The sequence below is a fragment of the Oncorhynchus tshawytscha genome, unplaced genomic scaffold (assembly GCF_018296145.1).
Source record: "Oncorhynchus tshawytscha isolate Ot180627B unplaced genomic scaffold, Otsh_v2.0 Un_scaffold_1828_pilon_pilon, whole genome shotgun sequence".
Taxonomy (NCBI): domain Eukaryota; kingdom Metazoa; phylum Chordata; class Actinopteri; order Salmoniformes; family Salmonidae; genus Oncorhynchus; species Oncorhynchus tshawytscha.
Window position 1 is genome coordinate 148,903 of NW_024609577.1, and position 72,089 is coordinate 220,991.

General features: G+C 44.9%; 1 protein-coding gene across 1 annotated transcript; it reads right to left on the reverse strand.

The window, feature by feature from the left end:
* Nucleotides 1-16,844: 16,844 nt before the first annotated feature.
* On the reverse strand, nt 16,845-57,131 carry LOC112241932 (protein Wnt-5b-like). Its single transcript, XM_042316026.1, has 4 exons — nt 56,674-57,131; nt 55,761-56,008; nt 51,000-51,292; nt 16,845-17,330 (listed from the first exon to the last, which is right to left on the reverse strand). The coding sequence occupies exons 1-4, from the start codon at nt 56,802-56,804 to the stop codon at nt 16,872-16,874; spliced, it is 1,131 nt and encodes a 376-aa protein (XP_042171960.1). The 5' UTR covers nt 56,805-57,131; the 3' UTR covers nt 16,845-16,871.
* Nucleotides 57,132-72,089: the final 14,958 nt, after the last annotated feature.

Here is a 72,089-nt window from a genome sequence, read left to right on the forward strand (position 1 = left end):
TGCGCAATACCCTAGATGCAGTTGCACCCCTAAAAACTAAAAACATTTCTCATAAGAAACTAGCTCCCTGGTACACAGAAAATACCCGAGCTCTGAAGCAAGCTTCCAGAAAATTGGAACGGAAATGGCGCCACACCAAACTGGAAGTCTTCCAACTAGCTTGGAAAGACAGTACCGTGCAGTACCGAAGAGCCCTTACTGCTGCTCGATCATCCTATTTTTCTAACTTAATTGAGGAAAATAAGAACAATCCGAAATTGCTTTTTGATACTGTCACAAAGCTAACTAAAAAGCAGCATTCCCAAGAGAGGATGGCTTTCACTTTAGCTGTGATATATTCATGAACTTCTTTGAGGAAAAGATCATGATTATTAGAAAGCAAATTACGGACTCCTCTTTAAAGTTCAGTTGTCCTGAGTTTGCACAACTCTGCCAGGACCTAGGATCAAGAGAGACGCTCAAGTGTTTTAGGACTATATCTCTTGACACAATGATGAAAATAATCATGGCCTCTAAACCTTCAAGCTGCATACTGGACCCTATTCCAACTAAACTACTGAAAGAGCTGCTTCCTGTGCTTGGCCCTCCTATGTTGAACATAATAAACGGCTCTCTATCCACCGGATGTGTACCAAACTCACTAAAAGGGGCAGTAATAAAACCTCTCTTGAAAAAGCCAAACCTTGACCCAGAAAATATAAAAACTATCGGCCTATATCGAATCTTCCATTCCTCTCAAAATTTTAGAAAAGGCTGTTGCGCAGAAACTCACTGCCTTCCTGAAGACAAACAATGTATACGAAATGCTTTAGTCTGGTTTTAGACCCCATCATAGCACTGAGAATACACTTGTGAAGGTGGTAAATTACCTTTTCATGGCATCAGACCGAGGCTCTGCATCTGTCCTCGTGCTCCTAGACCTTACTGCTGCTTTTGATACCATCGATCACCACATTCTTTTGGAGAGATTGGAAACCCAAATTGGTGTACACGGACAAGTTCTGTGGTGGTTTAGATCTTATCTGTCGGAAATATATCAGTTTGTCTCTGTGAATGGTTTTTTGTCCTCGGTGTTCCTCAAGGTTCCATTTTAGGACCACTATTGTTTTCACTATATATTTTACCTCTTGGGGATGTTATTCGAAAACATAATGTTAACTTTCACTGCTATGCGGATGACACACAGCTGTACATTTCAATGAAACATGGTGAAGCCCCAAAATTGCTCTCGCTAGAAGCATGTGTTTCAGACATAAGGAAGTGGATGGCTGCAAACTTTCTACTTTTAAACTCGGACAAAACAGAGATGCTTGTTCTAGGTCCCAAGAAACAAAGAGATCTTCTGTTGAATCTGACAATTAATCTTAATGGTTGTACAGTCGTCTCAAATAAAACTGTGAAGGACCTCGGCGTTACTCTGGACCCTGATCTCTCTTTTGAAGAACATATCAAGACCATTTCAAGGACAGCTTTTTTCCATCTACGTAACATTGCAAAAATCAGAAACTTTCTGTCCAAAAATGATGCAGAAAAATTAATCCATGCTTTTGTCACTTCTAGGTTAGACTACTGCAATGCTCTACTTTCCGGCTACCCGGATAAAGCACTAAATAAACTTCAGTTAGAGCTAAATACGGCTGCTAGAATCCTGACTAGAACCAAGAAATTTGATCATATTACTCCAGTGCTAGCCTACCTACACTGGCTTCCTGTCAAAGCAAGGGCTGATTTCAAGGTTTTACTGCTAACCTACAAAGCATTACATGGGCTTGCTCCTACCTATCTCTCTGATTTGGTCCTGCCGTACATACCTACACGTACGCTACGGTCACAAGACGCAGGCCTCCTAATTGTCCCTAGAATTTCTAAGCAAACAGCTGGAGGCAGGGCTTTCTCCTATAGAGCTCCATTTTTATGGAACGGTCTGCCTACCCATGTCAGAGACGCAAACTCGGTCTCAACCTTTAAGTCTTTACTGAAGACTCATCTCTTCAGTGGGTCATATGATTGAGTGTAGTCTGGCCCAGGAGTGTGAAGGTGAACGGAAAGGCTCTGGAGCAACGAACCGCCCTTGCTGTCTCTGCCTGGCCGGTTCCCTCTTTCCACTGGGATTCTCTGCCTCTAACCCTATTACAGGGACTGAGTCACTGGCTTACTGGGGCTCTTTCATACCGTCCCTGGGAGGGGTGCGTCACCTGAGTGGGTTGAGTCACTGATGTGATCATCCTGTCTGGGTTGGCGCACCCCCCTTGGGTTGTGCCGTGGCGGAGATCTTTGTGGGCTATACTCCGCCTTGTCTCAGGATGGTAAGTTGGTGGTTGAAGATATCCCTCTAGTGGTGTGGGGGCTGTGCTTTGGCAAAGTGGGTGGGGTTATATCCTTCCTGTTTGGCCCTGGGGTGTCCTCGGATGGGGCCACAGTGTCTCCTGACCCCTCCTGTCTCAGCCTCCAGTATTTATGCTGCAGTAGTTTATGTGTCGGGAGGCTAGGGTCATTTTGTTATATCTGGAGTACTCCTCCTGTCCTATTCGGTGTCCTGTGTGAATTTAAGTGTGCTCTCTCTAATTCTCTCTTTCTCTCTTTCTTTCTCTCTCTCGGAGGACCTGAGCCCTAGGACCATGCCTCAGGACTACCTGACATGATGACTCCTTGCTGTCCCCAGTCCACCTGGCCGTGCTGCTGCTCCAGTTTCAACTGTTCTGCCTTATTATTATTGGACCATGCTGGTCATTTATTTGAACATCTTGGCCATGTTCTGTTATAATCTCCACCTGGCACAGCCAGAAGAGGACTGGCCACCCCACATAGCCTGGTTCCTCTCTAGGTTTCTTCCTAGGTTTTGGCCTTTCTAGGGAGTTTTTCCTAGCCACCGTGCTTCTACACTTGCATTGCTTGCTGTTTGGGGTTTTAGGCTGGGTTTCTGTACAGCACTTTGAGATATCAGCTGATGTACGAAGGGCTATATAAATACATTTGATTTGATTTGATTTGATTTCGAAAACACAGGTATAAATGTACAGGGATGATGGGGAAGATGGGAGACACCTGGAGAGGGGTGGAGACAAGCACAAGACAGGTGAAAAGGATCAGGGTGTGACAATTTCCCCAAATCCCCCAAAATTGATGTTGATTCTATCAGACAGTGAAATGTGTCCGTTGACAGATCTGCTGGGTATGTGTGTATAGGATTGGAAACATAGATACCACAATGCTGACAAAGCACACAAACAAAGTAATCCGACTCATTTGGACCTGGAGGAGGAGAGAAAGCACACAGTCATGGAGGGTGGGATTTAGGAGGACTTGATTGGAATGAAACTCAATGGCAAGTATTCACAAGCATGTCAATTAAAAAAGGTGAAAACTTTAAGGCGAGAGAGAGAGAGGGGGGTGAGAGTGAGAGAGAGGGGGCAGGGATGAGCGAGAGAGGACAGAGACAGAGAGACAGAGAGAGAGACAAAGAGAAAGATAAAGGGAGAGAGAGAGACAGAGGGAGAGAAAGATAGAGAGGGGGACAGGGATGAGAGGGAGGGAGGGGATGAGACAGAGAGGGGGATGAGAGAGAGGGGGATGAGAGAGAGGGGGATGAGAGAGGGGGATGAGAGAGAGAGAGGGGGGATGAGAGAGAGGGGGATGAGAGAGAGGGGGTGAGAGGGAGAGAGGGGGGGCAGGGATGAGCGAGAGGACAGAGACAGAGATGGAGAGAGAGAGACGGAGAGAAAGATAAAGTGAGAGACAGAGGGAGAGAAAGATAGAGAGGGGGGGACAGGGATGAGAGAGAGAGAGAGTTCATTTCTAATAGTGTTTTGTTGATGTTGTTACATTTGTTAATTCTCACTTTTATTAATTGTTAATTTCACTTGCTTTGGCAATGTTTCCAATGCCAATAACGCCACTTTGAATTGAATTGAGTGAGATGGCAGGGATGAGAGAGGACGAGATATAGAGAGTCACTGCCCTAAATATAGGTTTAATACCTACTGCTTAAGCTCGCTGTATGCTGTTGTGAACACACCTCAATCTCTGATCACAATGCAATGGAACAATGACAGTAATTCTCCCATCCATTCCATCAGGGTTGGCCTTTGCTTTCTCTCACAGCCCTCTGTTGTAAATAGAAGATTCTGCTCTCTCCCATCAGAGAATTTCTAAAGCCACAGAAAAATAATTCCTAGAACAGATTTCTATATCTACAGTTTAACTAAATCTAAAATGGTCAGAGCATAGATGTCCATTCTAGTCATTTTATTTCTATGAGGGCTAGTGTGGTGGAAGGGGGTGTGTCTATAACAGTGTAGTATGTATGGCCCTATACAGGGTTACAGTAGCTAGTGTGCTGTCAGGGGGTGTGTCTATAACAGTGTAGTATGTATGGCCCTATACAGGGTTACAGTAGCTAGTGTGGTGTCAGGGGGTGTGTCTATAATAGTGTAGTATGTATGGCCCTATACAGGGTTACAGTAGATCAACAAACAATTCCAGTAACAAATAAATAGTTAAGCAGTTAGATTAAACAACTCCTTTGTCAGATAAATGTTTTAAAATTAAACGTATGGAAACAGGTGAAATAACACTCCTCAGTCAGCAGGCTCAAGCAAGTTAAAACCCACATGGTAGCAAAAACTAACTAGCAGAAATTGTTAACAAGTTAGAAATGATTTAAACACACTTTGCTGTAGGCTAATATTTACTAGTTAACAAAAAATCATCTACAGTGGGGAGAACAAGTATTTGATACACTGCCGATTTTGCAGGTTTTCCTACTTACAAAGCATGTAGAGGTCTGTCATTTTTATCATAGGTACACTTCAACTGTGAGAGACGGAATCTAAAACAAAAATCCAGAAAATCACATTGTATGATTTTTAAGTAATTAAATTTGTATTTTCTTTTTGTACTTTAATTTTTTTTTTTTACCCCTTTGTTCAGGGACACATTATTCCATTTCTGTTAGTCACATGTCTGTGGAATTTATTCAGTTTATGTCTCAGTTGTTGAATCTTATGTTCATATAAAATATTTACACATGTTAAATTTGCTGAACATGAACACAGTTGACAGTGAGAGGACGTTTCTTTTCTGATGAGTTTATAAGTGTTACCTGTTTAATAATACTTGCATTTCCTGTCTGTAGTATCATTACCGACTATCATTATCAAGTATCATTATCAAGTATCATTATCAAGTATCATTATCAACGATCATTATCAAGTATCATTATCAAGTATCATTACGACTATCATTATCGACTATCATTATCAACGATCATTATCAACGATCATTATCGACTATCATTATCTACTATCATTATCAACTATCATTATCAAGTATCATTATCGAGTATCATTATCAAGTTTCATTATCAACTATCATTATCAGCTATCATTATCGACTATCATTATCAAGTATCATTATCAACTATCATTATCAACTATCATTATCAACTATCATTATCAACTATCATTATCAAGTATCATTATCAACTATCATTATCAACTATCATTATCAACTATCATTATCGACTATCATTATCAACTATCAGTATCAAGTATCATTATCAACTATCATTATCGACTATCGTTATCAACTATCATTACTATCATTATCAAGTATCATTATCAACTATCATTATCAAGTTTCATTATCAACTATCATTATCAACTATCATTATCGACTATCATTATCGACTATCATTATCAACTATCATTATCGACTATCATTATCGACTATCATTATCGACTATCATTATCGACTGTCATTATCGACTATCATTATCGACTATCATTATCAACTATCATTATCAACTATCGTTAGCAACTATCATTATCGACTATCACTATCGACGATCATTATCAATGATCATTATCAACGATCATTATCGACTATCATTATCAACTATCAGTATCAAGTATCATTATCAGCTATCATTATCAACTATCATTATCGAGTATCATTATCAAGTATCATTATCAACTATCATTATCAAGTTTCATTATCAACTATCATTATCGACTATCATTATCGGGTATCATTATCAACTATCGTTATCGACTATCATTATCGACTATCATTATCGGCTATCATTATCGACTATCATTATCAACTATCATTATCGACTATCATTATCGACTATCATTATCGGCTATCATTATCGACTATCATTATCAACTATCGTTATCAACTATCGTTAGCAACTATCATTATCGACTATCACTATCGACGATCATTATCAATGATCATTATCAACGATCATTATCAACTATCATTATCAACTATCATTATCAAGTATCATTATCGAGTATCATTATCGGCTATCATTATCAAGTATCATTATCAACTATCATTATCAACTATCATTATCAACTATCATTATCAACTATCATTATCAACTATCATTATCAAGTATCATATTGCTGTATAGGTTTCATGCTCACTAAAAAAAGGTTATTTTTAGTTTGAGCAATGCAAAAACTGACATCAGATCTTTGGGGAATCTTAAATGGACTCTTGCACAGTCTGGCCTTTTGGGACAGAGCTTAGAATACCTGTCCTGACTCGTGACCCCGTAAAGCAGCACAAGCCTCATAGTCTTGTTGACTTCAGAATCTGGTCTACCATGCACTCTGGTGTGGAACACACAGATGCCCCATCAAATGTCTGTAAAGACTATGCTTCCCAACTCTCTCTTGTGTAACATGAGATCCTTAAGACACAAAGTAGAGGAGCTTTTACCACTGTGACTAACGAGACTGCCATTGTTGCTGTGGCCGAGTCCTGGTTAAACGAAGATATCCCAGACTCAATAGTCAGTCTTCAAGGCTGTAGTCTGCATAGAAAGGACACAGTAACCTCATGTGGTGGGGGTGTGGCCATGCATAATGCACAGCATCCTTCACAAGCGTTTGCTGGACTTTGAGGACGACAGCGTTGAGCGTTTGTGGACTTGGCTGAGACCATGTCTCCTACCACGTGGCATTAACTGCATTGTGTCTGCTGTCCTCTATAATCCCACCAAATCTTCTAAGGAGGCCCGATCTGACTCCCAGGTCCTGGAATATCTCAAGAAGTGCCTTAGTACTATTCGACACAGGGTCAAAACAGATGGCAACACTGAACCAGCATGGCTACCACAGGATTCTGATACGCCGTTCCATCTGGTTTGCACTTAGTGGGACGATCATTTGTTTTTCAACAGGACAATGACCCAAAACACCTCCAGGTGGTGTAGAGTGGACCAAGAATTAGAGTGATGGAGTGCTGCAATCAGATGACCTGGTCTCCACAATTACCTGACCTCAACCCAATTGAGATGATTTGGGATGAGTCGGACCGCAGAGTGAAGGAAAAGCAGCTAACAAGTGCTCAGCATGTGCGAACTCCTTCAAGACTTTTGGAAAAGCATTCCAGGTGAAGCTGGTTGAGAGAATGCCAAGAGTGTGCAAAGCTGTCATCAAGGCAAAGGGTGGCTACTTTGAAGAATATAAAATCCCAAAATATATTTTGATTTGTTTAAGACTTTTTTGGTTGCTACATGATTCCATTTGTGTTATTTCATAGTTTTGATGCCTTCACTATGATTATACAATGTAAAAAATAGTACAAATAAAGAAAAACCCTTGAATGAGTAGGTGTGTCCAAACTTTTGACTGGTCCTGTATGTAAATGAGATATTTCTCTATTTAATTTTCAATAAATAAGCATAACATTTCTAAAAACGTTATCATTGTGGCGTATTGTGTGTAGATGTGAGAAAAAACATCTATTTAATCCATGTTGAATTCGGGCTGTAACACAACAACATGTGAGCTGTGAATGTTATCTGAAGGCACTGTACATGTCTACTTCAGAGTGGTCCTCATCAGGTAAACAGCATCTTATTTCATGTTGTTATGCAATGATGTTTTACATAATAAACTTGAACTAGCTAGTGTGGTGTCAGGGGGTGTGTCTATAATAGGAGGCTAGTGTGCTGTCAGGGGGTGTGTCTATAACAGTGAACTATGTAAGGCCATATACAGGGGTACAGAGGCTAGTGTGATGTCAGGGGGTGTGTCTATAACAGTGAACTAGTGTGGTGTAAGGCCATATAAGGGGTACAGAGGCTAGTGTGGTGTCAGGGGGGGTCTATAACAGAGGCTAGTGTGATGTCAGTGTGCTGTCAGGGGGTGTGTCTATAACAGTGAACTATGTAAGGCCATAGGAGGCTACAGGGGGGGTACAGAGGCTAGTGTGATGTCAGGGGGTGTGTCTATAGGAGGCAGTGTGCTGTCAGGGGGTGTGTAGGAGGCTAGTGTGGTACAGGGGTACAGAGGCTAGTGTGCTGTCAGGGGTGTGTCTATAACAGTGTAGTATGTAAGGCCAGTGTATACAGGGGGGTAACAGAGGCTAGTGTGATGGCAGGGGGTGTGTCTATAACAGTGAACTATGTAAGGCCATATAGGGGGGGTAACAGAGGCTAGTGTGATGGCAGGGGGTGTGTCTATAACAGTGTAGTATGTATGGCCCTATCCAGGGGTACAGTAGCTGGTGTGGTGTCAGGGGGTGTGTCTATAACAGTGTAGTATGTATGGCCATATACAGGGGTACAGTAGCTGGTGTGGTGTCAGGGGGTGTGTCTATAACAGTGTAGTATGTATGGCCCTATACAGGGGTACAGTAGCTAGTGTGGTGTCAGGGGGTGTGTCTATAACAGTGTAGTATGTAAGGCCCTATACAGGGGTACAGTAGCTGGTGTGGTGTCATGGGGGGTGTGTCTATAACAGTGTAGTATGTATGGCCCTATACAGGGGTACAGTAGCTAGTGTGGTGTCAGGGGGTGTGTCTATAACAGTGTAGTATGTAAGGCCATATACAGGGGTACAGTAGCTGGTGTGATGGCAGGGGGTGTGTCTATAACAGTGTAGTATGTATGGCCCTATACAGGGTACAGAGGCTAGTGTGGTGTCAGGGGGTGTGTCTATAACAGTGTAGTATGTATTGCCCTATACAGGGGTACAGAGGCTAGTGTGATGTCAGGGGTGTGTCTATAACAGTGTAGTATGTATTGCCCTATACAGGGGTACAGTAGCTAGTGTGGTGTCAGGGGTGTGGGGTGTGGCTGCTGTGTCATAATAACAGTTGTCTAATCTGTGATTATCAGGATTATCTGAGAGCAGTGTGCTGGTCGTCCTTTACACCGTTCTAGTGTTCCTAATCTACTGTCACAATGTGACACTACTACTACAGAGGAGACGCTAGGCTAGGGTCTGACACTACTCACTACTACTATAGAGAGGAGACGACACTACTCCTAGGTCTAGGTCTGACACTACTACTACAGAGGAGACGCTAGTCTAGGTCTGACACTACTCCTACAGAGGAGACGCTAGGCTAGGTCTGACACTACTACTACAGAGGAGACGCTAGTCTAGGTCTGACACTACTACTAAAGAGGAGAGGCTAGGCTAGGTCTGACACTACTCCTACAGAGGAGAGGCTAGGCTAGGCTAGGCTAGGTCACTATATATTTTACCTCTTGGGGATATAATTTCGAAAACATAATGTTAACTTTCACTGCTATGCGGATGACACACAGCTGTACATTTCAATGAAACATGGTGAAGCCCCAAAATTGCCCTCGCTAGAAGCATGTGTTTCAGACATAAGGAAGTGGATGGCTGCAAACTTTCTACTTTTAAACTCGGACAAAACAGAGATGCTTGTTCTAGGTCCCAAGAAACAAAGAGATCTTCTGTTGAATCTGACAATTAATCTTAATGGTTGTACAGTCGTCTCAAATAAAATTGTGAAGGACCTCGGCGTTACTCTTGACCCTGATCTCTCTTTTGAAGAACATATCAAGACCATTTCAAGGACAGCTTTTTTCCATCTACGTAAAATTGCAAAAATCAGAAACTTTCTGTCCAAAAATGATGCAGAAAAATTAATCCATGCTTTTGTCACTTCTAGGTTAGACTACTGCAATGCTCTACTTTCCGGCTACCCAGATAAAGCACTAAATAAACTTCAGTTGGTGCTAAATACGGCTGCTAGAATCCTGACTAGAACCAAACAATTTGATCATATTACTCCAGTGCTAGCCTCTCTACACTGGCTTCCTGTCAAAGCAAGGGCTGATTTCAAGGTTTTACTGCTAACCTACAAAGCATTACATGGGCTTGCTCCTACCTATCTCTCTGATTTGGTCCTGCCGTACATACCTAACGTACGCTATGGTCACAAGACGCAGGCCTCCTAATTGTCCCTAGAATTTCTAAGCAAACAGCTGGAGGCAGGGCTTTCTCCTATAGAGCTCCATTTTTATGGAACGGTCTGCCTACCCATGTCAGAGACGCAAACTCGGTCTCAACCTTTAAGTCTTTACTGAAGACTTATCTCTTCAGTGGGTCATATGATTGAGTGTAGTCTGGCCCAGGAGTGGGAAGGTGAACGGAAAGGCTCTGGAGCAACGAACCGCCCTTGCTGTCTCTGCCTGGCCGGTTCCCCTCTTTCCACTGGGATTCTCTGCCTCTAACCCTATTACAGGGGCTGGGTCACTGGCTTACTGGGGCTCTCTCATGCCGTCCCTGGAAGGGGTGCGTCACCTGAGTGGGTTGATTCACTGTTGTGGTCATCCTGTCTGGGTTGGCGCCCCCCCCCTTGGGTTGTGCCATGGCGGAGATCTTTGTGGGCTATACTCGGCCTTGTCTCAGGATGGTAAATTGGTGGTTGAAGATATCCCTCTATTGGTGTGGGGGCTGTGCTTTGGCAGAGTGGGCGGGGTTATATCCTTCCTGTTTGGCCCTGTCCGGGGGTGTCCTCGGATGGGGCCACAGTGTCTCCTGAACCCTCCTGTCTCAGCCTCCAGTATTTATGCTGCAGTAGTTTGTGTCGGGGGGCTAGGGTCAGTTTGTTATATCTGGAGTACCTCTCCTGTCCTATTCGGTGTCCTGTGTGAATCTAAGTGTGCGTTCTCTAATTCTCTCTCTTTCTCTCTCGGAGGACCTGAGCCCTAGGACCATGCCCCAGGACTACCTGACATGATGACTCATTGCTGTCCCCAGTCCACCTGGCCGTGCTGCTGCTCCAGTTTCAACTGACCTGAGCCCTAGGACCATGCCCCAGGACTACCTGACATGATGACTCCTTGCTGTCCCCAGTCCACCTGGCCGTGCTGCTGCTCCAGTTTCAACTGTTCTGCCTTATTATTATTTGACCATACTGGTCATTAATGAACATTTGAACATCTTGGCCATGCTCTGTTATAATCCCCACCCGGCACAGCCAGAAGAGGACTGGCCACCCCACATATGCGTTCTCTAATTCTCTCCTTCTCTCTTTCTTTCTCTCTCTCGGATGACTCCTTGCTGTCCCCAGTCCACCTGGCCGTGCTGCTGCTCCAGTTTCAACTGTTCTGCCTTATTATTATACGACCATGCTGGTCATTTATGAACATTTGAACATCTTGGCCATGTTCTGTTATAATCTCCACCCGGCACAGCCAGAAGAGGACTGGCCACCCCACATAGCCTGGTTCCTCTCTAGGTTTCTTCCTAGGTTTTGGCCTTTCTAGGGAGTTTTTCCTAGCCACCGTGCTTCTACATCTGCATTGCTTGCTGTTTGGGGTTTTAGGCTGGGTTTCTGTACAGCACTTTGAGATATCAGCTGATGTACGAAGGGCTATATAAATAAATTTGATTTGATTTGATTTGACACTACTACTACAGAGGAGACGCTAGGCTAGGTCTGACACTACTACTACAGAGGAGAGGCTAGGTCTGACACTACTCCTACAGAGGAGAGGCTAGGCTAGGTCTGACACTACTCCTACAGAGGAGACGCTAGGCTAGGTTAGGTCTGACACTACTACTACAGAGGAGACGCTAGGCTAGGTCTGACACTACTCCTACAGAGGAGACGCTAGGCTAGGTTAGGCTAGGCTAGGTCTGACACTACTACTACAGAGGAGAGGCTAGGGTAGGTCTGACACTACTCCTACAGAGGAGAGGCTAGGGTAGGTCTGACACTACTACTGCAGAGGAGAGGGTAGGTCTGACACTACTACTACAGAGGAGAGGCTAGGGTAGGTCTGACACTACTACTACAGAGGAGAGGAGAGGCTAGGTCTGACACTACTCCTACAGAGGAGACGCTAGGCTAGGTCTGACACTACTACTACAGAGGAGACGCTAGGCTAGGTCTGACACTACTCCTACAGAGGAGACGCTAGGCTAGGTCTGACACTACTCCTACAGAGGAGACGCTAGGCTAGGTCTGACACTACTCCTACAGAGGAGACGCTAGGCTAGGTCTGACACTACTCCTACAGAGGAGACGCTAGGCTAGGTCTGACACTACTCCTACAGAGGAGAGGCTAGGCTAGGTCTGACACTACTCCTACAGAGGAGACGCTAGGCTAGGTCTGACACTACTCCTACAGAGGAGACGCTAGGCTAGGTCTGACACTACTACAGAGGAGACTACTACAGAGGCTAGGGGGTCTACACTCCTACAGAGGAGAGGTCTGCTAGGCTAGGTAGGGTAGGTCTGACACTACTACTACAGAGGAGACGCTAGGCTAGGTCTGACACTACTACTACAGAGGAGAGGCTAGGGTAGGTCTGACACTACTCCTACAGAGGAGAGGCTAGGGTAGGTCTGACACTACTACTACTACAGAGGAGAGGCTAGGGTAGGTCTGACACTACTACTACAGAGGAGAGGCTAGGTAGGTCTGACACTACTACTACAGAGGAGAGGCTAGGTCTGACACTACTCCTACAGAGGAGACGCTAGGCTAGGTCTGACACTACTACTACAGAGGAGACGCTAGGCTAGGTCTGACACTACTCCTACAGAGGAGACGCTAGGCTAGGTCTGACACTACTACTCCTACAGAGGAGACGCTAGGCTACAGAGGTCTGACACTACTACTCCTACAGAGGAGAGGCTAGGCTAGGTCTGCTACAGAGGAGGCTAGGTCTGACACTACTCCTACAGAGGAGACGCTAGGCTAGGCTAGGTCTGACACTACTACTCCTACAGAGGAGATGAGACGCTAGGCTAGGTCTGACATTACTACTCCTACAGAGGAGACGCTAGACTAGGTCTGACACTACTACTCCTACAGAGGAGACGCTAGGCTAGGTCTGACACTACTACTCCTACAGAGGAGACGCTAGGCTAGGTCTGACACTACTACTCCTACAGAGGAGACGCTAGACTAGGTCTGACACTACTACTCCTACAGAGGAGACGCTAGGCTAGGTTAGCCATGACTAATACAGAGGAGAGGAGACGCTAGGCTAGGTTACTATGACTCCTACAGACAAAAGGAGAGAGATACTAGGCTAGGTTAGCCATGACTAATACAGAGGAGAGGAGACGCTAGGCTAGGTTAATGACTCCTACAGACGAAAGGAGAGAGAAACTAGGCTAGGTTAGCCATGACTAATACAGAGGAGAAGAGATGCTAGGCTAGGTCTGACACTACTACAGAGGAGAGGAGACGCTAGGCTAGGTTAGCCATATGCTACAGCATAACCCTGATGCTGCTGCTACTCTGTCTGTTGTTTACAATAGTTCTGCACCTATGCATAATGTATTGCTTGATATATTATGAATGGCTATTGGTAGTATTTTTCCCACTCCAGGTGCACACAATTTAAAGGGATACTTGGGGATTTTGGCACTGGGGCACTTTATCTACTTCCCCAGAGTCCGATGAACTCATGGATACCATTTGTATATCTCTCTGTCCAGTATGAAGGAAGTTACAGGTAGATTTGTGAGCCAATGCTAACTAGCGTTAGCACAATGACTAAGTATATGGGAAAAACCCTGAAAGTATTGTCTTAATGTGTCATAAAACATTATTGATAATGAGAGGCCACACACACACACACACACACACACACACACACACACACACACACACACACACACACACACACACACACACACACACACACACACACACACACACACACACACACACACACACACAGCAGTATGGAAGAGGAGGGAAATAAATGAAGACACAGTAGACCTCTTCAGCCTCCCCGTCTCTAGAAGAGCATCTTGAGAGGATCAGGAAAGAGGAAAACACTTCTAGTTATTATAATCATCACTATTATTGGTTTAATATTGCTGTTTTGAGGTGGGGGGGGGGGATAATACAATATACACATGGAGCATATTTATGGATCACATCAAGACAACAATCTTTCAGAGACAATAATATAGACAAGAACACACTCTGAGAGACCTGGAGTCTGTATGTTGTAAAAGTGTCATAATCTGCATATAAGGATAAGGTCTGCTGATATTTACATGAGTAGTACTTTGCCACAACACTCATTGGATGACAAAGGAAAGGCTTGTCTGTCATTGGCTGAAGAGTGGGCAGCGTTTGGCAGAGATTGGACAGTAGACATTCCAAGCAGGAAGGAACCCCAGGGATAGAGGTTCCGCTGAACAACAATGTCTAAAAGGGTGTGTCCCATATAACACCATATTCCTATATAGTGCACTACTTTTGACCGGGGACCATAGGACTCTGGCAAAAAGTAGCGCACTACATAGGAATAGGACGAAACCAAAGCCTCCATGTCAAAAGACAGGATCATCAAAACAATACATATATGAAGTATAAAATGAAAAAGTAATTATTAATAAAATATAATTTTTGATGGACAGCTATTTCTATGTACTTTATCCCCACAATAATAATCTTCAGTCCTCCGATTTCCTCCGTTCACTTTCTTCTGCTTTATAGAATTCATTCCCAGACACACATTTTAACTCTATAACACATTTGTTTCATCCTCCTAACAAAGCTTGGTAGCTGTGTGAATTTCATGACATTGGCTTGGAGACGGCTATTGGTATGGTCACAATAGCTGTGGCCCACCTGTTGAATACAGAGATACAGCAGTCTGTTATTGAACAGTCAGGGGCCACGGGGCCACTGATCAGTAATCCAGTCCAGACAATGTAATGATGCTGTTAGATGATAGAACAGCATTCATTTAAAGGTAGAGTGAGAGGTCTATGTATTGTAGAAGGACGTAGGTGTTTCTCTCTCTCTCTCTTCTCTTATTTCAATATGTCCAGCCAAGGTCTCAGAGTCCTCCTCCCTTCAATCAATCAATCTTGTTCTTCTTGTCCTCTGGGACTCACATGGTCCCTATAAGTTACACAGAGCTATGTTTGCTTTCTGTGCCCAAAGTCATGAGCTGTCCTGTCTTCCAGGCTAGAGGTCAACGTGATGTCTAGTGGGTAAGTTATTAGAACACATGCTGTGATTCCATGGTTACAGAGTTCCAAACTCAACAGTTCATATGTGTGAGGTGGTGACCTTTGGCTTGGACTGGTGGTTTCTAAGAGCTCTAACAGGGTGATGGTAAGAGGGTGATGAAATAAGGGTGAGACATAAAACACAATGCAGAAACAACCTATAGTGGGAAGGGTGGAGAAGAGAGGAGTGAGTGGAAGAGGAGGTGAAAGGAGCTTTGGCACAGTTCATTGGGATCCATCCCTTTCTAGTCTTTCTCTCCTTCTCTCTCTCTCTTTCCCCCCCTCTCTCTCTCTCCCTCTCTCGCTCTCTGACTTCCTCACTCTCATTTTGAAGAGTCTTTAAAGTAAGAGGAGTCTATCCAGCCTCCCCCTCCCATTCCACCAACCAGGGAACAAGGATACTGGTGACATCACTTCCTGGTCGTCACTGCATGAGCCACCAATCAGGGGACAGTTGCGAAGGGGAGAGGAAGCAAATGGCCGACCAGTAGAGAACAAACAAAACGAACAGCCTTTCTGTTCTGCATTCGCCTGCTTGTCGGTCAAGTCCTCCCTCAGGCAGCTTGAGTCATATAAAAGTCTCATTCAATTACTAGCAATGCATTTGTTTACTTTATTTATTTATATAGTTCATGATTTACTTTTATTTATTTATTATTGTTATATAATCTTACACCCTTCATAGGCTACATGTCCTTCCATTCCAGCCCCTCCCTTCCCCATCGTCCAGACTCCCTCTCTTCCCCATCGTCCAGACTCCCTCTCTTCCCCATCGTCCAGACTCCCTCCCTTCCCCATCGTCCAGACTCCCTCTCTTCCCCATCGTCCAGACTCCCTCCCTTCCCCATCGTCCAGACTCCCTCTCTTCCCCATCGTCCAGACTCCCTCTCTTCCCCATCGTCCGGACTCCCTCTCTTCCCCATCGTCCAGACTCCCTCCCTTCCCCATCGTCCAGACTCCCTCTCTTCCCCATCGTCCAGACCCCTCCCTTCCCCATCGTCCAGACCCCTCCCTTCCCCATCGTCCAGACCCCCTCCCTTCCCCATCGTCCAGACTCCCTCCCTTCCCCATCGTCCAGACTCCCTCCCTTCACCATCGTCCAGACTCCCTCCCTTCGCCATCGTCCAGACTCCCTCCCTTCCCCATCGTCCAGACTCCCTCCCTTCCCCATCGTCCAGACTCCCTCCCTTCCCCATCGTCCAGACCCCTCCCTTCCCCATCGTCCAGACCCCTCCCTTCCCCATCGTCCAGACTCCCTCCCTTCCCCATCGTCCAGACTCCCTCCCTTCCCCATCGTCCAGATTCCCTCCCTTCCCCATCGTCCAGACTCCCTCCCTTCCCCATCGTCCAGACTCCCTCCCTTCCCCATCGTCCAGACCCCCTCCCTTCCCCATCGTCCAGACTCCCTCTCTTCCCCATCGTCCAGACCCCCTCCTTTCCCCATCGTCCAGACCCCCTCCCTTCCCCATCGTCCAGACCCCCTCCCTTCCCCATCGTCCAGACTCCCTCCCTTCCCCATCGTCCAGACCCCCTCCCTTCCCCATCGTCCAGACCCCCTCCCCTTCCCCATCGTCCAGACCCCCTCCCTTCCTTCGCTACTTGCAGACAAACTGATCCACCAGTGAAGTGCACCTCTTACACTTGACATAACAACACCAGTGGAACTTGCAGTGACATCTCTCATGCTTATAGGTCTTGAACTGGTCGTATCCTCTCCCACAACACATGAGTTCACAGCCATCCATCCCCTCCGACGTCTTGTTACAGAGTCTCCCCAGGGTTCCCATGGAGCCGGTGGTGTCGTTCTTCAGACAGTAGTCTGGGCTCTGGTCGGTGTAGACCAGATCCTCGGGGGTCGGGACGTTGAAGCGTTTATCTACCTGCTCCAGTTTCCCTTTGCGTCCGATGCGCATGGCGGCGGCGCTGTCGTACTTCTCCTTCAGGAACTCTCCGACGCGGCGGAAGTCTGCCAGCTGGAGCCAGCACGTCTTCAGGCTACAGGAGCCGGACACGCCATGACACTTACACGCCACGTTGGCCAGGTTATACACCGACTGGGAGAGGAGAGAGGGAGATTAGGAATGGTCCAAGAATACTTCAAATACAACATGACACAGGAAGAGCTTGAAAACTCTTCATTAACAGAAGTGTTTTTCCCTTCCTGACACTTATTATTAAGCATTCTGACTGTGTGGAGTTTGGTTGCTTTCTGGTAGATTGGTGCAACACGGCTGCCCTCTAGTGGTTGAATTAAAACATTACACCCTGAGAGTGCCTCTTCCTCCTATCACAGCAGAGCACTGCCAGAGAGAGAGCCCCAGGGTGTTTCACTTTACACTCTCTTGTCTAACAGAGAGGCAGCCAGGGGGAGTGTTTTGGGAAACAATGGGGGGGACTGGAGAATGGGGAATGGAGAATGGAGAATGGAGAATGGAGAATGGGGAATGAGATGGGAATGGGGAATGGGGAATGGGGAAATGGGGAATGGGGAATGGAGAATGGAATGGGGAATGGGGAATGGAGAATGGGGAATGGAGAATGGGGAATGGAGGGGAATGGGGAATGGAGAATGGGGAATGGAGAATGGGGAATGGAGAATGGGGAATGGAGAATGGGGAATGGAGAATGGGGAATGGAGAATGGGGAATGGGGAATGGGGAATGGAGAATGGGGAATGGAGAATGGCCATTCGGTCCTAAAATACATAACAAACCTTTAGTTTAGTGGACTGAAAGCTTCCCGCTGATCTACACAGAGAAGCTTCCAGCTGGTTCAATACCACAACCTAAACTAAACAAACAGTTGACTTTAAAATAACACACAGAACCAGCAGAGGAAATGTACCTATTGTCCAAACTAGTCAGACAATTCCACACTGTACATATAGACGTTGGGATCAAGGTGAAGGTGGGGAGAGAGTTCAAACAGTCACTGACCATTAGATACGGCCCTTAGAGGACATGTCTGAAGCACAAGCACAAGACACACAACACACACACACACACACACACACACACACACACACACACACACACACACACTCACACACACACACACACACACACACACATACACACACACATTCTCTTAAGCATGACTAAAGTAAAGAAACATGACTTAAAAGCAACAGACTGTCTTTAAAAATCCTTTACAAGCAGGACTTGTAAATGACTTGTGGTGACCATCTTTGGGTGTTGCTGATATTTTTCCTTTTTTGGATTAATAAGCACTCATCTGAGGAGTGACATTAAACTAGTGGAAAACAGAGAAGATGACTGGTGACATTAAACTAGTGGAAAACAGAGAGGACGACTGGTTACATTAAACTAGTGGAAAACAGAGAGGACGACTGGTTACATTAAACTAGTGGAAAACAGAGAGGACGACTGGTGATATTAAACTAGTGGAAAACAGAGAGGACGACTGGTTACATTAAACTAGTGGAAAACAGAGAGGATGACTGGTGACATTAAACTAGTGGAAAACAGAGAGGATGACTGGTGACATTAAACTAGTGGAAAACAGAGAGGACGACTGGTTACATTAAACTAGTGGAAAACAGAGAGGATGACTGGTTACATTAAACTAGTGGAAAACAGAGAGGACGACTGGTGATATTAAACTAGTGGAAAACAGAGAAGATGACTGGTTACATTAAACTAGTGGAAAACAGAGAAGATGACTGGTGACATTAAACTAGTGGAAAACAGAGAAGATGACTGGTGATATTAAACTAGTGGAAAACAGAGAAGATGACTGGTGACATTAAACTAGTGGAAAACAGAGAGGATGACTGGTGACATTAAACTAGTGGAAAACAGAGAGGATGACTGGTGACATTAAACTAGTGGAAAACAGAGAGGACGACTGGTGACATTAAACTAGTGGAAAACAGAGAAGATGACTGGTTACATTAAACTAGTGGAAAACAGAGAGGACGACTGTGATATTAAACTAGTGGAAGACAGAGAAGATGACTGGTTACATTAAACTAGTGGAAAACAGAGAAGATGACTGGTGACATTAAACTAGTGGAAAACAGAGAGGACGACTGGTGATATTAAACTAGTGGAAAACAGAGAAGATGACTGGTGACATTAAACTAGTGGAAAACAGAGAGGATGACTGGTGACATTAAACTAGTGGAAAACAGAGAGGACGACTGGTGACATTAAACTAGTGGAAAACAGAGAAGATGACTGGTGACATTAAACTAGTGGAAAACAGAGAGGACGACTGGTGATATTAAACTAGTGGAAGACAGAGAAGATGACTGGTTACATTAAACTAGTGGAAAACAGAGAAGATGACTGGTGATATTAAACTAGTGGAAGACAGAGAAGATGACTGGTTACATTAAACTAGTGGAAAACAGAGAGGACGACTGGTGATATTAAACTAGTGGAAAACAGAGAGGATGACTGGTGATATTAAACTAGTGGAAAACAGAGAAGATGACTGGTTACATTAAACTAGTGGAAAACAGAGAAGATGACTGGTGACATTAAACTAGTGGAAAACAGAGAAGATGACTGGTGACATTAAACTAGTGGAAAACAGAGAGGACGACTGGTGACATTAAACTAGTGGAAAACAGAGAAGATGACTGGTGATATTAAACTAGTGGAAAACAGAGAGGACGACTGGTGACATTAAACTAGTGGAAAACAGAGAGGACGACTGGTGACATTAAACTAGTGGAAAACAGAGAGGACGACTGGTGACATTAAACTAGTGGAAAACAGAGAGGATGACTGGTGACATTAAACTAGTGGAAAACAGAGAGGACGACTGGTGACATTAAACTAGTGGAAAACAGAGAGGACGACTGGTGACATTAAACTAGTGGAAAACAGAGAGGATGACTGGTGACATTAAACTAGTGGAAAACAGAGAAGATGACTGGTGACATTAAACTAGTGGAAAACAGAGAGGACGACTGGTGACATTAAACTAGTGGAAAACAGAGAGGACGACTGGTGACATTAAACTAGTGGAAAACAGAGAGGACGACTGGTGACATTAAACTAGTGGAAAACAGAGAGGACGACTGGTGACATTAAACTAGTGGAAAACAGAGAGGACGACTGGTGACATTAAACTAGTGGAAAACAGAGAGGACGACTGGTGACATTAAACTAGTGGAAAACAGAGAGGACGACTGGTTACATTAAACTAGTGGAAAACAGAGAAGATGACTGGTGACATTAAACTAGTGGAAAACAGAGAAGATGACTGGTGACATTAAACTAGTGGAAAACAGAGAGGACGACTGGTGATATTAAACTAGTGGAAAACAGAGAGGACGACTGGTGACTTAAACTAGTGGAAAACAGAAAACAGAGAGGACGACTGGTGACATTAAACTAGTGGAAAACAGAGAGGACGACTGGTGACATTAAACTAGTGGAAAACAGAGAGGACGACTGGTGACATTAAACTAGTGGAAAACAGGACGACTGGTGACATTAAACTAGTGGAAAACAGAGAGGATGACTGGTGATATTAAACTAGTGGAAAACAGAGAGGACGACTGGTGACATTAAACTAGTGGAAAACAGAGAAGATGACTGGTGACATTAAACTAGTGGAAAACAGAGAGGATGACTGGTGATATTAAACTAGTGGAAGACAGAGAAGATGACTGGTGACATTAAACTAGTGGAAAACAGAGAAGATGACTGGTGACATTAAACTAGTGGAAAACTGACTGGTGACATTAAACTAGTGGAAAACAGAGAGGACGACTGGTGACATTAAACTAGTGGAAAACAGAGAGGATGACTGGTTACATTAAACTAGTGGAAAACAGAGAAGATGACTGGTGACATTAAACTAGTGGAAAACAGAGAGGACGACTGGTGATATTAAACTAGTGGAAAACAGAGAGGACGACTGGTGATATTAAACTAGTGGAAAACAGAGAGGACGACTGGTGATATTAAACTAGTGGAAAACAGAGAGGACGACTGGTGATATTAAACTAGTGGAAAACAGAGAGGACGACTGGTGATATTAAACTAGTGGAAAACAGAGAGGACGACTGGTGATATTAAACTAGTGGAAAACAGAGAGGATGACTGGTGACATTAAACTAGTGGAAAACAGAGAGGACGACTGGTGACATTAAACTAGTGGAAAACAGAGAGGATGACTGGTTACATTAAACTAGTGGAAAACAGAGAGGACGACTGGTGACATTAAACTAGTGGAAAACAGAGAAGATGACTGGTGACATTAAACTAGTGGAAAACAGAGAGGACGACTGGTGACATTAAACTAGTGGAAAACAGAGAAGATGACTGGTTACATTAAACTAGTGGAAAACAGAGAGGACGACTGGTGACATTAAACTAGTGGAAAACAGAGAGGATGACTGGTTACATTAAACTAGTGGAAAACAGAGAGGACGACTGGTGACATTAAACTAGTGGAAAACAGAGAGGACGACTGGTGACATTAAACTAGTGGAAAACAGAGAAGATGACTGGTTACATTAAACTAGTGGAAAACAGAGAAGATGACTGGTTACATTAAACTAGTGGAAAACAGAGAAGATGACTGGTTACATTAAACTAGTGGAAAACAGAGAAGATGACTGGTTACATTAAACTAGTGGAAAACAGAGAGGACGACTGGTGATATTAAACTAGTGGAAAACAGAGAGGACGACTGGTGATATTAAACTAGTGGAAGACAGAGAGGACGACTGGTGATATTAAACTAGTGGAAAACAGAGAGGACGACTGGTGATATTAAACTAGTGGAAAACAGAGAGGACGACTGGTGACATTAAACTGGTGGAAAACAGAGAGGACGACTGGTGATATTAAACTAGTGGAAAACAGAGAGGACGACTGGTTACATTAAACTAGTGGAAGACAGAGAGGACGACTGGTGACATTAAACTGGTGGAAAACAGAGAGGACGACTGGTGATATTAAACTAGTGGAAAACAGAGAGGACGACTGGTGACATTAAACTGGTGGAAAACAGAGAGGACGACTGGTGATATTAAACTAGTGGAAAACAGAGAGGACGACTGGTTACATTAAACTAGTGGAAGACAGAGAGGACGACTGGTGACATTAAACTGGTGGAAAACAGAGAGGACGACTGGTTACATTAAACTAGTGGAAAACAGAGAGGACGACTGGTTACATTAAACTAGTGGAAAACAGAGAAGATGACTGGTTACATTAAACTAGTGGAAAACAGAGAGGACGACTGGTGACATTAAACTAGTGGAAGACAGAGAGGACGACTGGTTACATTAAACTAGTGGAAAACAGAGAGGACGACTGGTTACATTAAACTAGTGGAAAACAGAGAGGACGACTGGTTACATTAAACTAGTGGAAAACAGAGAGGACGACTGGTTACATTAAACTAGTGGAAAACAGAGAAGATGACTGGTGACATTAAACTAGTGGAAAACAGAGAAGATGACTGGTGACATTAAACTAGTGGAAAACAGAGAGGACGACTGGTGACATTAAACTAGTGGAAAACAGAGAAGATGACTGGTGACATTAAACTAGTGGAAAACAGAGAAGATGACTGGTGACATTAAACTAGTGGAAGACAGAGAAGATGACTGGTGACATTAAACTAGTGGAAAACAGAGAAGATGACTGGTGACATTAAACTAGTGGAAAACAGAGAGGACGACTGGTGACATTAAACTAGTGGAAAACAGAGAAGATGACTGGTGACATTAAACTAGTGGAAAACAGAGAAGATGACTGGTGACATTAAACTAGTGGAAGACAGAGAAGATGACTGGTGACATTAAACTAGTGGAAAACAGAGAAGATGACTGGTGACATTAAACTAGTGGAAAACAGAGAGGACGACTGGTGACATTAAACTAGTGGAAAACAGAGAGGACGACTGGTGACATTAAACTAGTGGAAAACAGAGAAGATGACTGGTGACATTAAACTAGTGGAAAACAGAGAGGACGACTGGTGACATTAAACTAGTGGAAAACAGAGAAGATGACTGGTGACATTAAACTAGTGGAAAACAGAGAAGATGACTGGTGACATTAAACTAGTGGAAAACAGAGAAGATGACTGGTGACATTAAACTAGTGGAAAACAGAGAAGATGACTGGTGACATTAAACTAGTGGAAAACAGAGAGGACGACTGGTGACATTAAACTAGTGGAAAACAGAGAGGACGACTGGTGACATTAAACTAGTGGAAAACAGAGAGGACGACTGGTTACATTAAACTAGTGGAAAACAGAGAAGATGACTGGTGACATTAAACTAGTGGAAAACAGAGAGGACGACTGGTGACATTAAACTAGTGGAAAACAGAGAGGACGACTGGTGATATTAAACTAGTGGAAAACAGAGAGGACGACTGGTGATATTAAACTAGTGGAAAACAGAGAGGACGACTGGTGATATTAAACTAGTGGAAAACAGAGAGGACGACTGGTGATATTAAACTAGTGGAAAACAGAGAGGACGACTGGTGATATTAAACTAGTGGAAAACAGAGAGGATGACTGGTGACATTAAACTAGTGGAAAACAGAGAGGACGACTGGTGACATTAAACTAGTGGAAAACAGAGAGGATGACTGGTTACATTAAACTAGTGGAAAACAGAGAGGACGACTGGTGACATTAAACTAGTGGAAAACAGAGAAGATGACTGGTGACATTAAACTAGTGGAAAACAGAGAGGACGACTGGTGATATTAAACTAGTGGAAAACAGAGAGGATGACTGGTGATATTAAACTAGTGGAAAACAGAGAGGACGACTGGTGACATTAAACTAGTGGAAAACAGAGAGGATGACTGGTGATATTAAACTAGTGGAAAACAGAGAGGACGACTGGTGACATTAAACTAGTGGAAAACAGAGAAGATGACTGGTGACATTAAACTAGTGGAAAACAGAGAGGACGACTGGTGACATTAAACTAGTGGAAAACAGAGAAGATGACTGGTTACATTAAACTAGTGGAAAACAGAGAGGACGACTGGTGACATTAAACTAGTGGAAAACAGAGAGGATGACTGGTTACATTAAACTAGTGGAAAACAGAGAGGACGACTGGTGACATTAAACTAGTGGAAAACAGAGAGGATGACTGGTTACATTAAACTAGTGGAAAACAGAGAAGATGACTGGTTACATTAAACTAGTGGAAAACAGAGAAGATGACTGGTTACATTAAACTAGTGGAAAACAGAGAAGATGACTGGTTACATTAAACTAGTGGAAAACAGAGAAGATGACTGGTTACATTAAACTAGTGGAAAACAGAGAGGACGACTGGTGATATTAAACTAGTGGAAAACAGAGAGGACGACTGGTTACATTAAACTAGTGGAAGACAGAGAGGACGACTGGTGACATTAAACTGGTGGAAAACAGAGAGGACGACTGGTGATATTAAACTAGTGGAAAACAGAGAGGACGACTGGTGACATTAAACTGGTGGAAAACAGAGAGGACGACTGGTGATATTAAACTAGTGGAAAACAGAGAGGACGACTGGTTACATTAAACTAGTGGAAGACAGAGAGGACGACTGGTGACATTAAACTGGTGGAAAACAGAGAGGACGACTGGTGATATTAAACTAGTGGAAAACAGAGAGGACGACTGGTGACATTAAACTGGTGGAAAACAGAGAGGACGACTGGTGATATTAAACTAGTGGAAAACAGAGAGGACGACTGGTTACATTAAACTAGTGGAAGACAGAGAGGACGACTGGTGACATTAAACTGGTGGAAAACAGAGAGGACGACTGGTTACATTAAACTAGTGGAAAACAGAGAGGACGACTGGTTACATTAAACTAGTGGAAAACAGAGAAGATGACTGGTTACATTAAACTAGTGGAAAACAGAGAGGACGACTGGTGACATTAAACTAGTGGAAGACAGAGAGGACGACTGGTTACATTAAACTAGTGGAAAACAGAGAGGACGACTGGTTACATTAAACTAGTGGAAAACAGAGAGGACGACTGGTTACATTAAACTAGTGGAAAACAGAGAGGACGACTGGTTACATTAAACTAGTGGAAAACAGAGAAGATGACTGGTGACATTAAACTAGTGGAAAACAGAGAAGATGACTGGTGACATTAAACTAGTGGAAAACAGAGAGGACGACTGGTGACATTAAACTAGTGGAAAACAGAGAAGATGACTGGTGACATTAAACTAGTGGAAAACAGAGAAGATGACTGGTGACATTAAACTAGTGGAAGACAGAGAAGATGACTGGTGACATTAAACTAGTGGAAAACAGAGAAGATGACTGGTGACATTAAACTAGTGGAAAACAGAGAGGACGACTGGTGACATTAAACTAGTGGAAAACAGAGAAGATGACTGGTGACATTAAACTAGTGGAAAACAGAGAAGATGACTGGTGACATTAAACTAGTGGAAGACAGAGAAGATGACTGGTGACATTAAACTAGTGGAAAACAGAGAAGATGACTGGTGACATTAAACTAGTGGAAAACAGAGAGGACGACTGGTGACATTAAACTAGTGGAAAACAGAGAAGATGACTGGTTACATTAAACTAGTGGAAAACAGAGAAGATGACTGGTGACATTAAACTAGTGGAAAACAGAGAGGACGACTGGTGACATTAAACTAGTGGAAAACAGAGAAGATGACTGGTGACATTAAACTAGTGGAAAACAGAGAAGATGACTGGTGACATTAAACTAGTGGAAGACAGAGAAGATGACTGGTGACATTAAACTAGTGGAAAACAGAGAAGATGACTGGTGACATTAAACTAGTGGAAAACAGAGAGGACGACTGGTGACATTAAACTAGTGGAAAACAGAGAGGACGACTGGTGACATTAAACTAGTGGAAAACAGAGAGGACGACTGGTTACATTAAACTAGTGGAAAACAGAGAAGATGACTGGTGACATTAAACTAGTGGAAAACAGAGAGGACGACTGGTGATATTAAACTAGTGGAAAACAGAGAGGACGACTGGTGATATTAAACTAGTGGAAAACAGAGAGGACGACTGGTGATATTAAACTAGTGGAAAACAGAGAGGACGACTGGTGATATTAAACTAGTGGAAAACAGAGAGGACGACTGGTGATATTAAACTAGTGGAAAACAGAGAGGACGACTGGTGACATTAAACTAGTGGAAAACAGAGAGGATGACTGGTGACATTAAACTAGTGGAAAACAGAGAGGACGACTGGTGACATTAAACTAGTGGAAAACAGAGAGGATGACTGGTGACATTAAACTAGTGGAAAACAGAGAGGACGACTGGTGACATTAAACTAGTGGAAAACAGAGAAGATGACTGGTGACATTAAACTAGTGGAAAACAGAGAGGACGACTGGTGACATTAAACTAGTGGAAAACAGAGAAGATGACTGGTGACATTAAACTAGTGGAAAACAGAGAGGACGACTGGTGACATTAAACTAGTGGAAAACAGAGAGGACGACTGGTTACATTAAACTAGTGGAAAACAGAGAGGACGACTGGTGACATTAAACTAGTGGAAAACAGAGAGGATGACTGGTTACATTAAACTAGTGGAAAACAGAGAAGATGACTGGTTACATTAAACTAGTGGAAAACAGAGAAGATGACTGGTTACATTAAACTAGTGGAAAACAGAGAGGATGACTGGTTACATTAAACTAGTGGAAAACAGAGAAGATGACTGGTTACATTAAACTAGTGGAAAACAGAGAGGACGACTGGTGATATTAAACTAGTGGAAAACAGAGAGGACGACTGGTTACATTAAACTAGTGGAAGACAGAGAGGACGACTGGTGACATTAAACTGGTGGAAAACAGAGAGGACGACTGGTGATATTAAACTAGTGGAAAACAGAGAGGACGACTGGTGACATTAAACTGGTGGAAAACAGAGAGGACGACTGGTGATATTAAACTAGTGGAAAACAGAGAGGACGACTGGTTACATTAAACTAGTGGAAGACAGAGAGGACGACTGGTGACATTAAACTGGTGGAAAACAGAGAGGACGACTGGTGATATTAAACTAGTGGAAAACAGAGAGGACGACTGGTGACATTAAACTGGTGGAAAACAGAGAGGACGACTGGTGATATTAAACTAGTGGAAAACAGAGAGGACGACTGGTTACATTAAACTAGTGGAAGACAGAGAGGACGACTGGTGACATTAAACTGGTGGAAAACAGAGAGGACGACTGGTTACATTAAACTAGTGGAAAACAGAGAGGACGACTGGTTACATTAAACTAGTGGAAAACAGAGAAGATGACTGGTTACATTAAACTAGTGGAAAACAGAGAGGATGACTGGTGACATTAAACTAGTGGAAAACAGAGAGGACGACTGGTTACATTAAACTAGTGGAAAACAGAGAGGACGACTGGTTACATTAAACTAGTGGAAAACAGAGAAGACGACTGGTGATATTAAACTAGTGGAAGACAGAGAGGACGACTGGTTACATTAAACTAGTGGAAAACAGAGAGGACGACTGGTTACATTAAACTAGTGGAAAACAGAGAGGATGACTGGTTACATTAAACTAGTGGAAAACAGAGAAGATGACTGGTTACATTAAACTAGTGGAAGACAGAGAGGACGACTGGTTACATTAAACTAGTGGAAAACAGAGAAGATGACTGGTTACATTAAACTAGTGGAAGACAGAGAAGATGACTGGTTACATTAAACTAGTGGAAGACAGAGAAGATGACTGGTTACATTAAACTAGTGGAAAACAGAGAAGATGACTGGTTACATTAAACTAGTGGAAGACAGAGAAGATGACTGGTTACATTAAACTAGTGGAAGACAGAGAAGATGACTGGTTACATTAAACTAGTGGAAAACAGAGAAGATGACTGGTGATATTAAACTAGTGGAAGACAGAGAGGACGACTGGTGATATTAAACTAGTGGAAAGCAGAGAAGATGACTGGTTACATTAAACTAGTGGAAAACAGAGAAGATGACTGGTTACATTAAACTAGTGGAAGACAGAGAAGATGACTGGTTACATTAAACTAGTGGAAAACAGAGAAGATGACTGGTGATATTAAACTAGTGGAAGACAGAGAGGACGACTGGTGATATTAAACTAGTGGAAAACAGAGAAGATGACTGGTTACATTAAACTAGTGGAAAACAGAGAAGATGACTGGTGATATTAAACTAGTGGAAGACAGAGAGGACGACTGGTGATATTAAACTAGTGGAAAACAGAGAAGATGACTGGTTACATTAAACTAGTGGAAGACAGAGAAGATGACTGGTTACATTAAACTAGTGGAAAACAGAGAAGATGACTGGTTACATTAAACTAGTGGAAAACAGAGAAGATGACTGGTTACATTAAACTAGTGGAAGACAGAGAAGATGACTGGTTACATTAAACTAGTGGAAAACAGAGAAGATGACTGGTTACATTAAACTAGTGGAAGACAGAGAAGATGACTGGTTACATTAAACTAGTGGAAAACAGAGAAGATGACTGGTTACATTAAACTAGTGGAAAACAGAGAAGATGACTGGTTACATTAAACTAGTGGAAGACAGAGAAGATGACTGGTTACATTAAACTAGTGGAAAACAGAGAAGATGACTGGTTACATTAAACTAGTGGAAAACAGAGAAGATGACTGGTGACATTAAACTAGTGGAAAACAGAGAAGATGACTGGTTACATTAAACTAGTGGAAAACAGAGAAGACGACTGGTGACATTAAACTAGTGGAAAACAGAGAGGACGACTGGTGACATTAAACTAGTGGAAAACAGAGAGGATGACTGGTTACATTAAACTAGTGGAAAACAGAGAGGACGACTGGTTACATTAAACTAGTGGAAAACAGAGAAGATGACTGGTTACATTAAACTAGTGGAAAACAGAGAAGATGACTGGTTACATTAAACTAGTGGAAAACAGAGAGGACGACTGGTGATATTAAACTAGTGGAAAACAGAGAGGACGACTGGTGACATTAAACTAGTGGAAAACAGAGAGGACGACTGGTTACATTAAACTAGTGGAAAACAGAGAAGATGACTGGTTACATTAAACTAGTGGAAAACAGAGAAGATGACTGGTTACATTAAACTAGTGGAAAACAGAGAAGATGACTGGTTACATTAAACTAGTGGAAAACAGAGAAGATGACTGGTTACATTAAACTAGTGGAAAACAGAGAAGATGACTGGTGATATTAAACTAGTGGAAAACAGAGAGGACGACTGGTGACATTAAACTAGTGGAAAACAGAGAGGACGACTGGTTACATTAAACTAGTGGAAAACAGAGAGGACGACTGGTGATATTAAACTAGTGGAAAACAGAGAAGATGACTGGTTACATTAAACTAGTGGAAAACAGAGAAGATGACTGGTTACATTAAACTAGTGGAAAACAGAGAGGATGACTGGTGATATTAAACTAGTGGAAAACAGAGAGGACGACTGGTGACATTAAACTAGTGGAAAACAGAGAGGACGACTGGTTACATTAAACTAGTGGAAAACAGAGAGGACGACTGGTTACATTAAACTAGTGGAAAACAGAGAGGATGACTGGTGATATTAAACTAGTGGAAGACAGAGAGGACGACTGGTGATATTAAACTAGTGGAAAACAGAGAGGACGACTGGTTACATTAAACTAGTGGAAAACAGAGAAGATGACTGGTTACATTAAACTAGTGGAAAACAGAGAAGATGACTGGTTACATTAAACTAGTGGAAAACAGAGAAGATGACTGGTTACATTAAACTAGTGGAAAACAGAGAGGATGACTGGTTACATTAAACTAGTGGAAAACAGAGAAGATGACTGGTTACATTAAACTAGTGGAAAACAGAGAGGACGACTGGTGATATTAAACTAGTGGAAAACAGAGAGGACGACTGGTTACATTAAACTAGTGGAAGACAGAGAGGACGACTGGTGACATTAAACTGGTGGAAAACAGAGAGGACGACTGGTGATATTAAACTAGTGGAAAACAGAGAGGACGACTGGTGACATTAAACTGGTGGAAAACAGAGAGGACGACTGGTGATATTAAACTAGTGGAAAACAGAGAGGACGACTGGTTACATTAAACTAGTGGAAGACAGAGAGGACGACTGGTGACATTAAACTGGTGGAAAACAGAGAGGACGACTGGTGATATTAAACTAGTGGAAAACAGAGAGGACGACTGGTGACATTAAACTGGTGGAAAACAGAGAGGACGACTGGTGATATTAAACTAGTGGAAAACAGAGAGGACGACTGGTTACATTAAACTAGTGGAAGACAGAGAGGACGACTGGTGACATTAAACTGGTGGAAAACAGAGAGGACGACTGGTTACATTAAACTAGTGGAAAACAGAGAGGACGACTGGTTACATTAAACTAGTGGAAAACAGAGAAGATGACTGGTTACATTAAACTAGTGGAAAACAGAGAGGACGACTGGTGACATTAAACTAGTGGAAGACAGAGAGGACGACTGGTTACATTAAACTAGTGGAAAACAGAGAGGACGACTGGTTACATTAAACTAGTGGAAAACAGAGAGGACGACTGGTTACATTAAACTAGTGGAAAACAGAGAGGACGACTGGTTACATTAAACTAGTGGAAAACAGAGAGGACGACTGGTTACATTAAACTAGTGGAAAACAGAGAGGATGACTGGTTACATTAAACTAGTGGAAAACAGAGAAGATGACTGGTTACATTAAACTAGTGGAAGACAGAGAGGACGACTGGTTACATTAAACTAGTGGAAAACAGAGAAGATGACTGGTTACATTAAACTAGTGGAAGACAGAGAAGATGACTGGTTACATTAAACTAGTGGAAAACAGAGAAGATGACTGGTTACATTAAACTAGTGGAAGACAGAGAAGATGACTGGTTACATTAAACTAGTGGAAGACAGAGAAGATGACTGGTTACATTAAACTAGTGGAAAACAGAGAAGATGACTGGTGATATTAAACTAGTGGAAGACAGAGAGGACGACTGGTGATATTAAACTAGTGGAAAGCAGAGAAGATGACTGGTTACATTAAACTAGTGGAAAACAGAGAAGATGACTGGTTACATTAAACTAGTGGAAGACAGAGAAGATGACTGGTTACATTAAACTAGTGGAAAACAGAGAAGATGACTGGTGATATTAAACTAGTGGAAGACAGAGAGGACGACTGGTGATATTAAACTAGTGGAAAACAGAGAAGATGACTGGTTACATTAAACTAGTGGAAAACAGAGAAGATGACTGGTGATATTAAACTAGTGGAAGACAGAGAGGACGACTGGTGATATTAAACTAGTGGAAAACAGAGAAGATGACTGGTTACATTAAACTAGTGGAAAACAGAGAAGATGACTGGTTACATTAAACTAGTGGAAAACAGAGAAGATGACTGGTTACATTAAACTAGTGGAAAACAGAGAAGATGACTGGTTACATTAAACTAGTGGAAAACAGAGAAGATGACTGGTTACATTAAACTAGTGGAAAACAGAGAAGATGACTGGTTACATTAAACTAGTGGAAAACAGAGAAGATGACTGGTTACATTAAACTAGTGGAAAACAGAGAAGATGACTGGTTACATTAAACTAGTGGAAAACAGAGAAGATGACTGGTTACATTAAACTAGTGGAAAACAGAGAAGATGACTGGTTACATTAAACTAGTGGAAAACAGAGAAGATGACTGGTTACATTAAACTAGTGGAAAACAGAGAAGATGACTGGTTACATTAAACTAGTGGAAAACAGAGAGGATGACTGGTGACATTAAACTAGTGGAAAACAGAGAAGACGACTGGTGACATTAAACTAGTGGAAAACAGAGAGGATGACTGGTGACATTAAACTAGTGGAAAACAGAGAGGATAACTGGTGACATTAAACTAGTGGAAAACAGAGAGGACGACTGGTGATATTAAACTAGTGGAAAACAGAGAAGATGACTGGTTACATTAAACTAGTGGAAAACAGAGAAGATGACTGGTTACATTAAACTAGTGGAAAACAGAGAGGATGACTGGTGATATTAAACTAGTGGAAGACAGAGAGGACGACTGGTGATATTAAACTAGTGGAAAACAGAGAGGACGACTGGTTACATTAAACTAGTGGAAAACAGAGAAGATGACTGGTTACATTAAACTAGTGGAAAACAGAGAAGATGACTGGTTACATTAAACTAGTGGAAAACAGAGAAGATGACTGGTTACATTAAACTAGTGGAAAACAGAGAAGATGACTGGTTACATTAAACTAGTGGAAAACAGAGAAGATGACTGGTTACATTAAACTAGTGGAAAACAGAGAGGACGACTGGTGATATTAAACTAGTGGAAAACAGAGAGGACGACTGGTTACATTAAACTAGTGGAAGACAGAGAGGACGACTGGTGACATTAAACTGGTGGAAAACAGAGAGGACGACTGGTGATATTAAACTAGTGGAAAACAGAGAGGACGACTGGTGACATTAAACTGGTGGAAAACAGAGAGGACGACTGGTGATATTAAACTAGTGGAAAACAGAGAGGACGACTGGTTACATTAAACTAGTGGAAGACAGAGAGGACGACTGGTGACATTAAACTGGTGGAAAACAGAGAGGACGACTGGTGATATTAAACTAGTGGAAAACAGAGAGGACGACTGGTGACATTAAACTGGTGGAAAACAGAGAGGACGACTGGTGATATTAAACTAGTGGAAAACAGAGAGGACGACTGGTTACATTAAACTAGTGGAAGACAGAGAGGACGACTGGTGACATTAAACTGGTGGAAAACAGAGAGGACGACTGGTTACATTAAACTAGTGGAAAACAGAGAGGACGACTGGTTACATTAAACTAGTGGAAAACAGAGAAGATGACTGGTTACATTAAACTAGTGGAAAACAGAGAGGACGACTGGTGACATTAAACTAGTGGAAGACAGAGAGGACGACTGGTTACATTAAACTAGTGGAAAACAGAGAGGACGACTGGTTACATTAAACTAGTGGAAAACAGAGAGGACGACTGGTTACATTAAACTAGTGGAAAACAGAGAGGACGACTGGTTACATTAAACTAGTGGAAAACAGAGAGGACGACTGGTTACATTAAACTAGTGGAAAACAGAGAGGATGACTGGTTACATTAAACTAGTGGAAAACAGAGAAGATGACTGGTTACATTAAACTAGTGGAAGACAGAGAGGACGACTGGTTACATTAAACTAGTGGAAAACAGAGAAGATGACTGGTTACATTAAACTAGTGGAAAGACAGAGAAGATGACTGGTTACATTAAACTAGTGGAAGACAGAGAAGATGACTGGTTACATTAAACTAGTGGAAAACAGAGAAGATGACTGGTTACATTAAACTAGTGGAAGACAGAGAAGATGACTGGTTACATTAAACTAGTGGAAGACAGAGAAGATGACTGGTTACATTAAACTAGTGGAAAACAGAGAAGATGACTGGTGATATTAAACTAGTGGAAACAGAGAGGACGACTGGTGATATTAAACTAGTGGAAAGCAGAGAAGATGACTGGTTACATTAAACTAGTGGAAAACAGAGAAGATGACTGGTTACATTAAACTAGTGGAAGACAGAGAAGATGACTGGTTACATTAAACTAGTGGAAAACAGAGAAGATGACTGGTGATATTAAACTAGTGGAAGACAGAGAGGACGACTGGTGATATTAAACTAGTGGAAAACAGAGAAGATGACTGGTTACATTAAACTAGTGGAAAACAGAGAAGATGACTGGTGATATTAAACTAGTGGAAGACAGAGAGGACGACTGGTGATATTAAACTAGTGGAAAACAGAGAAGATGACTGGTTACATTAAACTAGTGGAAGACAGAGAAGATGACTGGTTACATTAAACTAGTGGAAAACAGAAGATGACTGGTTACATTAAACTAGTGGAAAACAGAGAAGATGACTGGTTACATTAAACTAGTGGAAGACAGAGAAGATGACTGGTTACATTAAACTAGTGGAAAACAGAGAAGATGACTGGTTACATTAAACTAGTGGAAGACAGAGAAGATGACTGGTTACATTAAACTAGTGGAAAACAGAGAAGATGACTGGTTACATTAAACTAGTGGAAAACAGAGAAGATGACTGGTTACATTAAACTAGTGGAAGACAGAGAAGATGACTGGTGATATTAAACTAGTGGAAAACAGAGAAGATGACTGTTACATTAAACTAGTGGAAAACAGAGAAGATGACTGGTTACATTAAACTAGTGGGACAGAGAAGATGACAGTTACATTAAACTAGTGGAAGACAGAGAAGATGACTGGTTACATTAAACTAGTGGAAGACAGAGGACGCCTGCTGTGGAAAACAGAGGAAACACAAAGGGTGTAGCAGCCGCCTGCTGGGACTGGAGGACACGGTTTGTCACACACACGCTCACATACCTGATGCACACACGTGTGTTCAGAAACGTGTCCATGTGAACCAAATTAACCAAATGTCCGACACAAAAGCAAAGCCTATGAATAAATGCCAGAGACAGGCTCCTCAAGTAAGAAAGAGAAAGGGACAGAGAAGTGAGAGAGAAAAAAGAGAGGAGAGGAGAAGAGAGGAGTGAGGGATAGAGGGAGTGGGGGACTATTTAGAGGTCTTTGTGTCTGTGCAGTGTCCTGTGGGCCCAATGACCTTAACCACTGGGCATGATGACATCAAAGCACCCCTTCATCACTCATTTTTGCTCTGTTTTGCTCTTTCTCTCTCTCTCTCTCCCTTTCTCTTTCCCTCTCTCCCTTTCTCTTTCTCTCTCTCTCTCTCTCTCCATTTCTCTTCTCCCTTTCTCTTTCCCTTTCTTTTGCTGTTTCCCTCTCCTCTCTTTTGCTTCCCTCCTAGCCTCTCCATATAGCTTCTCTCCATATAGCTTCTCTCCATATAGCTTCTCTCCATATAGCTTCTCTCCATATAGCTTCTCTCCATATAGCTTCTCTCCATATAGCTTCTCTCCATATAGCTTCTCTCCATATAGCTTCTCTCCATATAGCTTCTCTCCATATAGCTTCTCTCCATATAGCTTCTCTCCATATAGCTTCTCTCCATATAGCTTCCCTCCATATAGCTTCCCTGCATGTAGCTTCCCTCCATATAGCTTCCCTGCATTATTTTGTAAAGGAAGAGAAGTGGAGCACAGAAATACCTCTGCCCCCCCACTTTCTCTATAGGCAGCTGTTGACACCCCCTCTGCATACCTGTTTGTTTACCCAGAGACAGAGAGCGAGAGATACCTGATACCTTTCTAACACCTTTCCCCCAACAGCCTGTCAGCTCCCACACCTGGATGACTGTGCACCTGCAAATCCAGGTTCTCTTTCTGGTATCCTAAAACTGAACTGGTTATTACATTCTAATCCACAAGGGGGCGATAACTCACATTCATACTTGTGGCTTCACTACTTGAGGCTTTCCAAGGCTACTAACTCAACACAAAGTGTAACACAAATCCTTCTCACCCTTTTGTCACGGTCATGGCTAGTTTGTATACGGCTTGTGTCAAATTGACGTCAAAAGTAGATTTTTTTTTTGCATTTTAGCTAACCCTTCTCCTAACCTTGACCTAATTATCCTAACCTGCTACGTTAGTTCTCCTAACCTGCTACATAAGTTCTCCTAACGTGCTACGTAAGTTCTCCTAACCTAACCTGCTACGTAAGTTCTCCTAACCTGCTACATAAGTTCTCCTAACCTGCTACGAAAAGTAAATTCTGATTAATTCTGACATCAGCTGTATGCCTTTTAGCCAAAGTATTTTATCACCCCTTCCCTCTCAACTCTCACCCTGTCCCTCTCACCCCTCCTACTACCCAGCAAGGATACCACTCTGCACCCTGCAATCCAGGATATGACCCCTGACCTTTCTAGAACTCTGGAGCCTTCCACAGCATTCTATCCCCCATTACTCATAGTAAACTGGGTCAGAGTGGGTCTAACAGAAGGATTCATAGGGGCCTTTCAGAAGCTCAACTTATCTTAGCCACCCTTGTTATAAAAAGACCCACTGAAGTAAACCTAGAGCCCTTACTGTACACCGCCATATATGCAGACCTGGTTCAATGACTCGGGGGCTTCCATTCTCCTCTTCACTGATGAGTTAATTGCAGGGTGTAACAGGTTATAATGGTGTGTGTGTGTCAGGGAGGACTGTGTTGGTCATAGTGTCTCCTGTCCTCGTCTGTTCTTACAGCTGTTTAACCTGCTGGGTGCATCTACACTGGAGCTGACGTCACACACACACACACACACACACACACGCACACACACGCACGCACACACACGCACGCATGCACATACACACACGCACACACACACGCGCGCGCACGCACACACACACACACGCACACACGCGCACACACACACACACAGTCATCCTTCCATGTCGAGGGCATGCTTCCCGGGTCAGGCATAATAGGGCCAGCTCAGACAGGGTGAAAGGTGGGAGATGGAGGGGTAAGTAAATAAACCGCCCAAAGGTGAGGAGATAACAGAGGGAAAAGAGGAGGGGGAGAAAGGGTGGAGAGGAGGGGGAGAAAGGGTGGAGAGGAGGGGGGAGAGAGGGAGGAGAGGAGGGGGAGAAAGGGGGAGAGGAGGGGGGAGAGGAGGGGGAGAGGAGGGGGAGAAAGGGGCAGAGGAGGGGGAGAGGAGGGAACAGAGGAGGGGGAGAAAGGGGGAGGAGGGGGGAGAGGAGGGGGAGAGGGGGGGGGAGAGGAGGGGGAGGAAGGGGGAGAAAGGGGGACTATCAAGGAGTAAAAAGAACAAGTGTTACCAGCAGAATGATATGGGTCATTCCCAGTGACACGTTCACTGCTATCAACGTTTCAAGACGACAGTTGTAATATTCAGCATCGCTTCTGAAGTCTTGTTTCTCACAGAGTGAAGGGAAGTGGGACTGACAAAGTGCAGAGACCCCAAACCTGCTTCGCCAGGTGTGTGTGTGTGTGTGTGTGTGTGTGTGTGTGTGCGTGTGTGTGTGTGCGTGTGTGGTGTATGTGTGTGTGGATGTGTCTAACTATAGAATAGCAAACAAACAAAAATTTGTCAAACTGGGGACATTTTGTTGGTCCCCACAAGGTCAAACGCTATTTCTAGGGAGTTTGGGGTTAAGGTAAGGTTAGGGTTAGTTTTAGGGTTAAGGTTAGGGTTAGGAGCTAGGGTTAGTTTTAGGGTTAAGGTTATGTTAGGGTTTAGGAGCTAGGGTTAGTTTTAGGGTTAGGGTTAGGAGCTAGGGTTAGTTTTAGGGTTAAGGTTAGGTTTAGGGTTAGGTGCTAGAGTTAGTTTTAGGGTTAAGGTTAGGTTTAGGGTTAGGTGCTAGAGTTAGTTTTAGGGTTAGGAGCTAGTTAGGAGCTAGGGTTAGTTTTAGGGTTAGGGTTAGGAGCTAGGGTTAGGAGCTAGGGTTAGTTTTAGGGTTAGGGTTAGGAGCTAGGGTTTTTAGTTTTTTAGGGTTAGGAGCTAGGGTTAGTTTTAGGGTTAGGAGCTAGGGTTAGGAGCTAGGGTTAGTTTTTTAGGGTTAGGGTTAGGGTTAGTTTTAGGGTTAGGAGCTAGGGTTAGGAGCTAGGGTTAGTTTTAGGGTTAGGGTTAGGGTTAGTTTTAGGGTTAGGAGCTAGGGTTAGAGCTAGGGTTAGTTTTAAGGGTTAGGTGTTAGGGTTAGTTTTAGGGTTAGGGTTAGGAGCTAGAGTTAGGAGCTAGGGTTAGTTTTAGGGTTAAGGTTAGGAGCTATGGTTAGTTTTAGGGTTAGTTTTAGGGTTAGGAGCTAAGGTTTAGGGTTAAGGTTAGGGTAAGGGTACAGGTTAGGGGTTAAGGAAAATAGGATTTTGAATGGGACTGATTTGTATGTCCCCACAAGGTCAGCTGCACAAGACTGTGTGTCAGACAGCGCCGCTCTGTTTTTGATGTGTGGCAGAGAGACACTGAGCCCACGAGACTGGAACGGTGAAACCTCCCTCACACACCCAGCTAGTGTCACTGTCTCCCCGGTCTCCCCCGGCCTCCCCAGTCTCCCCCTGTCTCCCCCCATGTCTCCCCGGTCTCCCCCTGGTCTCCCCCGGTCTCCTCCTGTCTCCCCGGTCTCCCCTGTCTCAACCCTGTCTCCCCGTCTCCCCCATGTCTCCCCCGGTCTCCCCCGTTTCTCTGTCACGGAGCCCAGACGGCTAAGAGGTCCATCAGGCTGTGACTTCCCAGATACGCCCCTGTCACTTCCACAAAAGGCCCTGGTCCCTCCCGGCCCCCTCCATCCCCTCCTCACTCCCTGGCCCCCCGCGCCCTCCCTCCCTCCCGGCCCGTCCATGCAAGACAAATCCCTGGCAGGACAAGCCTGGCAGAACAGCCAGCTAGTTACTGAGAGAAGAGAGATTTCAGGGCAGAGAAAGGAAGTTAAAGAGACACCCGGGAGAACAGAGGGATGAGAACAGATGAAACGGACCGCGCCACACCCTGTTCACTCATCCCTCTCATCCCGTCTTCCGTCTGGGCCGGACGACAACAATAACACAGAGGAAAACCCTTGTCACTCAAACCTACTGAGCCCATAATCTTACATGGGAGGGGGGTCGAGGCGCTCTGTCAAAGTATCAGATACGGGTTGAGGCTCATTGGCCAGATTGCAAACCCAAAACCCTCTGAGCTAATGGATTAGATGTAATCTCCTCTATCCTTACCAAATGGTGTGCCCCACACACACACACACACACACACACACACACACACATGGATACATGAACGTGTCTCACACGCACAGGTACGCACGCACGCGCACACACACACACACACCCTTCCCTTCTCTCATATACGGCCCCACAGGGACCCTCAGCAGCACCCTATTCTCCCCAGGCCTTGACCCCATGACCTCTGTGGAGCTCTAAACACACACACACACACAAAGGCACTCCCATAACCAGCGAGAGAGGGCCTGTAAAGGCTCTGCTGTAAACAGCTGAAATAAATCCTGCAGTCTACTTAAAGACCCCCACATGTTCAACAGACCTCCAGCTTCAGATGACCTCCTGTACTGGTACCAGGAGGCAGTTTGACCTTATACCAGACCAGAGGGGCTGCATCCCAAAAGGCAGTTTGACCTTTTACCAGACCAGAGGGGCTGCATCCCAAAAGGGGCTGCATCCCGCAGTTTGACCTTTTACCAGACCAGAGGGGCTGCATCCCAAAAGGCGGTTTTTACCTTTTACCAGACCAGAGGGGCTGCATCCCAAAAGGCAGTTTGACCTTTTACCAGACTAGAGGGGCTGCATCCCAAAAGGCGGTTTGACCTTTTACCAGACCAGAGGGGCTGCATCCCAAAAGGCAGTTTGACCTTTTACCAGACCAGAGGGGCTGCATCCCAAAAGGCAGTTTGACCTTTTACCAGACCAGAGGGGCTGCATCCCAAAAGGCAGTTTGACCTTTTACCAGACCAGAGGGGCTGCATCCCAAAAGGCAGTTTGACCTTTTACCAGACCAGAGGGGCTGCATCCCAAAAGGCAGTTTGACCTTTTACCAGACCAGAGGGGCTGCATCCCAAAAGCGGTTTGACCTTTTACCAGACCAGAGGGGCTGCATCCCAAAAGGCAGTTTGACCTTTTACCAGACCAGAGGGCTGCATCCCAAAAGGCAGTTTGACCTTTTACCAGACCAGGGGCTGCATAAAGGGGCTCCCTATTCCCTATAGGGTGTGCTCTTGACCAGGTCCATAGAGCTCTGGTAGTAGTGCAGGGATAAAGGGGATAGGGTGTGATTTGGACTGTATACCATTTATTATTAATGAGAGAGAGAGAGAGAGAGAGAGAGAGAGAGAAGATTATGCCTGCATCCCAATCGGTATCCTATTCCCTATATAGTGCACTACTTTTCCCAAGCGTCAGTTTTTCCGGACAGAGGGATGAGAGAGAAAGAGGGATGGAGGGATGGGAGAGAAAGAGGGATGGAGAGAGAAAGAGGGATGGGAGAGAAAGAGGGTTGGAGGGATGGGAGAGAAAGAGGGATGGAGGGATGGGAGAGAAAGAGGGATGGAGGGATGGGAGAGAAAGAGGGATGGAGGGATGGGAGAGAAAGAGGGATGGGAGAGAAAGAGGGTTGGAGGGATGGGAGAGAAAGAGGGATGGGAGAGAAAGAGGGATGGAGGGATGCGAGAGAAAGAGGGATGGAGGGATGGGAGAGAAAGAGGGATGGAGGGATGGGAGAGAAAGAGGGATGGAGGGATGGGAGAGAAAGAGGGATGGAGGGATGGGAGAGAAAGAGGGATGGAGGGATGGGAGAGAAAGAGGGATGGAGGGATGGGAGAGTGATGAGCCGGTGGGGGCATTAATAACCACCTGGATGTGTCAAACATTTTAAAAGACATTTCAAATGTCTCTCTCTCTCTCTCTCTCTCTCTCTCTCTCTCTCTTTCTCTCTCACTCTTTCTCTCTCTCTCTCTCTCTCTCTCTCTCTCTCTTTCTCTCTCTCTCTCTCTCTCTCTCTCTCTCTTCTCTCTCTCTCTCTCTCTCTCTCTCTCTCTCTCTCTCTCTCTGTCTGTCTGTCTCTCTCTCTGTCTGTCTCTTCCTTTCTCTCTCTCTATCAGTCCTCTCTTCCTTTTCACACCCCTCTCTCTCTCTGTCCTCTCTCTGTCTTTCACACCCCCTCTCTCCATCAGTCCCCTCTCTGCCTTTCACACACCCCCTCTCTCCATCACTCCTCTCTCTCTCTATCTCTCTGCTTTTCACACCCTCTCTCTCTCTCTCTGTCCTCTCTGTCTTTCACACCCTCTCTCTCTCTCTCTGTCCTCTCTGTCTTTCACACCCTCTCTCTCTCTCTGTCCTCTCTGTCTTTCACACCCTCTCTCTCTCTCTGTCCTCTCTGTCTTTCACACCCTCTCTCTCTCTCTGTCCTCTCTGTCTTTCACACCTCTCTCTCTCTCTCTCTCTCTCTCTGTCCTCTCTGTCTTTCACACCCTCTCTCTCTCTGTCCTCTCTGTCTTTCACACCCTCTCTCTCTCTCTCTCTGTCCTCTCTCTGTCTTTCACACCCTCTCTCTCTCTCTGTCCTCACTCCATTCTCCCTCTCTTTCTCTCCACCCCCCTCCCCCCATCCCTCGCCTCATCTCTATCTCTCTCTGAATAGCATTGGTCTTGAGGGTGAAATGACAGTCAAGACCATAATGCTCCTGGCTTCTCCTCTGAACTGTGAGTCTTTCTGTGAGCTCTGTGAGTCTTTCTGTGAGCTCTGTGAGTCTTTCTGTGAGCTCTGTGAGTCTTTCTGTGAGCTCTGTGAGTCTTTCTGTGAGCTCTGTGGGTCTTTCTGTGAGCTCTGTGAGTCTTTCTGTGAGCTCTGTCTTTGAGCTCTGTGGGTCTTTCTGTGAGCTCTGTGGGTCTTTCTGTGAGCTCTGTGGGTCTTTCTGTGAGCTCTGTGAGTCTTTCTGTGAGCTCTGTGAGTCTTTCTGTGAGCTCTGTGAGTCTTTCTGTGAGCTCTGTGAGTCTTTCTGTGAGCTCTGTGAGTCTTTTCTGTGAGCTCTGTGGGTCTTTCTGTGAGCTCTGTGGGTCTTTCTGTGAGCTCTGTGGGTCTTTCTCTGTGGTGATGAATGTCAACAGTGCTGTGTTTGTTTTGGAAGGTATTCTTTAGCTTAACACACAGACACACAGAGACAGACTCCTCCATAAACACATCAGCAGTTCTTAGACCGGGAGGGTGGGCAGGGAGACAGGTTGAGACCAGTGCTTCCTCCTCCGTCGGCTCGATTGAAAACCTCAGGTCACTCCGGAGGGCGGAGAAAGAGACGGAGATGAAATGTCAGGTTCAGTATAAAGCAGGCAGGCAGTGGTTAAGTCTCTAACTGGGGATTCAGGCAGTGGTTAAGTCTCTAACTGGGGATTCAGGCAGTGGTTAAGTCTCTAACTGGGGATTCAGGCAGTGGTTAAGTCTCTAACTGTGGATTCAGGCAGTGGTTAAGTCTCTAACTGGGGATTCAGGCAGTGGTTAAGTCTCTAACTGGGGATTCAGGCAGTGGTTAAGTGTCTATAACTAACTGTGGATTCAGGCAGTGGTTAAGTCTCTAACTGGGGATTCAGGCAGTGGTTAAGTCTCTAACTGGGGATTCAGGCAGTGGTTAAGTCTCTAACTGGGGATTCAGGCAGTGGTTAAGTCTCTAACTGTGGATTCAGGCAGTGTTTAAGTCTCTAACTGTGGATTCAGGCAGTGGTTAAGTCTCTATAACTAACTGTGGATTAAGGCAAAAGTCTCTAACTGGGGATTCAGGCAGTGGTTAAGTCTCTAACTGGGGATCCAGGCAGTGGTTTAGTCTCTAACTGGGGATTCAGGCAGTGGTTAAGTCTCTAACTGGGGATTCAGGCAGTGGTTAAGTCTCTAACTGGGGATTCAGGCAGTGGTTAAGTCTCTAACTGTGGATTCAGGCAGTGGTTAAGTCTCTAACTGGGGATTCAGGCAGTGGTTAAGTCTCTAACTGGGGATTCAGGCAGTGGTTAAGTCTCTAACTGGGGATTCAGGCAGTGGTTAAGTCTCTAACTGGGGATTCAGGCAGTGGTTAAGTCTATAACTAACTGTGGATTCAGGCAGTGGTTAAGTTCTCTATTCAGGCAGTGGTTAAGTCTCTAACTGGGGATTCAGGCAGTGGTTAAGTCTCTAACTGGGGATTCAGGCAGTGGTTAAGTCTCTAACTGGGGATTCAGGCAGTGGTTAAGTCTCTAACTGGGGATTCAGGCAGTGGTTAAGTGTCTAACTGTGGATTCAGGCAGTGGTTAAGTCTCTAACTGGGGATTCAGGCAGTGGTTAAGTCTCTAACTGGGGATTCAGGCAGTGGTTAAGTCTCTAACTGGGGATTCAGGCAGTGGTTAAGTGTCTCTAACTGTGGATTCAGGCAGTGGTTAAGTCTCTAACTGTGGATTCAGGCAGTGGTTAAGTCTCTAACTGGGGATTCAGGCAGTGGTTAAGTCTCTAACTGGGGATTCAGGCAGTGGTTAAGTCTCTAACTGGGGATCCAGGCAGTGGTTTAGTCTCTAACTGGGCATTCAGGCAGTGGTTAAGTCTAACTGTGGATTCAGGCAGTGGTTAAGTCTCTAACTGGGGATTCAGGCAGTGGTTAAGTCTCTAACTGGGGATTCAGGCAGTGGTTAAGTCTCTAACTGGGGATTCAGGCAGTGGTTAAGTCTCTAACTGGGGATTCAGGCAGTGGTTAAGTCTCTAACTAACTGGGATTCAGGCAGTGGTTAAGTCTCTAACGTCTGGGGATTCAGGCAGTGGTTAAGTCTCTAACTGGGGATTCAGGCAGTGGTTAAGTCTCTAACTGGGGATTCAGGCAGTGGTTAATTAACTGGGGATTCAGGCAGTGGGTTAACTGGGGATTCAGGCAGTGGTTAAGTCTCTAACTGGGGATTCAGGCAGTGGTTAAGTGTCTATAACTAACTGTGGATTCAGGCAGTGGTTAAGTCTCTAACGCTCTATTCAGGCAGTGGTTAAGTCTCTAACTGGGGATTCAGGCAGTGGTTAAGTCTCTAACTGGGGATTCAGGCAGTGGTTAAGTCTCTAACTGTGGATTCAGGCAGTGGTTAAGTCTCTAACTGGGGATTCAGGCAGTGGTTAAGTCTCTAACTGGGGATTCAGGCAGTGTTTAAGTCTCTAACTGGGGATTCAGGCAGTGGTTAAGTCTCTAACTGTGGATTCAGGCAGTGGTTAAGTCTCTAACTGTGGATTCAGGCAGTGGTTAGGTCTCTAACTGTCTATTCAGGCAGTGGTTAAGTCTCTAACTTGGGATTCAGGCAGTGGTTAAGTCTCTAACTGGGGATTCAGGCAGTGGTTAAGTCTCTAACTGTGGATTCAGGCAGTGGTTAAGTCTCTAACTGTGGATTCAGGCAGTGGTTAAGTCTCTATAACGAACTGTGGATTAAGGCAGTGGTTAAGTCTCTAACTGGGGATTCAGGCAGTGGTTAAGTCTCTAACTGGGGATCCAGGCAGTGGTTTAGTCTCTAACTGGGGATTCAGGCAGTGGTTAAGTCTAACTGTGGATTCAGGCAGTGGTTAAGTCTCTAACTGGGGATTCAGGCAGTGGTTAAGTCTCTAACTGTGGATTCAGGCAGTGGTTAGGTCTCTAACTGTCTATTCAGGCAGTGGTTAAGTCTCTAACTTGGGATTCAGGCAGTGGTTAAGGATTCAGGCAGTGGTTAAGTCTCTAACTGTGGATTCAGGCAGTGGTTAAGTCTCTATAAGAACTGTGGATTCAGGCAGTGGTTAAGTCTCTATATTCAGGCAGTGATTAGGTCTCTAACTGTGGATTCAGGCAGTGGTTAAGTCTCTAACTGGGGATTCAGGCAGTGTTTAAGTCTCTAAAACAAACTGTGGATTCGGGAAGTGGTTTAGTTTCTATAACTTGCTGTGGATTCGGGCAGTGGTTTAGTCTCTATAACTTGCTGTGGATTCGGGCAGTGGTTTAGTCTCTATAACTTGCTGTGGATTCGGGCAGTGGGTCGGGGTGAGTGGCCCCATTACCTCTGAGGAATGTTCGGTGACCTTTCGACCCCACCAGACTCCAAGGGTGTTAGCCCCACTGACACACACACACACACACACACACACACACACACACACACACACACACACACACACACACACACACACACACACACACACACACACACACACACACACACTACAGGCTGCAGCAGAGCAGAGGCCATTTGGGTGCCCCCAATAAATTATTTCCCCCTACCTTCCCCCTACTCTATCTCCCTACCCCCATCCTCTACCCTACCTGACCCTACTCCCTACCCTACCCTACCCCCTATCCTACCTGTCCCTACCCTACCCCCTACCCTACCTGTCCCTACTCCCTACTCTACCTGTCCCTACCCCCTATCCTACCTCTCCCTACCCTCCCCCTACCCTACCTGTCCCTACCCTACCTGTCCCTACTCCCTACCCTACCTGTCCCTACCCTACCCTACCCAACCCCTACCCTCTACCCTATCTAACCCTACCCTACTCTACCTGTCCCTACCCTACTCTACCCCCTACCCGACCCTACCCTCTACCCTACCTGTCCCTACCCCTACCCTACCCTCTACCCTACCCTACCCTCTACCCTACCTGTCCCTAACCCCTACCCTACCTGTCCCTAACCCTAAACTACCTGTCCCTACTCTACCCCCTACCCTACTCTACTCCCTGCCCAACCCCCTACTCTACCCCCACCCTACCCTACTCTACCCCCTACCATACTCTCCCCCTACCCTACTCTACCCCCTACCCAATCCTACCGCCTACCCTACTCTCCCCCTACCCTACCCTATCCCCTACCCTACCCCCTACTTGACCCTACCCTACCCCTACCCTACCTGTCCCTACTCCCTACCCTACCTGTCCCTACCCTACCCTCTACCCTACCTATCCCTACCCTACCTGTCCCTACTCTACTCCCTACCCTCTACCCTACCTGTTCCTACCCCCTACCTTACCTATCCCTACCCTATCCCCTACCCTACCTGTCCCTACCCTACCTGTCCCTACTCCCTACCCTACCTGTCCCCCCCTACCCTACCTGTCCCTACCCCTAACCTACCTGTCCCTACTCTACCCCTACCCTCTACCCTACCCATCCCCACCCTACCCTACTCTACTCCCTACCCCTCCACCCTACTCTACACCCTACCCAACCCTATTCCCTACCCTACCTGTCCCTACCCTACCCCCTACCTGTCCCTACCCTCAACCCTACCTATCCCTACCCTACCTGTCCCTACTCTACTCCCTACCCTACACTCTACCCTTCCTTTTCCCTACCAATCCATACCTGTCCCTACCCACCCTACCTGTCCCTACTCCCTACCCTACCCCCTACCTGTCCCTACCCTACCTACCCCTACCCTCTACACTACCCTACCCTACCTGTCCCTACTCTACTCCCTACCCTACCCTCTACCCTACCTCTCCCTACCCTACCCCCTACCCTACCTGTCCCTACCCACCCTACCTGTCCCACCCTACCTGTCCCTACCCACCCTACCTGTCCCTACACCCTACCCTCTACCCTACCTCTCCCTACCTCTCCCTACCCTTCCCCCTACCCTACCTGTCCCTACCCTACCTGTCCCTACCTGTCCCACCCTACCTATCCCTACCCCCTACCCTACCCCCTACACTACCTGTCCCTACTCTACCCCTACCTGACCCTACCCCTACCCTACTCTACTCCCTACCCTACCCCCTACACTACCCCCACCCTACCCAACTCTACCCCCTACCATACTCTCCCCTACCCTACTTTACCCCCTACCCTACTCTACCCCCTCCCCTACTCCACCCCTACCCTACCCTCTACTCCCTACCCTACTCTACCCCTACCCTACTCTACCACCTACCCTACTCTTCCCCTACCCTACTCTACTCCCTACCCTACTCTACCCCTACCCTACTCTACCACCTACCCTACTCTTTCACCTACCCTACTCCTACTCTACCCCCGACCCTACCCTACCCTACTCTATCCCCTACCCTACCCTATCCCCTACCCTACCTGTCTCTACCCTACCCCCTACCTGTCCCTATCCTACCCCCTACTTTACCCTCTACTCTACCTATCCCCACCCTACCTGTCCCTACTCTACTCCCTACCCTACCCTCTACCCTACCTGTACCTACCCCCTGCCCCCTACCTATCCCTACCCTCTACCTGTCCCTACCCTACCACCTAACCTACCTGTCCCTACTCCCTACCCTACCCCCCTACCCTACCTGTCCCTACCCCTACCCTACTTGTCCCTACCCCTACCCTACCCAACCCTACCCCCTACCCTCTACCCTACCTATCTCTACCCTACCCTACCCCTACCCTACTCTACGGTGGTAGTAAGTACCACCGGTTTGAGTCAAGAACTGCAACGCTACTGGGCTTTTCACGCTCAACAGTTTCCCCGTGTGTATCAAGAATGGTCCACCACCCAAAGGACATCCAGCCAACTTGACACAACTGTAGGAAGCACTGGAGTCAACATGGGCCAGCCTCCCTGTGGAACTCTTTAGACACCTTGTACAGTCCATGGCCTGTTCGTGAATTGAGGCTGTTCTGAAGGCAAAAGGGGGTGCAACCCAATATTAGGATGGTGTTCCTAATGTTTTGTCCAGTCAGAGAGAGGGGGAAAAGGGTACCATGTGGGACTGAGTTTTAGAGCAGTCCTCTGGAGTTTAGTTTGTTAGTTTAGCCGGCGCTTTGGGTTTCCCCTAGGATCTCATTCACACATTGACCTTGCACAAAAATAAAGCAACAATTAGGAAGCTAAGCAAACCTTGGAGTTCTCTCTCTCTTTCTTCCTTCCTTTCTCTCCCTCTCTCTTTCTGTTTCTCTCTCTCTATGTATCTCTCTCTCTCTCTCTCTTTGTCTCTCTCTCTCGTTCTCTCTCTCTCTGTCTCTCTCTTTCTTTCTCTCTCTGTTTCTCTCTCTGTTTCTCTCTCTCTCTCTCTCTCTCTGTCTCTCTCTCTCTGTCTCTCTCTCTCTGTTTCTCTCTCTCTGTTTTCTCTCTCTCTCTCTCTCTCTGTCTCTCTCTCTCTTTCTCTCTCTGTTTCTCTCTCTCTCTGTTTCTCTCTCTCTGTTTTCTCTCTCTCTCTCTCTCTCTCTCTCTCTCTCTCTCTCTGTTTCTCTCTCTCTCTCTCTCTCTCTCTCTCTCTCTCTCTCTCTGTCTCTCTCTCTCTGTCTCAAACCATGGGGATGTTGTAAAAGACACTGAGAGTGCTTCCTTCTTGTCTAGGAGCTACTCTTGGGTTTCTGGGAACTCCTCCTGTCCAAATAAAGACAGTGTTTCTTTATCTCTTTCTTTTCTCTCTGTCTCTGCCTCTCCCTCCATGTCGGTCAGTCAAACATTGTGGATTCCTGGATGGATATACAGTACATAGTTCTGTACGCATCACATACAGGACCAGTCAAAAGTTTGGACACACCTCCTCATTCAAGGGGTTTTCTTAATTTGTATTATTTTTACATTGTAGAATTTTAGTGAAGACATCAACACTATGAAATAACACATATGGGAATCATGTAGTAACCAAAAGTGTTAAATAAATCAAAATATATTTTGTATTTGATATTCTTCAAAGTAGCCAGCCTTTGCCTTGATGACAGCTTTGCACACTCTTGGCATCCTCTCAACCAGCTTCACCTGGAATGCTTTTCCAACAGTCTTGAAGGAGTTCCCACATATGCTGAGCACTTGTTGGATGCTTTTCCTTCACTCTGCAGTCCAACTCATCCCAAACCATCTCAATTGGGTTGAGATCAAGTGATTATAGAGGCCAGGTCATCTGATGCAGCACTCCATCATGCTCCTTCATGGTCAAATAGCCCTTCCACAGCCTGGAGGTATGTTTTGGGTCATTGTCCAGTTGAAAAACAAATGATAAGCGCAAATCCACTAAGCGCAAACCAGATGGGATGGCATATCGGTGCAGAATCCTGTGGTAGCCATGCTGGTTAAGCGTGCCTTGAATTCTAAATAAATCACAAATGTCACTAGAAAAGTACCCCACAACATCACACCTCCTCCTCCATGCTTCACGGTGGGAACCACACATTGAGGAGATCATCTGTTCACCTAGTCTGTGTCTCACAAAGACATGGCGGTTGGAACCAAAAATCTAAAATTTGGACTCATCCGACCAAATTACTGAATTCCACCGGTCGAATGTCCATTGCTCGTGTTTCTTGGCCCAAGCAAGTCTCTTCTTCTTATTGATGTCCTTTAGTAGTTGTTTCTTTGCAGCAATTTGACCATGAAGACCTGATTCACGCAGTCTCCTTTGAACAGTTGATGTTGAGATGTGTCTGTTACTTGAACTCTGTGAAGCATTTATTTGGGCTGCAATTTCTGAGGCTGGTAACTACAATGAACATATCCTCTGCAGCAGAGGTAACTCTGGGTCTTCCTTTCCTGTAGCGCTCCTCATGGGGCCAGTTTCATCAAAGAGCTTGATGATCTTTCGACTGCACCTGAAGAACACCAGCCTCAACGTCAACAGTGAAGAGGCGACTCTGGGATGCTGGCCTTCTAGGCAGAGTTCCTCTGTCCAGCCTCAACGTCAACAGTGAAGAGGCGACTCCGGGATGCTGGCCTTCTAGGCAGAGTTACAAAGAAAAGGCCATATCTCAGACTGGCCAAAAAAATTAAAGATTAAGATGGGCAAAAGAACACAGACACAGGACAGAGGAACTCTGCCTAGAAGGCCAGCATCCCGGAGTCGCCTCTTCACTGTTGACGTTGAGACTGGACAGAGGAACTCTGACTAGAAGGCCAGCATCCCGGAGTCGCCTCTTCACTGTTGACGTTGAGGCTGGACAGAGGAACTCTGCCTAGAAGGCCAGCATCCCGGAGTCGCCTCTTCACTGTTGACGTTGAGACTGGACAGAGGAACTCTGCCTAGAAGGCCAGCATCCCGGAGTCGCCTCTTCACTGTTGACGTTGAGGCTGGACAGAGGAACTCTGCCTAGAAGGCCAGCATCCCGGAGTCGCCTCTTCACTGTTGACGTTGAGACTGGACAGAGGAACTCTGCCTAGAAGGCCAGCATCCCGGAGTCGCCTCTTCACTGTTGACGTTGAGACTGGACAGAGGAACTCTGCCTAGAAGGCCAGCATCCCGGAGTCGCCTCTTCACTGTTGACGTTGAGACTGGACAGAGGAACTCTGCCTAGAAGGCCAGCATCCCGGAGTCGCCTCTTCACTGTTGACGTTGAGACTGGACAGAGGAACTCTGCCTAGAAGGCCAGCATCCCAGAGTCGCCTCTTCACTGTTGACGTTGAGACTGGTGTTTTGCGCGTACTATTTAATGAAACTGCCAGTTGAGGACTGTTTCTCAAACTAGACACTCTACTGTACTTGTCCTCTTGCTCAGTTGTGCCCCGGGATCTCCCACTCCTCTTTCTATTCTGGTTAGAGCCAGTTTGCTCTGTTCTGTGAAGGGAGTACTACACAGCATTGTACAAGATATTCAGTTTCTTGGCAATTTATTGCATGGAATAGCCTTCATTTCTCAGAACAAGTATGGACTGATGGGTTTCTGAAGAAAGGTCTTTGTTTCTGGCCATTTTGAGCCTGTAATCGAACCCACAAATGCTGATGCTCCAGATACTAAACTAGTTTTAAAAATGCCAGTTTTATTGCTTCTTTAATCAGAACAACAGTTTTCAGCTGTGCTAACATAATTGCAAAATTGTTTTCTAATGATCAATTAGCCTTTTAAAATTATAAACTTGGATTAGCTAACACAACGTGCCGTTGGAACACAGGAGTGATGGTTGCTGATAATGGGTCTCTGTACACCTATGTAGATATTACATTAAAAATGAGCCGTTTCCAGCTACAATAGTCATTTACAACATGAACAATGTCTACACTGTATTTCTGATCAATTTAATGATATTTTAATGGACAGAAAACGTGCTTTTCTTTTAAGTGACCCCAAACTTTTGAACGGTGGTGTATAACTAACAACAACATGTATGTAGTCCACACCATGAACAGAGACTAATAACAACATATATGTAGTCCACACCATGAACAGAGACTAATAACAATAACATATATGTAGTCCACACCATGTGTGTGTGTGTGTGTGTGTGTGTGTGTGTGTGTGTGTGTGTGTGTGTGTGTGTGTGTGTGTGTGTGTACATCCCAGTTCCTCACCTGTCTCCCTGCTTCGTTGTTCTGTAGGTTCATCAATGTTCTAGTGTGTTCTATGGAGCCTCGAGGGTAGTTCTTTTCTCTCTCCCGCGCGTCCACAAACTCCCGGGCGAAACGGTAGCCATAGTTGACGTTGTCGCCACAGCCACCCCACAGCCAATCACGCGGTAGGTCACGGGGTCGAGCGGCGCGGCTGCATCCGCAGGTGGAGAGTTCTCCTTCCCGACACGCCCTGCTCACCGCGTTCACCACGCCTGCTGCACTGATGGCATAGGTGAAGGCTGTCTCCCTACTGCCTGTCGGAGGGACATACACACAAACACACACACACGCACAGAGAAAAACACACACAAGGTGGTTAGCATACAATGGTAGAAGGTCCAAGATGTTCTTCAACTTTCTTGTTCTTCACACCTCCACACACTCACTCACTCACTCACTCACTCACTCACTCACTCACTCACTCACTCACTCACTCACTCACTCACTCACTCACTCACTCACTCACTCACTCACTCACTCACACACTCACTCACTCACTCACTCACTCACTCACACACTCACTCACTCACTCACTCATTCACTCACTCACTCACACTCACACTCACACTCACACACACACACACACACACACATACACACACACACACACACACAATGCCACTTGGGTTTGGTTAGCTTGCGCTTTAAGCTGGCCAGTTAACCATGGTCTCTGTTATTGATGTGTGACTACAGGGGACAATAGACAATGGGGCCTGGCGTCAGGAGATGAAGGAACTGGGGGCCCTGGCTGGCCTGACTATAGGAGCACATAGAGGGATGGAGAGAGAGTAGGATGACTGAGAGAGAGAGAGAGAGAGATGACAGGAGAGAGAGAGAGAGATGACAGAGAGAGAGAGAGAGAGAGAGATGACAGAGAGAGAGAGAGAGAGAGAGGGGGGGGAAACAACAAGGAGGCAGGCTGTTTTAATTAGCTAGTGAATGTCTTCCGCTACCAGACACTAGATAAACACACAACCACTCTGAATGTATTACAGACCTTTGACAGATAATTTGTGACATGGGAAGAGTGGACTCTACAAGATCTTATAAACTACGGAGAGAAAAAAGCACTTCTCTTGTGGACAGATTCTAGATGTGAGAGACAGAGAGTAGCCGGACAACGACATGAGCTGCCAGGGTTGACTGCAGCCAAAAAGGTGAGAGGTTTATATTATTGCTCTCTCTCTCTTCTCTCTCTCGCTCTGTATCTCCCTTCTCTCTCTCTCTGTCTCTGTCTCTCCCTTCTCTTCTCTCTCTCTCTCGCTCTGTATCTCCCTTCTCTCTCTCTCTCTCTCTTCTCTCTCTCGCTCTGTATCTCCCTTCTCTCTCTCTCTCTCTCTCTCTGTCTCTGTCTCTCCCTTCTCTTCTCTCTCTCTCTCTCGCTCTGTATCTCCCTTCTCTCTCTCTTCTCTCTCTCGCTCTGTATCTCCCACTCTCAGAAGTTCTCTCTCTGTCTCTGTCTCTCCCTTCTCTTCTCTCTCTCTCTCTGTCTCTGTCTCTCCCTTCTCTTCTCTCTCTCTCTCTCGCTCTGTATCTCCCTTCTCTCTCTCTTCTCTCTCTCGCTCTGTATCTCCCTTCTCTCTCTCTCTCTCTCTCTCTGTCTCTCCCTTCTCTTCTCCTCTCTCTCAGCTCTGTATCTCCTTCTCTCTCTCTCTCTCTCTTGGAGTTCGCTCTGTATCTTTCTCTCTCATTTTCTCTTCTCTAACTCTGTATCTCCCTTCTCTTCTCTCCTCTCTCTCTCTCTCTCTCTGTATCTCCCTTCTTTCTCTCTCTCTGTCTCTCTCTTCTTCTCTGTCTCTCTCTCTCTCTTCTCTCTCTCTGTCTCTCTCTCTCTCTCTCGCTCTGTATCTCCTTCTCTCTTCTTCTCTCTCTCTCTCTCTCTCTCTCTCTCTCTCTCTCTCTCATCAATTCAATTCAAGGGCTTTATTGGCATGGGAAACATGTGTTAACATTGCCAAAGCAAGTGAGGTAGATAATATACAAAAGTGAAATAAACAATAAAAATAAACAGTGAACATTACACTCACAGAAGTTCCAAAAGAATAAAGATATTTCAAATGTCATATTATATATATATACAGTGTCGTAACGATGTGCAAATAGTTAAAGTACAAAAGGGAAAATAAATAAACGTAAATATGGGTTGTATTTACAATGGTGTTTGTTCTTCACTGGTTGACCTTTTCTCGTGGCAACAGGTCACAGATCTTGCTGCTGTGATGTCACACAGTAGATATGGGAGTTTATTAAAATCGCGATTGTTTTCAAATTCTTTGTGGATCTGTGTAATCTGAGGGAGATATGTGTCTCTAATATACATTTGTCAGGAGGTTAGGAAGTGCATCTCAGTTTCCACCTCATTTTGTGGGCAGTGAGCACATAGCCTGTCTCCTCTTGAGAGCCATGTCTACCTACGGTGGCCTTTCTCAATAGCAAGGCTATGCTCACTGAGTCTGTACATAGTCCAAGCTTTCCTTAAGTTTGGGTCAGTCACAGTGGTCAGGTATTCTGCCACTATGTTCTCTCTGTTTAGGGCCAAATAGCATTCTAGTTTGCTCTGTTTTTTTGTTAATTCTTTCCAATGTGTCAAGTAATTATCTTTTTATTTTCTCATGATTTGGTTGGGTCTAATTGTGTTGCTGTCCTTGGGCTCTGTGGGGTCTGTTTCTGTGGGGTCTCTCTCTCTCTCTCTCTCTCTCTCTCTCTCTCTCTCACTCTCTCTCTCTCACACTCTCTCTCTGTCTCTCTCAATTCAATTCAAAGGGCTTATTGGCATGGGAAAATCTCTCTCTCTCCCCCCATCTGCTGTGCAGGTGTTACCAATGATGTATTTAAACCCTGGATTGTCAATGCTATGTATTGGCCATTGAGAGGCTTTGAAACCACCGGTCAGCCATATTGCCCCTCCCCAGTAGGATCAGTCCTCCATAGGAACGAATGGAGTTCGGCAGTATTTTAATCAAACATTTTAAGGGCAAAATAACATGTATTTAAGTAACATTAGTATCCCTATATATCAACTGGTTTTGTATGTCGTGTTTTGTATTATTTGTTTTGTACCCAGAACTCTGGGTCTTGTTGTTCCTGTCTGCTCTTTTATGTTTAGATAAGAATTGTATACCTGTCTTGTATACCTATACACCATTCTGTGTGTGTTCAATATTGTATGTTTAGCTCACATAATATAATTTACAAGTATGCTTTAATGTGTCTGTAAAATAATTGATGTGGAAAAAACGAATGTATACATTAATAAATTAATTTCTATAGATTCCAAAATTAAAAAAAATTACAACTGGGGGAGTTCCAAGATGGAGGCACTGCAGCTTCAACACAACGCCCCCTACGTGACATCTAGTGTATATATAAATCATTGGGTGTTACCTGACAGGTTTTCCATTGGATGGACATACCATCTGGAATGCAGATCTCAAGGTTTCACATACTTCAGCATCGTAGCCTTGGTGGGCCTAGGACTCTCTATACAAGCAAATAAACGTAACCTTGGCAGCTGGCACTCTCTCTCTCTCTCTCTCTCTCTCTCTCTCTCTCTCTCTCTCTCTCTCTGTCTCTCTCTCTCTCTCTCTCTCTCTCTCTCTCTCTCTCTCTCTCTCTCTCTCTCTCTCTCTCTCTCTCTCTCTCTCTCCAAATGGGTTTTGGGGGACGTAAACAATGAAAAATATATTCTGTTGACGTTTTATGATTTGGAAATGCTTAAATAATTCGTGAGTTTGATATTTAATATATATATGTAGTCATAGCCTATATTGACATATCTTTGGAAGTAATTCGCCTGTGATGCCACTTTGGCCAACCAAGAAAGAGGGCATCAGTTTACAATGCCAATGTCTGTCAGTATGATAAACATATATATGTTTTTATTCCATGTAAACCGCAACTCCGCATTTAAGACTGGCTATCCTGATTCCTGGCACTGTTATATCAGAAACGTCACGTGTCAAAAAGTTGTAATTATGAGTTCTCTTAAAAACAGAATGTGTAGGTTACATGTGAGCCAGGCGACAGGAGCCGGAGCGCGCGATAAAGACGAGGACTTTTATTGGCCCATAGAACCGATACTTCAAATAGCAGCCCGGATCTGCCGAGTCCGTGTCACCCCTTGATTGCATTTCAAAAGGAGGCCGTGGACAATAGCAGGCTAACACCTCAATAAAACTCTCGCGATTGACTGCAAACAACTCCTTTGCTGTTTTGGGAACGGCGAGGGAGAGGGAGGGGATCGGTCCTCCGGCCTGACTGGCCGTCGGAGGGGGATACTGCATCAGAGGGAGAATAGAGAAGCTATGGGCTACTGGGCACCACCATCTCTAGCCTACACCTCCTCTAACTACAGAACGGAACTAACACTCAATTGTCGAGAGAAATCTGACTGACAATTAAGCGCAACGATTTTTTATTTGGAAACATTAAGTTTGTTATAAGGTTCCACTATCTAATAGTTGAAGTGATACAAAAGCACGTTCAAGAATACAGGACAGTTATCCGCGTTGCCTCTAAAGTGCACTAATTCTACGTTTACAATGGGAATTCAAAATGTAAACATAAACGTCACCTACCGCCGCATCGGCCTATCACTCATTAGCTCTGGTCCAGCGCATTCGTGCACGTTCCTTATTAACTAACCGTTAGTGAGATAAATGGTCACTAACGCCCTGAACCAGAGCTAGCCTATATCCCAATCCCACCATGTGACTGGCTCACCTATCTGCATGACGCGTCCGAACACGGATGCATTATCCACGGTGCTACAGTTCCACCGCCGCTGTCTGAACTGGTATTGACATTCATTGATGCCCGTCTTGGCTCCCTCGCCAATGTAGACCATATGGTCCTGGTAGAGCTGGCACAGCTTCCTCTGCCCCTGGGAGAGTCCCGTCAGCTGGCTGCACAGAGGCTGGGCCCCGATGATGTACATCTCCGGTCTCTGGATAGGGTTCATCGCTAACGACCTGCATGCACGGATGGGAAATAGGAGGTGGGTAGTTATATACAGTGTTGAGAGAATAAACGTGTATTATAGTGTGTGGAAGAGGCATTTGAGCCGATATGGCTTCAGTCAAAGATTCGCCGTTTCAATATGTCATATAAAGCGGTACAATTGGTAATAATGGAAAATATGCGTGAATTAAATCCCCAAATAATAAACATAAAGGAAAACATATATAGTCTATTCTACTGTGTAAATAAACACAGGTAAATATCGCATCGGTAATGAAATAATGATGTGCTGTAGCGATGTCAAATGATGAGGAATATGATCGGAATGTTCTCCATCAGAGTGGAACGTTTGGCAGCTCTCCGCACAAGGTCAAGATGCGGTGTTCCACTCTGCGGAGTTCTCCTGTTGCCCCCGTTCCACAAACAGCTTGGCCATTTGTGCGTAGCATGGGTAAATATTGTGACAAAGTCACCACATTTGTTCTTCCACTGGTCTCCTCCACGACACAACAGAACACACGACACCACAACACAAAACAACACACGGACGCTCTCTCAAACCCCAATAACAAAACCCACCATCTGTAAATGAATGGATCAACTGCGCATGAACTAAGTACGCAGCGATATAGAAACTGTACAGAGTTAATTTGACATAAGAAAAAGTTCAACTTACAACCAGGAGTTCGCGTCCACCAGTAGTTGCGAGCTGCATGCTATGAGAGCGACCGCCAGCAGTAAGTGTTGCTGGGCGCTGCTGCGCGGTCTCCGGCTGGTCCTGGTCTCCATGACCCCTTGCGCCACCATCACCGCCAACAAACACCAAAACCGGGAAGAAGTGGCCCTCTGTGAAAAAGACGGATCAAAAAACAACCTCTGTAATCCGCTGCGGGGGGGTTCTGGGTTCACAGAGATGACGATGCCGAGACAACCAAGAGTCAATATCCGATTCCGTGGAGATAAGGTGTCCTGCGCATTGTCCCCATGACTTTATTGACTTGTAGCTTTGTCTAAACTCTGTTCGGAACGCCTAATCCGAATTCCCAGTCGTGCGTAAAATGTGTACAAGGAAGAAAAGCTGATTTTACGCATTAGGATCTATAGGCTAAGATGCGTTTAGTAAGGAGACATCAGATGTGCGTTCTGATGAGGACTAAAGTTCAATTAAAAACACAGTCCATGAAAAGTTTAGATGACGTTGGTTAATGTTGTTGATCCGATAAGATGCATGTCTCATACTGGTATTTCCCAGAAGATTAAAAATACACGACTATTTATGAAAACATTTGAACAAGTGTTCATTCCTTACCTCGATCTGATCTACGTTGTAAGTTTACATTCTAAACACTGACTGCCTTTCCTCATCCCACCCCTCCCATCCCCTCTTCTCCTCATCCCATCCCTCACTCCCCCCCCCCCCTCTTCTCCCCTTGTTTTACGGGCAAGGGGAGGGACGGACGCCCGCGGGGAACACGGTTCATGTCAAATCAAATTGTATTTGTCACATGCTCCGAATACAACATGTGTTTACCGTGAAATTACAAGCCCTTAACCAACGATGCAGTTTTAAAAAGAATGTTTAAGAAAACATTTAGGAAACAAATTAAAGGAATAAAAAAGCAACAGAATAAAGTAACAATAACGAGGCTATTTACAGTACGGGGCTACCGGTACCGAGTCAATGTGGAGGCTATATACAGTATGGGGCTACCGGTACCGAGTCAATGTGGAGGCTATATACAGTATGGGGCTACCGGTACCGAGTCAATGTGGAGGCTATATACAGTATGGGGCTACCCGTACCGAGTCAATGTGGAGGCTATATACAGTATGGGGCTACCGGTACCGAGTCAATGTGGAGGCTATATACAGTATGGGGCTACCGGTACCGAGTCAATGTGGAGGCTATATACAGTACGGGGCTACCCGTACCGAGTCAATGTGGAGGCTATATACAGTATGGGGCTACTGGTACCGAGTCAATGTGGAGGCTATATACAGTACGGGGCTACCCGTACCGAGTCAATGTGGAGGCTATATACAGTATGGGGCTACCGGTACCGAGTCAATGTGGAGGCTATATACAGTACGGGGGTACCGGTACCGAGTCAATGTGGAGGCTATATACAGTATGGGGCTACCGGTACCGAGTCAATGTGGAGGCTATATACAGTATGGGGCTACCGGTACCGAGTCAATGTGGAGGCTATATACAGTATGGGGATACCGGTACCGAGTCAATGTGGAGGCTATATACAGTATGGGGCTACCGGTACCGAGTCAATGTGGAGGCTATATACAGTACGGGGCTACCGGTACCGAGTCAATGTGGAGGCTATATACAGTATGGGGCTACCGGTACCGAGTCAATGTGGAGGCTATATACAGTATGGGGCTACCGGTACCGAGTCAATGTGGAGGCTATATACAGTATGGGGCTACCGTACCGAGTCAATGTGGAGGCTATATACAGTATGGGGCTACCGGTACCGAGTCAATGTGGAGGCTATATACAGTACGGGGTACCGGTACCGAGTCAATGTGGAGGCTATATACAGTACGGGGCTACCGGTACCGAGTCAATGTGGAGGCTATATACAGTACGGGGGTACCGGTACCGAGTCAATGTGGAGGCTATATACAGTATGGGGCTACCGGTACCGAGTCAATGTGGAGGCTATATACACGGGGTACCGGTACCGAGTCAATGTGGAGGCTATATACAGTATGGGGCTACCGGTACCGAGTCAATGTGGAGGCTATATACAGTACGGGGGTACCGGTACCGAGTCAATGTGGAGGCTATATACAGTATGGGGCTACCGGTACCGAGTCAATGTGGAGGCTATATACAGTACGGGGTACCGGTACCGAGTCAATGTGGAGGCTATATACAGTATGGGGGGGGAGTCAATGTGGAGGCTATATACAGTATGGGGCTACGGTACCGAGTCAATGTGGAGGCTATATACATACGGGGTACGGTACCGAGTCAATGTGGAGGCTATATACAGTATGGGGCTACCCGTACCGAGTCAATGTGGAGGCTATATACAGTACGGGGGTACCGGTACCGAGTCAATGTGCCGGGGTACCGGTTAGTCGAGGTAATGGAGGTAATATGTACATGTAGGTAGGAGTAACATAACTATGCATAGATAATAACAGAGGGGGGGTCATGTAGGTAGGAGTAACATAACTATGCATAGATAATAACAGAGGGGGGAGTCATGTAGGTAGGGGTAACATAACTATGCATAGATAATAACAGAGGGGGGTCATGTAGGTAGGGGTAACATAACTATGCATAGATAATAACAGAGGGGGGTCATGTAGGTAGGAGTAACATAACTATGCATAGATAATAACAGAGGGGGGTCATGTAGGTAGGAGTAACATAACTATGCATAGATAATAACAGAGGGGGGGGTCAGTAGGTAGGAGTAACATAACTATGCATAGATAATAACAGAGGGGGGGGGGTCATGTAGGTAGGGGTAACATAACTATGCATAGATAATAACAGAGGGGGGGTCATTGCGCAAGGCGGAGACCACCGGAGGGTCATAGCATAACATGGGAACACACCAAATGGAGAGAGAAGTGAGAGAAACCCTTGTATTGAAAAAGAGAGAGAGAAGTGAGAGAAACCCTTGTATTGAAATAGAGAGAGAGAGAAGTGAGAGAAACCCTTGTATTGAAATAGAGAGAGAGAAGTGAGAGAAACCCTTGTATTGAAATAGAGAGAGAGAGAAGTGAGAGAAACCCTTGTATTGAAATAGAGAGAGAGAAGTGAGAGAAACCCTTGTATTGAAATAGAGAGAGAAGTGAGAGAAACCCTTGTATTGAAATAGAGAGAGAGAGAAGTGAGAGAAACCCTTGTATTGAAATAGAGAAGTGAGAGAAACCCTTGTATTGAAATAGAGAGAGAGATGAGAGAAACCCTTGTATTGAAATAGAGAGAGAGAGAAGTGAGAGAAACCCTTGTATTGAAATAGAGAGAGAGAAGTGAGAGAAACCCTTGTATTGAAATAGAGAGAGCGAAGTGAGAGAAACCCTTGTATTGAAATAGAGAGAGAGAAGTGAGAGAAACCCTTGTATTGAAATAGAGAGAGAGAGAAGTGAGAGAAACCCTTGTATTGAAATAGAGAGAGAGAAGTGAGAGAAACCCTTGTATTGAAATAGAGAGAGAGAGAAGTGAGAGAAACCCTTGTATTGAAATAGAGAGAGAGAGAAGTGAGAGAAACCCTTGTATTGAAATAGAGAGAGAGAAGTGAGAGAAACCCTTGTATTGAAATAGAGAGAGAGAAGTGAGAGAAACCCTTGTATTGAAATAGAGAGAGAGAGAAGTGAGAGAAACCCTTGTATTGAAATAGAGAGAGCGAAGTGAGAGAAACCCTTGTATTGAAATAGAGAGAGAGAAGTGAGAGAAACCCTTGTATTGAAATAGAGAGAGAGAAGTGAGAGAAACCCTTGTATTGAAATAGAGAGAGAGAAGTGAGAGAAACCCTTGTATTGAAATAGAGAGAGAAGTGAGAGAAACCCTTGTATTGAAATAGAGAGAGAAGTGAGAGAAACCCTTGTATTGAAATAGAGAGAGAGAAGTGAGAGAAACCCTTGTATTGAAATAGAGAGAGAAGTGAGAGAAACCCTTGTATTGAAATAGAGAGAGAGAAGTGAGAGAAACCCTTGTATTGAAATAGAGAGAGAAGTGAGAGAAACCCTTGTATTGAAATAGAGAGAGAGAAGTGAGAGAAACCCTTGTATTGAAATAGAGAGAGAAGTGAGAGAAACCCTTGTATTGAAATAGAGAGAGAAGTGAGAGAAACCCTTGTATTGAAATAGAGAGAGAGAAGTGAGAGAAACCCTTGTATTGAAATAGAGAGAGAAGTGAGAGAAACCCTTGTATTGAAATAGAGAGAGAGAGAAGTGAGAGAAACCCTTGTATTGAAATAGAGAGAGAGAGAAGTGAGAGAAACCCTTGTATTGAAATAGAGAGAGAAGTGAGAGAAACCCTTGTATTGAAATAGAGAGAGAGAAGTGAGAGAAACCCTTGTATTGAAATAGAGAGAGAAGTGAGAGAAACCCTTGTATTGAAATAGAGAGAGAGAAGTGAGAGAAACCCTTGTATTGAAATAGAGAGAGAGAGAAGAGAGAGAAACCCTTGTATTGAAATAGAGAGAGAGACAACAGTGTACGTAGCAAACAGTCATCTTTGTGACTCAGACCTGATTCTGCACAAGTTGCCACTAAAGACAACATCTCAACACCAAAGCCCTTCCCGGTGTGTACAATGAGCATTCTGCTGTTACTAGAAAACCAGAGGAACCCAATTTAAACAAACCCAATAAGGATTTTTAAGCACTATTAAATAATCGTAATATAATTGTCATTTATTTTTTATTGGTATAAAAAAAAAAGAAACGACATGGCACCAATACAAACACCTATTTAAAACTGTGTGTGTGTGTGTGTGTGTGTGTGTGTGTGTGTGTGTGTGTGTGTGTGTGTGTGTACATTTTACCAGAAGTCCTCACAAGAATAGCAAACCCTTTGCCGGTCCTCACTTGTAAAACGGCTTAGGGGTTAGGTTTAGGGTTAGGTTAGGTTTAGGGTTAAGGTTAGGTTTAGGGTTAAGGTTAGGTTTAGGGTTAAGGTTAGGTTTAGGGTTAAGGTTAGGTTTAGGGTTAAGGTTAGGTTTAGGGTTAAGGTTAGGTTTAGGGTTAAGGTTAGGTTTAGGGTTAAGGTTAGGTTTAGGGTTAAGGTTAGGTTTAGGGTTAAGGTTAGGTTTAGGGTTAAGGTTAGGTTTAGGGTTAAGGTTAGGTTTAGGTTAAGGTTAGGTTTAGGTTAAGGATAGGTTTAGGGTTAAGGTTAGGTTTAGGGTTAAGGTTAGGTTTAGGGTTAAGGTTAGGTTTAGGTTAAGGTTAGGTTTAGGGTTAGGATAGGTTTAGGGTTAAGGTTAGGTTTAGGGTTAAGGTTAGGTTTAGGGTTAAGGTTAGGTTTAGGGGTTAAGGTTAGGTTTAGGGTTAGGTTAGGTTTAGGGTTAAGGTTAGGTTTAGGGTTAAGGTTAGGTTTAGGGTTAGGTTAGGTTTAGGGTTAAGGTTAGGTTTAGGGTTAAGGTTAGGTTTAGGTTAAGGTTAGGTTTAGGTTAGGTTTAGGGTTAAGGTTAGGTTTAGGGTTAAGGTTAGGTTTAGGGTTAAGGTTAGGTTTAGGGTTAAGGTTAGGTTTAGGGTTAAGGTTAGGTTTAGGGTTAGGTTAGGTTTAGGGTTAAGGTTAGGTTTAGGGTTAAGGTTAGGTTTAGGGTTAAGGTTAGGTTTAGGTTAAGGTTAGGTTTAGGGTTAAGGTTAGGTTTAGGGTTAAGGTTAGGTTTAGGGTTAAGGTTAGGTTTGGGGTTAAGGTTAGGTTTAGGTTAAGGTTAGGTTTAGGGTTAAGGTTAGGTTTAGGGTTAGGCTTAGGGGTTAGGTTTAGGGTTAAGGTTAGGTTTAGGGTTAAGGTTAGGTTTAGGGTTAAGGTTAGGTTTAGGGTTAAGGTTAGTTTAGGGTTAAGGTTGGGTTTAGGTTTAGGGTTAGGTTAGGTTTAGGGTTAAGGTTAGGTTTAGGGTTAGGTTAGGTTTAGGGTTAGGTTAGGTTTAGGGTTAGGTTAGGTTTAGGGTTAAGGTTAGGTTTAGGGTTAAGGTTAGGTTTAGGGTTAAGGTTAGGTTTAGGGTTAAGGTTAGGTTTAGGGGTTAAGGTTAGGTTTAGGATTAAGGTTAGGGTTAAGGTTAGGTTTAGGGTTAAGGTTAGGTTCAGGGTTTAGGTTTAGGGGTTAGGTTAGGTTTATGGTTAAGGTTAGGGTTAAGGTTAGGTTTAGGGTTAAGGTTAGGTTTAGGGTTAAGGTTAGGTTTAAGGTTAAGGTTAGGTTTAGGGTTAAAGTTAGGTTTAGGGTTAAAGTTAGGTTTAGGGTTAAGGTTAGGTTTAGGGTTAAGGTTAGGTTTAGGGTTAAGGTTAGGTTTATGGTTAAGGGTAGGTTTAGGGGTTAGGTTTAGTTAAGGTTAGGTTTAGGGGTTTTGTTTAGGGTTAAGGTTAGGTTTAGGGGTTAGGTTTAGGGTTAAGGTTAGGTTTAGGGTTAAGGTTAGGTTTAGGGTTAAGGTTAGGTTTATGGTTAAGGGTTAAGGTTAGGTTTAGGGGTTAGGTTTAGGGGTTAGGTTTAGGGGTTAGGTTTAGGTTAAGGTTAGGTTTAGGGGTTAGGTTAAGGGTTAAGGTTAGGTTTAGGGTTAGGGTAGGTTTAGGGTTAAGGTTAGGTTTAGGGTTAAGGTTAGGTTTAGGGGTTAATGTTAGGTTTAGGGGTTAGGTTAGGTTTAGGGTTAAGGTTAGGTTTAGAGGTTAGGTTTAGGTTAAGGTTAGGTTTAGGGTTAGGTTAAGGTTAGGTTTAGGTTAGGTTTAGGGTTAAGGTTAGGTTTAGGGTTAAGGTTAGGTTTAGGGTTAAGGTTAGGTTTAGGGTTAAGGTTAGGTTTAGGGTTAAGGTTAGGTTTAGGATTAAGGTTAGGGTTAAGGTTAGGTTTAGGGTTAGGTTTAGGGTTAAGGTTAGGTTTAGGGTTAAGGTTAGGTTTAGGGTTAAGGTTAGGTTTAAGGTTAAGGTTAGGTTTAGGGTTAAAGTTAGGTTTAGGGTTAAAGTTAGGTTTAGGGTTAAGGTTAGGTTTAGGGTTAAGGTTAGGTTTATGGTTAAGGGTAGGTTTAGGTTAGGTTTAGGGTTAGGGTTAGGGGTTAGGTTTAGGGTTAGGTTAGGTTTAGGGTTAGGTTTAGGGGTTAGGTTTAGGGGTTAGGTTTAGGTTAAGGTTAGGTTTAGGGTTAAGGTTAGGTTTATGGTTAAGGGTTAAGGTTAGGTTTAGGGGTTAGGTTTAGGGTTAAGGTTAGGTTTAGGGGTTAGGTTTAAGGTTAGGTTTAGGGGTTAGGTTAAGGGTTAAGGTTAGGTTTAGGGTTAGGGTAGGTTTAGGGTTAAGGTTAGGTTTAGGGTTAAGGTTAGGTTTAGGGGTTAATGTTAGGTTTAGGGGTTAGGTTAGGTTTAGGGTTAAGGTTAGGTTTAGGGGGTTAGGTTAGGTTTAGGGTTAAGGTTAGGTTTAGGGGTTAACGTTAGGTTTAGGGGTTAAGGTTAGTTTTAGGGTTTAGGTTAGGTTTAGGGTTAAGGTTAGGTCTAGGGGTTAGGTTAGGTTTAGGGTTAAGGTTAGGTTTAGGGTTAAGGTTAGGTTTAGGGGTTAGGTTAGGTTTAGGGTTAAGGTTAGGTTTAGGGGTTAAGGTTAGGTTTAGGGGTTAAGGTTAGGTTTAGGGTTAAGGTTAGGTTTAGGGTTAAGGTTAGGTTTAGGGGTTAGGTTAGGGGTTAGGTTGTTAGGTTTAGGGGTTAGGTTAGGTTTAGGGTTAAGGTTAGGTCTAGGGGTTAGGTTAGGTTTAGGGGTTAGGTTAGGTCTAGGGGTTAGGTTAGGTTTAGGGTTAAGGTTAGGTTTAGGGTTAAGGTTAGGTTTAGGGTTAAGGTTAGGTTTAGGGGTTAAGGTTAGGTTTAGGGGGTTAAGGGGTTAGGTTTAGGGGTTAGGTTAGGTTTAGGGTTAAGGTTAGGTCTAGGGGTTAGGGAAAATAGGAATTTGAATGGGAATTAATTGTTGGTACCCAGAAGGTCCTCACAAGTTAGTAAGACATACCTGTGTGTGTGTGTGTGTGTGTGTGTGTGTTGTGTGCCCTTGTGTGTGTGTGTGTGTGTGTGCATGCGTGCGTGCGTGCAAGAAAGAGATTAATGGAGTTAACGTTTTGGAAAATTTCACAATTCCATCAAAGTTCATGTGCGTTAAATCCCCTTTTACTTCGACTTGATGATTTGTTTGAATAAACGCGAGAGCTTCGAAAACCTTAATCCTCCTTTGGATAAGAAAATAAAGCCGGCCACACATTGAGCTCTGAAGACCAGCTCCTCTAAAGAAAAGGCGTGTTGAAGCGAGCTTTCCTTTTTTCAAATGTTCGCAAAAGACAAAGTAAAACGCCATGCTGGAATGGGAACCTCTGATCTAAAGTCCTTCCACTTTCTAAAGTGGCCCAAATCAGACTCCTCGATAATAAAATAGTCCAAAGCCGAACTACTACAAATAGGGCTTTAGAGATATGTTGAACCATAAGCGCATAGCTGCACACGTTTGCGTGTTGTTCCAGGCTGCATGACAACCGGGCGTGATTGGGAGGCCCATAGGGCAGCGCACAATTGGCCCAGCGTCGTCCGGGTTTTTGCCGGGGTAGGCCGTTATTGAAAATAATCATTTGTTCTTAACTGACTTGCCAAGTCAAATAAAGGTTAAATCAAATAAAACAACATAAAACAATGTTATGAGGAGCAATAAAACGAATTGAATTCAGTAACAACCGGAAAAAAAAACATCAAACTCGGAAAGAGAAGCTTTTACTTTGCACTGTGTAAAAATATAACATAGTATTCGAATGTCATAAACCTATATTTAAAAAAAACCAGAAACATTTCCATTAATGTTCACAGAACATGAAATGAACGAAGAGCATTGTAGCTCTGCTCGTGGCACATGCAGGACGCATAGGGGTCCAGACAAGCAGGTTAACCAGCTATTTCCCCAGGTCTTCCTTTCCTTTTTCCTGGTCTCCGTCCCATAGACCAGACAGTCAGTGGACATATATAGGGCCTTGACTGGCGCGAGAGAGACGCCACTCGATTTCCGACCGGTCTCTGCATGATAATGTCACTGTCGTCGCGCCTTTCATCTTTCCCCAAACCCCTAGGCCTGCACCCCAACCATCAACTTTTCACGCGCCCGCGGTCGCCTTCCATCCTAGACCGACCCCTCCCCTCCTGTAAAGTGTCTTGACTGCCTGCAATACACATCCAGTGCTTATGTTGTAGTGTTATGTTGTTTGAATGTGTACTAGGGTGCAATAGGTCTACTTGTAGACCATTAGTTTCCCTGTGCTTGACCCCTTTGACGTTGGTTTCAGTGGAGAAAAATTAATGAATTAATTAACGTTTTTGGGTCACACAATAGGACACCTAATTCTCAATGTCTTTCAAATTCCCTTAAGGTGATAAATCATTTTAAAGTGCTATTAGTGTTTCACCTCCACAAACACATATCCTACCTTACACCTCTCCCGATTGGTTGCATTTGTTTGCAGGACTATATGACCAGACAGTCAAAATTGCCGGATTATAAATAATTATTTATTGAAGGCAATTTTATAATGAAGCAATATTCCTGTTTTTGGGTTAACAGCACCCTCTGCTGGTTAAATTGACAAGGTAACCATTTCTCTGTTTATCTAACAGTCACAACAATCAGTCCCGATTCCCAGCATAGAATACAACAGCAGAGTAGGCTATTATAGAGGCTAACCACTGCCCCCAGTGGCAACATGTAATAATTACACCTAGGCGGATGGAGAAAAATCTGACGCTGTAGAGATCAAGTAGGTTATATTACATTAAAACGAGTGTGATATTTATGAATTGATTAGGCCTATTGCGTGTTAATTTTTTTAATCTAATGGATTGACTGTGATTTACTGGCAGGACAAATTGAAGTTAATGTTATCTATCATTTATTAGCAGTGTGAACTGTGAAGATCAGAACATGCAGCACCTAATTGCTTTACACGTAAATGATTAAGTAAATGATGAACTATTCACGTTTATAAGTAATGAGTCTGGGTGTTTGAGACTAAAGGATGCCACAATCGATCTGAAAAGATGAGCACTGTAGTAGCTCTGCTGTTCGTCCTCTGCAGCTGTGCCTCTGACGGACCTTATCTTCAGAACACCGGTTAATGGAGTCTACTACTTCACATACACTGAGTGTCACTGTATAGAAATGGACATGAAATGGTGACTGTGACCAATGGTGATGAAACAGATGGAGAGGACAAGGGGTTCCAATGGTGTCACCCTGCAGCTGGAAGAAGGAGATAAGTCTGAGGTCACCCTGCAGTGGGAAGGAGATACCGTCTGAGTTCACCTGGAAGTCTGAGGTCACCCTGCAGTTGGAAGGTCACCCTGCAGCTGGAAGAAGGAGATAGTCTGAGTTCACCCTGCAGTTGGAAGAAGGAGATACAGTCTGAGTTCACCCTGCAGTTGGAAGAAGGAGATACCGTCTGAGTTCACCCTGCAGTTGGAAGGAGATACAGTCTGAGTTCACCCTGCAGTTGGAAGGAGATACCAGTCTGAGTTCACCCTGCAGTTGGAAGAAGGAGATACAGTCTGAGGTCACCCTGCAGTTGGAAGGAGATACAGTCTGAGTTCACCCTGCAGTTGGAAGGAGATACAGTCTGAGTTCACCCTGCAGTTGGAAGGAGATACAGTCTGAGTTCACCCTGCAGTTGGAAGAAGGAGATACAGTCTGAGTTCACCCTGCAGTTGGAAGAAGGAGATACAGTCTGAGTTCACCCTGCAGTTGGAAGAAGGAGATACAGTCTGAGTTCACCCTGCAGTTGGAAGGAGATACAGTCTGAGTTCACAGTCTGGAGGAGATACAGTCTTCACCCTGCAGTTGGAAGGAGATACAGTCTGAGGTCACCCTGCAGTTGGAAGGAGATACAGTCTGAGGTCACCCTGCAGTTGGAAGGAGATACAGTCTGAGGTCACCCTGCAGTTGCAGGAAGGAGATACAGTCTGAGGTCACCCTGCAGTTGGAAGGAGATACAGTCTGAGGTCACCCTGCAGTTGGAAGAAGGAGACACAGTCTGAGGTCACCCTGCAGCAGGAAGGAGATACAGTCTGAGGTCACCTTGCAGTTAGAAGGAGATACAGTCTGAGTTCACCCTGCAGCAGGAAGAAGGAGATACAGTCTGAGGTCACCCTGCAGTTGGAAGGAGATACAGTCTGAGGTCACCCTGCAGTTGGAAGGAGATACAGTCTGAGGTCACCCTGCAGTTGGAAGGAGATACAGTCTGAGGTCACCCTGCAGCAGGAAGGAGATACAGTCTGAGGTCACCCTGCAGCAGGAAGGAGATACAGTCTGAGGTCACCCTGCAGCAGGAAGGAGGTCAGATACAGTCTGAGGTCACCCTGCAGCAGGAAGGAGATACAGTCTGAGGTCACCCTGCAGCTGGAAGGAGATACAGTCTGAGGTCACCCTGCAGCTGGAAGAAGGAGATACAGTCTGAGGTCACCCTGCAGCAGGAAGAAGGAGATACAGTCTGAGGTCACCCTGCAGTTGGAAGGAGATACAGTCTGAGTTCACCCTGCAGTTGGAAGAAGGAGATACAGTCTGAGTTCACTCTGCCAGGAAGGAGATACAGTCAGTCACCCTGCAGAGGAAGGAGATACAGTCTGAGGTCACCCTGCAGTTGGAAGGAGATACAGTCTGAGGTCACCCTGCAGTTGGAAGGAGATACAGTCTGAGGTCACCCTGCAGTTGGAAGGAGATACAGTCTGAAGTCACCCTGCAGTTGGAAGAAGGAGATACAGTCTGAGTTCACCCTGCAGTTGGAAGAAGGAGATACAGTCTGAGTTCACCCTGCAGTTGGAAGGAGGAGATACAGTCTGAGTTCACCCTGCAGTTGGAAGGAGATACAGTCTGAGGTCACCCTGCAGTTGGAAGGAGATACAGTCTGAGGTCACCCTTCAGTTGGAAGGAGATACAGTCTGAGGTCACCCTGCAGTTGGAAGGAGGAGATACAGTCTGAGTTCACCCTGCAGTTGGAAGAAGGAGATACAGTCTGAGTTCACCCTGCAGTTGGAAGGAGGAGATACAGTCTGAGTTCACCCTGCAGTTGGAAGGAGATACAGTCTGAGGTCACCCTGCAGTTGGAAGGAGATACAGTCTGAGGTCACCCTTCAGTTGGAAGGAGATACAGTCTGAGGTCACCCTGCAGTTGGAAGAAGGAGATACAGTCTGAGGTCACCCTGCAGTTGGAAGGAGATACAGTCTGAGGTCACCCTGCAGTTGGAAGGAGATACAGTCTGAGGTCACCCTGCAGCAGGAAGGAGATACAGTCTGAGGGTCACCCTGCAGCAGGAAGGAGGAGATACAGTCTGAGTTCACCCTGCAGCAGGAAGGAGATACAGTCTGAGGTCACCCTGCAGTTGGAAGAAGGAGATACAGTCTGAGTTCACCCTGCAGCAGTTGGAAGGAGATACAATCTGAGTTCACCCTGCAGTTGGAAGAAGGAGATACAGTCTGAGGTCACCCTGCAGTTGGAAGGAGATACAGTCTGAGGTCACCCTGCAGTTGGAAGGAGATACAGTCTGAGGTCACCCTGCAGTTGGAATGAGATACAGTCTGAGGTCACCCTGCAGTTGGAATGAGATACAGTCTGAGGTCACCCTGCAGTTGGAATGAGATACAGTCTGAGGTCACCCTGCAGTTGGAATGAGATACAGTCTGAGGTCACCCTGCAGTTGGAATGAGATACAGTCTGAGGTCACCCTGCAGTTGGAAGGAGATACAGTCTGAGGTCACCCTGCAGTTGGAAGGAGATACAGTCTGAGAACACCCTGCAGTTGGAAGGAGATACAGTCTGAGGTCACCCTGCAGTTGGAAGGAGATACAGTCTGAGGTCACCCTGCAGTTGGAAGGAGATACAGTCTGAGGTCACCCTGCAGTTGGAAGGAGATACAGTCTGAGGGAAGGAGATACAGTCTGAGGTCACCCTGCAGTTGGAAGGAGATACAGTCTGAGGTCACCCTGCAGTTGGAAGGAGATACAGTCTGAGGTCACCCTGCAGTTGGAATGAGATACAGTCTGAGGTCACCCTGCAGTTGGAAGGAGATACAGTCTGAGGTCACCCTGCAGTTGGAAGGAGATACAGTCTGAGGTCACCCTGCAGTTGGAAGGAGATACAGTCTGAGGTCACCCTGCAGTTGGAAGGAGATACAGTCTGAGGTCACCCTGCAGTTGGAAGGAGATACAGTCTGAGGTCACCCTGCAGTTGGAAGGAGATACAGTCTGAGGTCACCCTGCAGTTGGAAGGAGATACAGTCTGAGGTCACCCTGCAGTTGGAAGAAGGAGATACAGATACAGTCTGAGGTCACCCTGCAGTTGGAAGGAGATACAGTCTGAGGTCACCCTGCAGTTGGAAGGAGATACAGTCTGAGGTCACCCTGCAGTTGGAAGGAGATACAGTCTGAGGTCACCCTGCAGCAGGAAGGAGATACAGTCTGAGGTCACCCTGCAGCAGGAAGGAGATACAGTCTGAGGTCACCCTGCAGTTGGAATGAGATACAGTCTGAGGTCACCCTGCAGTTGGAAGGAGATACAGTCTGAGGTCACCCTGCAGTTGGAAGGAGATACAGTCTGAGGTCACCCTGCAGCAGGAAGGAGATACAGTCTGAGGTCACCCTGCAGCAGGAAGGAGATACAGTCTGAGGTCACCCTGCAGTTGGAAGGAGATACAGTCTGAGGTCACCCTGCAGCAGGAAGGAGATACAGTCTGAGGTCACCCTGCAGCAGGAAGGAGATACAGTCTGAGGTCACCCTGCAGCAGGAAGGAGATACAGTCTGAGGTCACCCTGCAGCAGGACCTGCAGGAGATACAGTCTGAGGTCACCCTGCAGCAGGAAGGAGATACAGTCTGAGGTCACCCTGCAGCAGGAAGGAGATACAGTCTGAGGTCACCCTGCAGCAGGAAGGAGATACAGTCTTTGGTCACCCTGCAGCAGGAAGGAGATACAGTCTGAGGTCACCCTGCAGCAGGAAGGAGATACAGTCTGAGGTCACCCTGCAGCAGGAAGGAGATACAGTCTGAGGTCACCCTGCAGCAGGAAGGAGATACAGTCTTTGAGGTCACCCTGCAGCAGGAAGGAGATACAGTCTGAGGTCACCCTGCAGCAGGAAGGAGATACAGTCTGAGGTCACCCTGCAGCAGGAAGGAGATACAGTCTGAGGTCACCCTGCAGCAGGACACCATGTCTTCGATGACCGGGCCTCACCTCACCAGCTTCACAGGCTTTTTGCTCTTCTCTTAGAAAACAGGTTCTTCTTCTCTTTCTGGTTCTATGACGTACAGTCGTACTCTGGGACGACGTGAGAGGAAATACAGGAAACGCATGAATTATTGGTCTTCAGTTAGATTCTTCTTCTTTCTCAGATCTGCAACTGATTGTGAAAACTAAACTTCGAGAACAAAATTAAAATCCCACGTTGCTGATTATGAAGAATACAATGTGACATCGTCTGGGTCCCCTTTGTCAAAGTATCTGCTCTCATCTATTTCCTAACAATAAAATGCATCTAACAATTAAATGGTCATTATTTGAAATAATACCAGTAAATATCACAACAGATCGTAGTCTGGTCTGGTCTGTTCTGGTCTGTTCTGGTCTGTTCTGGTCTGGTCTGTTCTGGTCTGTTCTGGTCTGGTTTGGTCTGGTCCTGTCTGGTCTGGTCCTGTCTGGTCCGGTCCTGTCTGGTCTTGTCTGGTCTGGTCCTGTCTGGTCTGGTCTGGTCTGTTCTGGTCTGGTCCTGTCTGGTCTGGTCTGTTTCTGGTCTGTTCTGGTCTGGTCCTGTCTGGTCTGGTCTGGTCTGGTCTGGTCTGGTCCTGTCTGGTCTGGTCTGTTCTGGTCTGGTCCTGTCTGGTCTGGTCTGGTCCTGTCTGGTCTGTTCTGGTCTGGTCCTGTCTGGTCCTGTCTGTTCTGGTCCTGTCTGGTCTGGTCTGGTCTGGTCTGTTCTGGTCCTGTCTGGTCTGGTCCTGTCTGGTCTGGTCTGTTCTGGTCTGGTCTGGTCTGTTCTGGTCTGGTCTGTTCTGGTCTCTCCTTGCAGAAGTGAAAACATGTTTTGCAGTGGTCTCTACATAACACATCTTTTATAGGACTTGAACTGCTGTGAATGAATCAAGGACTAATTCATGCTCAAGGCACTGTCTTATATATACACCTTACATAGTAGCGTAACCCGTTCAGACCTACAGTACACATCAATGTGGTTTTACAGTAATAACCCGCTATTCCTTATAGTTGCCACATGGGGGCGCACTTCAGCACAAACCGCACATCAAGCTCCCAGGCATGAAAAATACATTTTCTCCTGAACTCTATGCAATAACTATCTAGCCAGGTGCAATGTCAGTGTAACGCCTCAATCACACCTACAGAGTCTTTGCGTTTTGCTACACCAGAAT

Coding starts and splice junctions, on each gene's coding strand:
- LOC112241932 (XM_042316026.1), bottom strand. CDS start 56,804: ATGGTGGCGCAAGGGGTCATGGAGACCAGGACCAGCCGGAGACCGCGC. Junction 51,293..55,760: donor CGGACGCGTCATGCAGATAG/GTGAGCCAGTCA, acceptor TCCCTCCGACAG/GCAGTAGGGAGACAGCCTTC. Junction 17,331..50,999: donor ACAACGAAGCAGGGAGACAG/GTGAGGAACTGG, acceptor CTCCTCTCCCAG/TCGGTGTATAACCTGGCCAA.